General features: G+C 60.4%; 3 protein-coding genes across 11 annotated transcripts; 2 read left to right on the top strand and 1 right to left on the bottom strand.

Moving 5' to 3' along the window:
- The first annotated feature begins 5,423 nt into the window (after positions 1-5,423).
- On the top strand, positions 5,424-15,921 carry ARFGAP1 (ADP ribosylation factor GTPase activating protein 1). 6 transcript variants are annotated; one of them, XM_043883831.1, is made up of 14 exons: positions 5,424-5,581; positions 8,451-8,514; positions 8,715-8,824; positions 8,938-9,109; positions 9,568-9,668; positions 10,056-10,142; positions 10,441-10,537; positions 11,243-11,299; positions 11,772-11,804; positions 12,521-12,550; positions 13,205-13,261; positions 13,740-13,799; positions 14,331-14,407; positions 15,308-15,921. In XM_043883831.1, exons 2-14 carry the CDS (start codon positions 8,455-8,457, stop codon positions 15,648-15,650), a joined length of 1,284 nt encoding a protein of 427 aa, XP_043739766.1. In that variant the 5' UTR covers positions 5,424-5,581; positions 8,451-8,454; the 3' UTR covers positions 15,651-15,921. The 6 variants fall into 6 exon arrangements, with proteins under 6 accessions (XP_043739766.1, XP_043739768.1, XP_043739770.1 ...); XM_043883833.1 differs by lacking the exon at positions 12,521-12,550; XM_043883835.1 differs by lacking the exon at positions 13,740-13,799 and having other exon boundaries at positions 14,337-14,407.
- Positions 15,922-18,969: 3,048 nt separating this feature from the next.
- On the top strand, positions 18,970-42,188 carry COL20A1 (collagen type XX alpha 1 chain). The gene is made up of 37 exons (XM_043883800.1): positions 18,970-19,006; positions 20,054-20,145; positions 22,151-22,261; positions 23,521-23,664; positions 23,817-23,981; positions 24,243-24,365; positions 25,316-25,474; positions 25,826-25,945; positions 26,516-26,680; positions 27,369-27,533; positions 27,729-27,883; positions 28,163-28,292; positions 29,059-29,204; positions 29,320-29,443; positions 29,600-29,739; positions 30,189-30,318; positions 30,539-30,681; positions 30,784-30,916; positions 31,236-31,378; positions 31,567-31,696; positions 32,648-32,686; positions 33,339-33,477; positions 34,249-34,391; positions 34,490-34,599; positions 35,016-35,174; positions 35,266-35,343; positions 35,859-35,945; positions 36,553-36,606; positions 38,287-38,382; positions 38,460-38,513; positions 38,619-38,672; positions 38,975-39,028; positions 39,818-39,889; positions 40,259-40,294; positions 40,402-40,468; positions 40,651-40,797; positions 42,025-42,188. The coding sequence occupies exons 1-37, from the start codon at positions 18,984-18,986 to the stop codon at positions 42,048-42,050; spliced, it is 4,056 nt and encodes a 1,351-aa protein (XP_043739735.1). The 5' UTR covers positions 18,970-18,983; the 3' UTR covers positions 42,051-42,188.
- Positions 42,189-47,275: 5,087 nt separating this feature from the next.
- CHRNA4 (cholinergic receptor nicotinic alpha 4 subunit) lies at positions 47,276-61,370 on the bottom strand. 4 transcript variants are annotated; one of them, XM_043884823.1, is made up of 6 exons: positions 60,712-61,369; positions 59,097-59,248; positions 54,793-54,837; positions 54,597-54,706; positions 50,172-51,507; positions 47,276-47,587 (listed from the first exon to the last, which is right to left on the bottom strand). In XM_043884823.1, exons 1-6 carry the CDS (start codon positions 60,785-60,787, stop codon positions 47,462-47,464), a joined length of 1,845 nt encoding a protein of 614 aa, XP_043740758.1. In that variant the 5' UTR covers positions 60,788-61,369; the 3' UTR covers positions 47,276-47,461. The 4 variants fall into 4 exon arrangements, with proteins under 4 accessions (XP_043740758.1, XP_043740759.1, XP_043740760.1 ...); XM_043884824.1 differs by lacking the exon at positions 60,712-61,369 and adding an exon at positions 57,497-57,734 and having other exon boundaries at positions 59,097-59,209; XM_043884825.1 differs by lacking the exon at positions 59,097-59,248 and having other exon boundaries at positions 60,712-61,370.
- Positions 61,371-62,283: the final 913 nt, after the last annotated feature.

Genomic DNA, 62,283 nt, shown 5'->3' with positions numbered 1-62,283 from the left:
CAACCCACCCCACAGTGTCCAGGATATCCCGCCCCCACCACCCCACACCTCCTGAGCTTGCCCCCAGGCCCTCACGGGACCCAACCAACCAGCCTCCTTCCTAATGGGGCCCCAGGCACACTCAATCGCTGAGGCTTCCTGGACCAGGTCAAGTGCTCAGAAGTCCCCCTCCTGGGGGTGAGGGCCTAGGAGGAAGAGGAGGGGGTGGCCAGCCTATTGGAGTTCACCTTCCCAGGCACCGTGGGGAGCCTGCAGGCCAGGCCAGGATCAGGCTGGAGGGGGAGGGAGACCCTGGGTTGCAGGCAGGTTCCTGTGCTAACTGGAGGGAGGACTAGAGGAGGACCCCCAGGTCACAGGTGTGGAGGTGGGACTGAGCAAGGGGGAAGGCAGATGGTGGGAGGGAGGCAGTTAAGGTGGGGGCCAGAGGTGTGGGCACAGCTGGGTTGGGACTTCTCCCTGGTCATAGGGAGCCTCTGGGTTCTCTATCAGTGTGAGCCATGGTCAAGTGTGCCTCGTGCTGGGAGGGGGCATGAGGCCCTGGTTAGACCCCAGGGAGGAGCAGGACCCAAACAGAGTGGCCGTATGGGTGGGAGAGGGAAGGGCCACACTATGTGAGGGGCAGCTCAGCACGTGGCACTTCAGTCCACCTGCAACCCTTCTTCCCTCCCGCCTTCAGGCTGAGTCCCTGCCTCCCTGGACAGACAAGTTGCCCTTCAGCCTACACTGGTTTCCTCCTTCCTTCCAGCAGCAGTTCCCCGCCCCATCCCTCTTACCCCGCCCCAAGGAGAAGAGGAGACAGACAGAGCCCCACCCAGGCATCCCCAGTGGACAGAGCCCCACCCAGGCATCTCCAGGGTTGTGCCAAGCTGGCTGGGCTCAGGCTGAGCCCCGGGGACACAGAACGGAGCCACGAAATCCCCACCTCAACTTTGGCCACAGGGGGAGCTCACCTGACCCCCAGGGAACATGGTGGGCTGTAAAGCAGGTGTAGACTGCTTGCTCCCCACCCCTCAGACTTCTGTTGAGCCCTTGCAGTCCTGGGAACTGCCTCCCTCTGGGGCTCCAGGGCTGAAGCTTGGGTCTTAGATGCCGCAGGTCAGCACATTCCATCCCTTTGGTCTGTTGTTGGTTCAGAAGTGGACATGTGACCCAAGCGACTGAATCTTGGGCTTTTGACTGGGATGTGAACCATAAAGCTTACAGCATTAGAAGCTGCATATTGGGGGCCTTCAGATGAAAATGGAACAGCAGAGCAAACACACAGAGAGAAACCTGGTTCTTAGTGATGCCGTTGAGCTGCTGGATCAAACTTTATCCAAAAGCCAGATTACCACTGGGCTTTTCACCACATGAGCCAATAGCATCCTTTTGTTGTTTAAGTCATGTGGGGTTGGGTTTTCTGTATCTAACTAGAATTTGGACAGATTCTTGAGTAAGATGGGCATGGGAGGGGCTAAGGCAGGGGGTAGGTGGGTCTTCCTGTCATAGCCCTGGGATCTGAGCCCTCAGGTCTGCAATCTGAGAAGCTGGCCCTGTCTCAACACATTCTTGGCTATGACTCCGTAGCCTGAGTAACCAAGTGTCCTCTGGCACAACTGCAAATTCCTGGGTGTTTTAGGATGAAGACAACTCAGGTTCAGAAGCAGCTGTCCTCTGCAGTGATGCATGGTCTCGAGAATCAGCAGGGCCACATTCCGACTTCCTTCCACCTCCTTTATCCCAGGGCACAGTTCCTCCCTGTGCATCTTTCAGAGCCAGTGGCAGGGGTCAGATAGGCCAGGTCGACCAGACCTTTCTTCACGTGGGGCCAAGTCCATCCATGCAGCAGGCCAGAGGCCAGGAGTGTGACAGCCCCAGTCTGAGCCAGCCCCATGCCTGTCTCTCAGATGAAGGAGGGAGCCACTTCAGGGAGGCACTGGCTGTGAAAAGTGGTCAATGGAGGATAGAAACAGGCAGAGCACAGAAACCAGGCTGGTGTCCACTGCCCAGTGAGCATGCGCCCAGCTCCACCACCATTATGAAAATGGAAATCAAAGCAGCAGTGCCAACACGTATGTTCACAGTGTGGCAAAGATGAGCTGCCGATGACACTCAGCCAGGAGGTGTCGTACTTAAGAAACGGGTGCACCGGCATCAGGGTATTTGGTACAATGGCTCTGTGAACAACCTGGTCGAATCCACCAGAGCTGACCCAGCACTCACACAGTAAGAGTCGACACCACGTGGGCATTGCACGGGCCCATACCCGAGGGGGCCTGTGGTGACTTTGTAGGTGGACTGTGAGCTTGGGCTGGCCCTTGCCTCGCGGAGCCATTTACTCTGAGGTTTTCATTTTGCTGCTCTTGTATTCCCTTCAATTTATTCACATCGAGAACTTCAGGAGCCCTGGGGAGGAAACCACTAAGATGATCATGTTATTCTGACTGGAAGTGGTTCTGAAAGAAAAACAAATTACCTACGTGTTTTAGATGGGGCAGTAAAACACCTTCAGTTTGCAGTTCCATGTTCTGCACCATTCACCAAGTCATACCTAGATTTATCCTCTGTCACTTGGTCATTGTGCCAGCCTTGAGATGGCAGAGAGAGAGGCAGGGGTGCCACAGCTGCTGCAATGTGGCAGGCTTCCCTGTCCTCGGAGGGCCCTCCCTCTGCTCTTGGCTCTGGGGAAGACCGCGGCCCCAGGCTCCCCAGTGGTGGAGTGGGGATTGACTTTTAGCTTTGTGGTTGGAAAACTGAACATCTAGCCTCTGCCTGGTGTTTACTCTTTGTTGTTGTTGTTGCTCAGTTGTGTCCGACTGAGTAGTGTCGTTGTTGCGACCCCATGGACTGCGGCATGCCAGGCTTCCCTGTCCTTCACTATCTCTTAGAGTTTGCTCAAACTCATGTCCATTGAGTCAGTGATGCCATCCAACCATCTCATCCTCTGTTGCCCGCTTCTCCTCCTGCCCTCAATCTTTCCCAGCATCAGGATCTTTTACACTCAGTCGGGTCTTCAAGTCAGGTGGCCAAAGGATTGGAGCTTCAGCATCAGTCCAATGAATATTCAGGGCTGATTCCCTTAGAGTTGACTGGTTTGATCTCCTGGCTGCCCAAGGGACTCTCCAACACCCAATCCGAAAGTATCAATTCTTCTGCTGTGCCTTTTCCAGGACCACTTTCCCTTTTCCTCTCCTACTTTACAACATCCTTCATACCTCCCCCTCCAGAAAGCTCATGTAAGGAATCCAGCACAGGGCTCTTGCTCTCTGAAGCCTGGGGTCTTGTGCTGAAATCTACACTGCCTCACATTGCCCCTGTGTAGACTCTGTGGGTGCCCTGTCCATGTCACCTCAGCCCTCTTGTTTCTCCGCATGCCAGCAGTTTCTCCCTGTGAGACCTGCTGGCTCCATCCTGAGGGCTTCCCCTGCCTGCAGGACATGCTTATGCTAAGCTGGGCACAGGGTGGGCTGGACTGGCCAGGAAGCCAAGGTAAACCTCCAGGGCAACTTTCAACCAGCAGTGGAGGGAATTACAAATGAGATATAATTCAGAGTACCTGCAGACGCTGGAGCCCTCACACTGCTGCTGGGTCATGACATGGTGCCCCCATTTTGGAAGACTGATTCACAATTTCTTATGAAATTCAATACACACCTCCCCCATCACCCAACAACTTTCAGTTCAGTTCAGTGCAGTCACTCAGTCATGTCCGACTCTTTGCGACCCCATGAATTGCAGCACGCCAGGCCTCCCTGTCCATCACAAACTCCCGGAGTCTACTCAAACTCATGCCCATCGAGTCAGTGATGCCATCCAGCCATCTCATCCTCTGTCGTCCCCTTCTCCTCCTGCCCCCAATCCCTCCCAGCATCAGGGTCTTTTCCAATGAGTCAACTCTTCGCATGAGGTGGCCAACAACTTTACGTCTAGGTAATTGTGCAAACGAAATGTTAAGATACATCCACCAAAAGGCTTGTGTGTGAATTTCGGGGCAGCTTTATCCACAATAGTCAAAACGCAGAAATGACTCCATTGTCCAATATGTGATTGGATAAATGAGATATGTTCATTGAATGGAATAGTATTCAGCAATAAAAGGAATGAAGAGCTGAAATATTAAGTGAAAGAAACCATTTAAAAGAGTACTTATTGAATGATTCTGCTTATGTAAAGTTCTAGGACAGGCAAACTAAGAAACAGGGATAAAAATAAGAACAGTAGTTGCCTGTAAAGGAAATGTTCTATGGTGGAGGTTACACTGGGGTGTGCATTTCTCAAAACCTATTGAGTGTAAATCACTGAACGTAAATTTTACCTCAGTAAAAATGTTCATACTGTGCTTAGTCACTCGGTCTTATCAGACTCTGTGAGTCTGTAGCCTGGCAGGCTCCTCTGTCTATTGGGATTCTCCAGGCAAGAATACTGGAGTGGGTTGCCATGCCCTATTCCAGGGGATCTTCCCAACCCAGGGATGGAACCCAGGTCTCTTGCATTGCAGGCAGATTCTTTACCATCTGAGCCACCAGGGAAGCTGAAGAATACTGGAGTGGGTAGCCTGTCCCTTCTCCAGGGGATCTTCCTGACCCAGGTATTGAAACGGGGTCTCCTGCATTGCAGGCAGATTGTTTACCAGCTGAGTTACCAGGCAACTGGTTCGCTCCAAAAGTTACACAGATCAATGGAGTGTGTGGATACACAGAAAAGCACAAAGCAAAAACAAAACCAAACATCACTTGCAGTTACACTCCCCAGAGAGAGATCACCAGTCTGGACAGTTCTCTTCCTACAGTCATAGTTCCCATACTTGGGACCCTACTATTCACACTGCTTTGCAGCCTGCTAGCAACATCTCCAGCTGCTCTCCACATCCACCCCCACCCTTCTCTACCTCAGATTACACCTGTGGGCTTGGCCAGTGGGAGGCAAAATCGGGAGACCAGAGGGCAAGAGACCAGAGAAGCCGATATTCACTTCTGTATCTTTTCCTTGGGCTGGCCATGCCCACAACCAGAGATGACAGCGCCTCTGGGGCCGCGGCGTCGAGGACAACACTGTCCTTCCAGAGTCGGAACCTCTCCCATCCCCTTGGAGCCTGTTGACGTCACAGCTCTTCTGCTCCAGCACTGGGTTCCCGCAGAATTCCTGCGTTGCCCTAAACCTGCTCACATCCTCCTAATCAGCCCCCTTGTTAAGTAAACGCCCATGAATCATCCTAATTTGAGCAGGCCATCTTTATCCCCTCCGAATCCTGACGGGGCAGCGCCGGTGAGCGTGACTGTCGGTCCCCAGGACACCGCGATCCCCGCCCGAGTAACAGCTCTGGCACAGCAGCCCGGAGGAGGACGCGTCCCTATAGCGACGGAGGAGGGTCGCGCTTCCGGCCCAGCTGGCAGGGCGGAAGTCCCGCCCCCGCCGGCCCGCCCCCGGCTTCCCGTGAGACCCTGCGAAGCGCTACGTAGCCGGAAGCGGGTGGCGACTGGGTGGGCGGCTGGCGCGCGTCCTCTGTGCTTTTCGCGGCGCGGCAGACCCTGGCCCGACCCCCGCCGGGACCCCCGCCCTGACCCCAGCCCGACCTGGCGCAAAGGATCTAGCGCCCTGCCCGGTAAGCGCACGACCGAGACCTAGATGTCCTGGTTCCCCCTAGGGCTGGTCCACAGCCCCTCCCGGCGGCCGCCCCCGCCAGACCCCCACCCGCCTTGAGGCAGCCATCCACAGGATTTGGAAGCGCCCACCTCGCCCTCCACCAGTCCTTCCGGGGCTGGTCCACGGCCCCCCTTCACGCCCCCCCCCCCCACGCAGCACCCCTCCTCCGGCCGTCCCCGCCCAGACCCCCACGCACCCTGCAGGGCTCCCCAGATCCCCAACCTTCTTTCCTCTGAGACTGTCACGGGCCCTTGTTCATCTGCACCCCTTCCGTAGGGCGAGCCGGCCCTGCCCGGTCCCCTCCTTCGGACCCAAGACCTGGTCCGGACTCAGGGTCCCGTCAGGCCTCTTTCTGAGTTCTGAAGGGTCTTCCACTCCTCAGAGGGAAGGATCCTCGTCTCGGTGTTGAAGAGGCCGGTCTCATCGGGAGCGGCAGCCACCCCTTGGCGGTGGGTGACCGTGTTGTGGGAGGGAGAGGAAACCGAGAGAGGACTTTGGAATCCTCCCTCAGTTTATGTACGTCTAGTAGAAGAACTGTGTTTCTCATCTGCCCTGTTAAACAGCTTCTTGCCTGCCACCGATGTGAGAGCTAACTGTGCTCATTTGGCGCAGGCTTAAGGGTCCAGCCACCATGGGTTTCTTTGCCAAATGGGGCTGTCATAATGGTCCAGGGGATAACTAGTGTTGAAGTTGGCCTTGGCATCCCTTCCCCACCCAGGAGAAGTGCACAAGTAACAGTGCTTTAGGGTGAGAAACGGTTGTCCTTCCGTGTAGGTGCTTTGAGTGCTTAGGTGGTTTCAGAGAAAGATGAGCATGATTTGTCCCTGTCGCTGGTGACAGCCCCAAGTGGTCTGCTTAAGTCATCCCTTTTAATCTCAAGTGTTGAAGAAGTTCCCACTCGGGGAACTGTGTTCTAGGGTCTGACAAGTGGCTTCTCTCATGAGCTGAGAAAGTGTCTTGGTTTACCGTTTACTGAAACCACGTCCTCTTGCAGAGAGCTGTGTGTTACCATCTTGATTTCAAGTATTAAAGCAGGAGTTCTTGGATTCTTTTTCAAGATAAACTATGGTTTTGACAGAAGGTATTTGTTTCTCATGTATAAAAGTTAGTATTTCACAGAATTAAAGGGTCTTCACATGCAAAAAAGTTGCTCTTAAGTCCATTACACGTCATTCACTTTCCTGTGAATTCACTTCTCACATCATTTACTTTCTTGTCATTCACTTTCATGTGAATTCACTTCTCACATCATTCACTTTCATGTGAGTTCACTTTTACGTGTTTCTCCCCACTGTCATTCTGCCAGTCCTCACTCTGCCTTCTTTTACACAATTACAAATTCAGGGCAGCCTCACCCTAGTTCTGACTTCTGTTTGCTTGTGTCCTATTGGCCAGAGCAGGGGCCCTGGGCAGGCACAGTTCTATGGAAAAAGCTCCCAGGGGCCACCCATTTCTGCCTTCCTGCTGTGGGTACAGCATGAGGACTGGGTCCCCCCTCAATGGGTCCGGCCAGGTGCCAGGGGCCTGGGAAGTTTGTGGGTTCAGGTGTCTGCCTTCGATACCTTCAGGAGCAGCACAGAGACATACAGAGCAGAAAGGTCTCTTGGGCAAACCCTTAGTTTGTTTCCCTGGATTGCAGAAAGCAGATATTTATTTCCTAACTTCACCTAGGTTAAAAGTGGGCCTGTGAGTGTTTGGCATTCTAGATTCAGGAAGCGTGGTTATGGGAACAAGCCGGCTCCCCTTGAGAAGTAACTGAAGGTAACAGGCAGATGCGGACCAAGATACTCCTGGGTTTTCATGCTGTTGCATTGGCAGGGACGCTGGTGGGAACAGGCCCCTCTCAGACAGTGGACGCAGGGTTGGAGGTTGGAAACACCGCTAGCAACCCAGGCATGTGGCTCTGTCTCTGACAGTGGCCTGTGTGTCCTCGACGGGACATGTCCTGCCAGGGAAGCTGGAGGGACAGTGGGCACACTCTGGTCCCAGGACCCCAGCCAGGTTAGGGTTAGTTTACATCCAGCACCATGCTGGGCACCCTTTCCCTCCCTGGCTTGATTCTTACTGTATCAGCTTTCCTAGTCATGAATTAAACAGTCCACCATTGAACTTGAACTTGGCCGAAGCTAGGAGATCTATGAAGAAATGAATGGCTTTTCTCTTCAGCCCAGGCTGTGTGGCTGCTGTTTCCCACAGCGTCTCCATGAGGCATTGTGGCAGATCTGCAGGTCCATAGGCCCCTGCCCATGACCTGCTGTGGCCATGCTCTCTGTCACCTCCGTCCTTCAGGTGGCCCCTGGGAGGCCAGCCTTGTCCCATGTCAGTCAGGACCACCGCTTCTGCCCCAGGCCTGGAGCCTCCCTGCGCTGGCTTGAGGGGAGTGGGGCGTTGCCGGAACTGAAAATGTGGGGCTCCCTGACTTCAGGTGCCATCAGCCTGTGTCCAGTATATTGCCCTGAAGGCAAGAAAAGAGATTTAGCAGCCATTTCTGAGCACATTTTATAAAGCCCAGCCCTTTGCTAGGAGCTTCACTGGTAACTGACGTTCCATAAATTACACAGTCTTGATGCAACATGGTAAGCGGCCTCTAGTAACTGCACGTTGCTCCTCATGATCACTTTATTGGCCTGGCAGCATCCACACTGCTTTGGGCTTTTCCTTTCACTTGGAGAGCAGGTTCCCGCAGTGAGGGGCCCCTGCACTGCCTGCAGTGAGTTGTCCTGTTCCCTAACAGCTTCCGAGCAGCTTCTTGGGGTTCCTTGAGGTTATATCTTGTAGTCTGTTTGCACTGGTGGTTGATTTTCTTGTGAAAATCTTGTTTTTCTCAGCACCATGGCCAGCCCAAGAACCAGGAAAGTTCTTAAGGAAGTTCGGGCGCAAGATGAAAACAATGTAAGCATCTGCGTTTCCTCGACACCCAGCTCAGGTTTCAGGAACCTCTCTGGGTGGTGTGTGGTCTCAGAGTCCTCTCTCCCTGTCACCATTCGCCTCATAACCAGCCTCCCTGTTCTTGCTCTTGGGGCCACCACTGGGTCTTGGGGGTCCCTGGGTCCTGCCTCAGCCCTGGACAAGCCCCTGGACACCCTTCGCAGGTGTGTTTCGAGTGCGGCGCCTTCAACCCACAGTGGGTGAGCGTGACCTATGGCATCTGGATCTGCCTGGAGTGCTCGGGGAAGCACCGTGGGCTTGGGGTTCACCTCAGGTCAGTGCGCGGGGGTGGGGAGGAGCGGGCCCCCATTTAGGTTGGCCCCTTTCACCCCCGGGCTCTGAATCGGGGGGCGGCATCAGTGACCAGGCCAGCCCTCTGCTGTGCAGCTTCGTCCGCTCCGTCACGATGGACAAGTGGAAGGACGTGGAGCTGGAGAAGATGAAGGCGGGCGGGAACGCTCGGTTCAGGGAGTTTCTGGAGTCTCAAGAGGACTATGACCCCTGCTGGTCACTGCAGGAGAAGTACAACAGCAGGGCTGCTGCCCTCTTCAGGGACCGGGTGAGGCAGGCCACCCGCCATGTGGAGGCTGCTCCGGCCGCGGGCACGGAGATCCTCTGTGGTTCTGACCATGGGGGCCACGTGCCATCCACAAGGAGGCAGCATGCATGGCCTTGGCTCTTCCCACCTGGGGGACTTGGGGGGCCTGTGGTTTACTGGGCTGAGGATGGGCTTTCCTCCCAGCCTCCAGGAAAGCGCTGTGTCCAGACACCTCTGTGCGTGTGGCTAAAACTCTCCTGAGAACTGCAGTGCCTGCCGGGGGAGGCCCATCATTTGGGGTGTAAAAAGGGGACCTCAGAGACCAAGAGCTTACCCGTTTGGCATCCACACCCGGCAGAGCCCCCAGCCCGTGGCGTTAAGCTGGAGGGGCTGTGTGGGGGGCAGGGAGTGCACTGCGGTCAGGAGCATTCAGGCCACCTTGATGGGCCCCTGCTCTCTGACCCAGGTTCCCTTGGCAGGTGGCCGCTCTGGCCGAAGGCAAAGAATGGTCTCTGGAGTCATCGCCCGCCCAGAGCTGGACTCCACCTCAGCCCAGGACGCTGCTGTCCTCTGCCCACCGGTAGCTACTTGTCCAGCCTTCTGGCCAGCTCCGTGCTAGGTTCAGCCCAGCCCCTTCCTCTTCCCCCTTCAGTAGTGAGATTCTGGTCAGAAGGGCTCCAGACCGCGGCCCAGTGCTTGCTGTGGCCTTGATCCCCCTGGTTTTCCTGCAGCCCCCCTGAAGGCTCAGGCCAGCATGGATCCACTGTGGCCCCCGTCCCCCCAGAGCAGCACCTCCTCTGCTTCTCATGAGCTTCAGCCGCTGAACCTAAGCTTGAGCTGCCTTCTGCTCAGCTTAGTTTTCAGAGAAGCCAGGTGTGAGCAAGTGGGCGTGACTGCACCTCCCAGAGACTCCTGCGGGCATGTACCCACTCTCTGTTGGCCTGTTACTTTTGACCCACCATTGCAGAGCCTCTGGCCAGCTGCAGAACTCCACTGCCTCTGGGGACAAGGCTTTCGAGGACTGGCTGAATGATGACCTTGGCTCCTATCAAGGGTAGGGTTTCAGGCGGGCTCAGGGAAGGCTGGGGGCAGGGGCCACTGTGAGAGTGGCTGAGGCTGCTACCCATGTGTGCGGTGGGTGCAGGATTAGCAGGCCCTGTGGGGTCTAGCAGCTTCAGGAGGGTGCTTGAGTGAGAGAAAACCAGTGAGAGAAAGGCCGTGATTCTTTCCTGGAACCTGCCTGACCTGTGGACGAGCGTGTCCCCTTCTGGCAGTGACCCGGTATCTGGGTCTGGGTGCCTCTGCACCCTGTGGCTGTCAGGAGCAGGAGGCCTGTTGCCTGTGTCCCCCAGGGCCCAGGAGAACCGTTATGTGGGGTTTGGGAACACGGTGCCACCTCCAAAGAGGGAAGATGACTTCCTCAACAGCGCCATGTCGTCCCTCTATTCGGTGAGGATGCCATCCTAGCCCCCCGGCCCCGATGCCCCAGGGCCTCCTGGAGGCCAGCCATCCTAGAATTGCACTGGCCCCATTCCCCTTTCCTACACTGACTTTGCACCTTAAAGCTGGGCTTACAGGGTTTAATCCCACTTGTGTTTTGTCTTTCATTTGGCTACAACATATAATACACATGCCCCAGGTTTAGCAAGGCATGTTTTCCCCGGAGACCTCGGGCTCTGAGTGGAGCCTGCCTGGCTGCCCCTCCTGGCAGGGCCGCCCTATTGCATGGGTTCTGAGCTGAGTCTGCTCCAGGGGAGAAGGGGCCATCAGCCTGGCCTATTTTTCAGAGGCGCTTCCCAGGGTGTGAAGTTCGTGTCCTTGTGTCCCTTCCATCCTACCCCCAGAAGCTGAGCGTCTTTGTCAGGTCCTTGTGAGGGTGCCTCCACATCTCTCCGGGAAGCACAGACCCAGTGGGGATTTAATCCAATGACTGGCTTCTCTTACGGAGGCTCAGGGGAAATGACCTCGGACTCAGAAAGGAGAACTGGTTTCATGACCCCTGCGGCATGGTGGGAAGGCCTGTCTCCAGGGAGTGGACCTGGGCTGCTTCTGGGGTCCCTGGCTGTGTCTTTCCCACGGAGCATGGGTGCGAAGAATGCCCTCCTCTGTCTGCGTGTGGAGCTGCCACATGGCTTGTGTGTGGCTTCCTTGCAGGGCTGGAGCAGCTTTGCTACCGGAGCCAGCAGGTTCGCTTCAGCGGCCAAGGAGGGCGTAAGTACCCATCCTGCGACACCACAGGCCGGGCAGCCAGGGGTCCTGACTGGGCTCCAGCCACAAGTTCATCTGCCCCACGGGGGTTTCTGTGAGTGGCTCCTCTGCCAGGGACCCTGAGAGCACCCAGGGTGCTGGGGAGAGGAGAGAAGTATGACCAGCTGTGCTCAAGCGAATAGCAGAGCCCGCTGGACGCGGCCCCACCCTGCCCGGGGGCCCGTGTCCAGAGCGCAAAAGTCGGCATCGGGCCTGCTCCCTTGCCCTGGGTGCCCCTACCCTACCCTGATGGTCTAGCTCCTCGGGGAGCAGGTGTGGAGGGCAGCCTTGCGGGGCCTGAGAGCCACTGTGGGGTGAGTGCCAGTCCTCGTGGCTGTCAGGAAACGGGCCTGGGCATCCAGGCCCTGCAGATGCGCAGCTCCGGCACCCAGTGTCAGGCGGCTGACCAGAAGACCCTCTTTGTGCTTCCTTTCAGGCGACAAAGTTCGGGTCCCAAGCAAGTCAGAAGGTACTGGAGGAAGTCTTTGCGTTGGCACTGTGGGGGTCTCTAGGCTGGGTGGCCTCCGCGTGCCCTGTGTCAGGGGAGGAGTGTGTTACACCAGCAGTCAGACGCACACAAGCCTGCACGGAATTGTCTCTCAGGCTCCCACATCTCCGTGTCACTTCAGGCACCTGTGGGTTTGGGATGTGGAGGCCACTGTGCCTTTGGCCTTGTGGGGAAGGAGGCCATGTGCCAGGTCTGGGCAGCCACGGGCGGGAGACCCAGCACTCCCTGGGGATGGGGGTTTTAGCCCAAGGATACAGCATCCCTTGTCTCTGTTAGTGCCCTCCCTTCTCTGGCCATGTTGGGGCCCAGTGTTTGTCTTGTTTTCAAACCTTGGCTCGCAGTCCTGGCGATCCCCCGTGTGGTGTCCGGCCCTGGGCTTGTTTCAGGACTTGGGGTAATGGCTTTGGGGGTCGGCAGAGGAGCCTCTGAACCATGCGGGCCCTTCCCACCCTGAAGCTGAGCTTCCCCAGCCCCACTCAGGGACGTCTCTAAGCCCTCCTTTCACTTGACTTCCACCCCGCCTGCTCGTGTCATCCTGGGAGGGTCAGGTGGGAGGAGCTGGGTCTAGAGAGGGTGCAGTGCCCGTGGGACCCTGTCCTGGTTGTCGCGACCATGGCGCCTACCGCCTTGCTCTCTCTCTTCCCCCACCCCTGTCTCCCCACGCTGTCTGGGTAAAGTTCTGGGGTTCCAAGCAGCAGCCAGAGCTGGTAAGGCCCCGTTTGTGCTCGTGCATGCCCCCCAGCCCCACCCCCCAACATGTATCCGGCACGTGCGTGCACTGCAGCCAGCATGTTGGGGCTTCCATTTGCTCACACTCAGAGCTGCTCCCCAACTCAATGGGCTCCCGTTTGAGCATCTGTGTCACAGGCAGGAGGCATGGGATCCAGAGCTCAGGGCTGCCGTAGGGACACCAATGGGCCGGGGTACCCTGAGGTCTACAGGGAAATTTTCATGATGTGATTTAATTATTTTCAGCTGAATAATCTGAAAGAGTCTGGTCCTAGTGATGAGGGCCCTGCACTGTGGTCGTCTCCCCATTGTCCTGTCTGCCCCCGACCTGAGCCACTGGCCTGGCCTGGCCTCCCCCCACCCCCAGCTCCATCCCTTCTGTCTGAACTCCCTTTGGGGTCCCTGGAGGGCAGATGGGACTGGGGGTACACCTGTCTGTATGAGGGACGACGGGGGCTCTTCAGGAGCCCATAGGCCAGGGACAGCAGTGCCCCGCCTCCATGACAGCCAGGAGCAGCGTGTGCTAGTGGCTAGGCGTTGTCAGCCACCTTCCCTCCACGGGCAGTTTGCCATCCTGAAGTGAACATGCCACCACACACACATGACTTTTCTTCATCGTGTCCTTCTAACAGGCGTCGGAGTTGGGCCACAGTCTGAATGAGAGCGTCCTCAAACCTGCCCAGGAGAAGGTAGCATGGGGAGAGCTCCTGGTGTTCAGCCGTGTTCAGTTCCCAGGGCCCTCATTCGAGGGGCAGTTGCTCCTGGGGGCTCTGTTTGGGTCCTTAGACTCCCTGGTGTCCCTCGTGCCTGTGGGCCCTCATCCTGGGCTCAGCGAGGCCTGGCCCTGCACCCTGCTCCTGTGTGGCTGGGCATGCGTCCTGCTACTTGTGCCCTGGAGGCCCAGACAGGCAAGGGAACATGGGGTGGCCAGGGCAGGACAGTGCCAGCCTGTGTGGGAGGTAGGGGGCGATGCAGAGAACACCAGGGGTGGGGGTCCAGTGAGACTGGCCTGGGCTGCAGGGTGGTCGGCCGGCCCTCCCTTTTGCTTCTGGGGAGGGGACAGCGCAAAGACAAAGTCCCTGGAGCCGGTGCTGGTGGGTGGCAGCCTTCATCAGTGCAGGCAGTGGGCGTCTGCTGGGCTGTGACGATGCTGTTCCCATCTGCCAGGTGAAGGAGGGGAAGATTTTTGATGATGTATCCAGTGGGTTCTCTGAGTTGGCGTCCAAGGTAGGGCAGCCCCGCCTGACATGCGGGCTCGGCTGGAAGCGTCTCCATGTTCCAAGGCACCCAGAACCGCGAGCAGGGAGGGCCAGCGCTTCATGCGCATCTCTTCTTGGTCCAAAGGGCCTGTAGGACCAAGGAGGGTCAGGCAGACGCTCCGGTGCCAACAGCCTGAGGAACATGGAAACCCCTGGACGAGCGCCGGTCCCAGCCACTAACCTGTTGCTATTTTCTTTCATTCTTTTCTTGCTGCGGCCAACCTTCCTGGTGAGTGTGCTGTGGGTGGCCTGCCTCTCCGCCTAGCGCTATGGGTGGGGGTGCATTCGTCCTGCTTCCCAGCACAGAGCCTCTCCGCAGGCTCTCCTGGCCGTGGCCTCTTAGGCCCACACGGCAGGCATCCCGCTGTCCCCGTTCGATCCTGTCCAGTAAACTGGCCTGAGTTTGGCGGTGTCACTGCATTTCTAATCTTCACCCTGGTCTCTGGACACTGCATACTCCCAGCAGAGCCTGGGTGAACTGCCTTCCGCTCTCTTCCAGGTCCAGGGAGTTGGCAGCCGGGGCTGGCGGGACGTCACTACGTTTTTTTCTGGGAGAGCAGAGGATTCATCAGACAGGTATGCTGTGTCCATTCCTGAAGTGGGCTTCCTTCTGAGATCTCCCCCAGATCTCAGAGGCTGGGCGTCTCCCTCAGGGCCTTGGGTGATAGTCAGAAGCCCCTGGAGCCCTGGAGGTGCAGAGAGGCATGTTGGTGCCTCAACCTCTTGCTCTGAAGCCCTGCCTGTACCTCGGAAGCTACTGCTGCCCATGTGGTGGGGGTGGTCTCAGCCTTGCCCTTGTGGGACAGGCTGAGGGAGAGGAAGGGCTGCTGGGCTTTGACCCACCTCCTCAAGGTCTCCAGCACTCAGGGCTCTGCCCAGGCCTTCCTGCTGGGAGCCAGGTGGGCCAGCTTTCTCCTCCTCTGACTCGGATGGGACCCTGGGGCTCTGATGGACGAGCTTATGACCGACCCAGAGCGGCAGCCGCTCTGCCAAGGCAGGTGCTGTCAGTCTGCCTGCTCGTGGACCAGCCGCTTCCTCCCGGCACTGTTGGGCGTGTTCAGTGGTGAGGTTGCGGTTGGGCAGGGAATTCTCATCCTGAGCTGGTTCCACGGTGCAAAGAAGCGTCAAGTCTCTGGGTTTTCTTCCCCTTATTTGTTGCAGGAAAGTAGTATTTTACATTTTCCTCTGAAACATCCTCCACGTGGGTGGGACTGATGGAGGGTGGGCTCTGGTGGCAAGCGGCCTGAGTCCTTCCAGCAGGTTCCACGGCCTCAACTCCGTGGTGGAGCCACCCCGAGGCTGGGCGTCCTCTGCCCTCGAGGAGGGCAGAGGCTCCAGGACCCTGAGGGGCGTGGACCGGGACTCTAGGTTGAAGCTCTGACTTAGCTAGGGAGAGGCTGAGGGGAGGCCAGGTGGCTTGGGGCCCCCATGGTGACCTTCTGGTTCTGGGAGCTCAGAGAGCCCTGTCTGTCCCAGACCCCCGGAGGGCCCGAGCTACCAGAACAGCGGTGGAGACAACTCGCAGAACACCCTCGACCAGAGCTTCTGGGAGTCCTTCGGGAGCACTGACCCTGCCAGGGCCCACCGGTCCCCAAGCAGCGACAGCTGGACATGCGCGGATGCCTCAGCCGACAAGAGGAGCTCGGACAGCTGGGATGTTTGGGGCTCGGGCTCTGCGTCTGCGTCCAACAATAGGATCAGCGACAACAGCGATGGTGGGGAGGCCTGGGGGGGTGGTGGGGAGGGCCGGGCCAAGGTCGCCAAGAAGGCCACGCCGCCACCTGCGGTGGACGATGGCTGGGACAACCAGGACTGGTAGGGCCCTGAGGCCAGGTGCAGCGGCTGCTCCGCCTCCTCCCTCTTTCCATTCCACCCAAGATATGCCGGTCGTGCAAGAAGACAGCCTCAGCCGAGACCCGAGAGCCACGTGCTTGTGGGGGTGGGGGCACGTCTGCGTCCCTGTGCTCGCTTTCCAGGGGACCCGAGCCGGGTGCTGTCGCAGGCAGGGCTCCCTGCTGCTGTGGGGCCAGCACACCCAGCCCCTCCCCAGTGAGCTCGGTAATAAATACTCTCCCAGTGTTGCACGCGGCCACACGTGCTCGAGGCCTGATTCTCCTTGAAGGGACTTTAACTTTCTGTTTGCTCTCTTTTTTCTTTGCAAGAAATTGCCTGAGGCTTGAGCGCTGCCTCCACCTCCCCTTCCCAGTCCTGTCTGCACTAATGCTGACCTGTGGCAGCCCTGCCAGAGCGGCAGCTCTCCCGGCCTCAGTCCAAACCACTGGGCTCCCCTGGGAGCGCTGGGCCCAGGTGGTTGTCAGCCCCGTGCTCCTGGCTGGCTTGGCGGCAAGGGCCTGAGCATCCAGCTCCCCTGTCCCCGCGGGGCTTTGCTGTCACAACAAAGCACCTGGAGACACAGGGTGGTCTGGGCATCGCCCTCAACAGCGAAGGGGAGAAAGGTCCCCAGTGGGTGTCTGCCTGGGAGAGCAGCTTTCTAAGGACAGACTGGCACTGCCCCCTCCTGCCCTGGTTAGACATGGGGCAGCCAGCAGGTGGCCAGATGGGCCTTCGTTTTCCTGAAACCTCCTGACCCTGGGCACCTGGGGCCACTGGAGGTTCTGGACCAGAGCTGTGCCTTCTGGGTGGTTCTGTGTCCTCCTGTCCTGGGGCAGCACTTTGGGGCAGGTGTGGTCCCTGGTGGGATGGTCTTAGAGCCTGTTCTCAGCTGAGTCCCAGTTGTGATGACCAGGTGGGCCTCTGCCTCTCTGGACAGCACACCTGTCAGCCGTGCAGCCACCTGCGGCCCCTGGCTGCTGTGTGCTGTCCCACCCAGGCTCTGGCTCCAGGAGGCCAGGCCAACCACCAGCTGAAGCCTGGCTAGCCCTGCCACCTGTCTGCCCCAGGCTTCCTTGCCAAGGCTCCAGGGTTGACTAGGAGACACCTCAAGGCCAGTCTTTGCCCAGCTTAGCTTCCTTTTTGGGACCTTTCCCCAATGACCTGTTCATCTTCTGGGCCTCTGCTTTATACACGAACCACTCTGCTGCCACCATGTCCAGTCATCACTCCCAGATGATGGCCCTGCCCCGCAGGCCCAGGCCTGCAAGCCAGATGATGGTGGCTCTCCTGGGTCCCCATGCCCTGAGCCGGGCTTGACAGGAAAACAGAGCAGGGCTTCCTGGTGACTGTCTGGGCGTGGAGGCCCTGCCCCCCTGCACCTCCTCCGCAAGGGGCTGGGGAAGCTCTGCTCAGCCCTGAAGGCCCCTTCCTGAACATCAGGACTGGAGTTCTTGGGGCCACCTCCCCGGAGTGAGGGCCACAACGGCTCTGCAGCTTCCGGAATGTTGACAGGACTCACCCATCAGGGGCCAGCCTGGCCCCATCCTTCCCTTTCTGCTGCTGCTGCTGCTAAGTTACTTCGTTTGTGTCCGACTCTGTGTGACCCCATAGATGGCAGCCCACCAGGCTCCGCCGCCCCTGAGGTTCTACAGGCAATAACACTGGAGTGGGTTGCCATTTCCTTCTTCAATCTTCCCTTTCTGAGGGTGACTCAAACCCTGGCTGAGCTTTGACCCCGCCAGGTGGGCTGTGAGGCTCGGGTGCATGGAGCACCTGCTGGATGCAGGGACTCCTGGGTGTATGAACAGGTCGGGGGCTGGATGGGGTCCGGCCGGGAGTGCTGAGGACCCGACTGGCTCTAGAGCACCTTGGTGTGCTGTGTGGTCGTGTACACACGTGTCCCGAGCATCTGTGAGCCATGGATGTGCAAGGTCATGTGTGTCAGTGCTATCTGAGGCCGCTGGGCCAGGCGCCCTCTGCTGGCCTCCACTTGGGTCTGCAGGGCCCACCTGCACCCCCAGTGCCCAGTGCAGGGCATCCACCAGCTCTGCAGTGGTGGCTGTCCTGCCACCCCATCCAGCCACTCTGCAGTCGTGGCTGTCCATGGTGGTGTCCAGCCATGAGTCCGAAGCCATAGGTGGCTCTCAGGCCACAGCAGGTCTCAGGACTGCCTTCGCCTCAGGTCCTCAGACCCCTCCTTGGCTGCAGGAGCACCAACCACGGGGCAGGGCGGAGGCCAGAGGGGTCTCAAGCTACCTGGAGCAAGACTGGAGCGCTGGCTAGACCTAGCAGCACCTTCCCTGTGGCTGTGGGTCCAGGGAGGAGGACAGGAGCCTCCACAGGAGTTGGAAGGGCCTCACTCTCCAGCAGCATCCAGCCCCCGATATTTGCCCACCAGCCCCTCCCAGTCTCCAGTGAGTATCACAGCCCTGACTCTGGATGGTGGCCTCTGCCGGCCAGCAGCCCGAGGGCCCTGTGTTGTGCCTGCCTCCCCCAGAGCACCTCTGCCTCCAGAAGCTGAACCCAGAGGGGCCCTGGCAGCCTCGGAGCACTTGGGAGAGGGAGCTGGTCCAGACTGGAGTCGGGCGGTTCTGGGGGGTGTGTCCTGGGGTCCAGCAGGGGAGTGCTTGGGGCCTAGACTGGGTGCCTTTCCCCGCCCCCACCACAAGCCTTGGTTGGGTCAGGCCCTGAGGCTGTTGGGTGGGCTGAGAGGTCTTGGGAGGGTCTGTGCTTGGCTGGCCCTCACAGACTGGGGAGGGTTGTGGAGAAGGGGCAGGTGCCGAGGAGGCTGGGCAGGGCAGAGTGGGGGTGGCCTGGGCACTGGAGAGTCCCACAAGTGGCTCGGGTTTGGGGTCACAAGTCCTGGGAGGCGATGCTGGATGAGAGAGGAGGCTGTGGCTGCTGGTGTGACCCTGGGGTCAAGTTGCTCCAGGCTGCTACTCACCCAGGCCGCCAGAAACCCCCTGCCCATTACTCATAGCTTGGCCCCCCAGGGCCACATGTGATCTTGGTCCCTGAGGGGCCTCCCCTGTGGGCTTCTCTGGGACAGACCCTGTGAAGCAAAGGGTACAGGTGTTTGTCCCTTGGTGCTTTCGGCCCCACCCTGCAGGGCGATGGGTCCTTCATGCTGCGGCCTGTGTCCCCCGGCTCTTAGAGAGATGTTCTGGGCAGCAGATGGAAGAGCTGGTTGGGGGGTGGGGAAGGGGCGGAGGCTCCGGGTGGGTGGGGATAGGCCAGAGCAGTGACGTCGAAGAAAGGGGCCTCATAAGTCACAGCCTTCCTGTGACTGCAGTGGGACGGGAGCACACAGGACCAGGGGATGCTGCCTGGGGACAGAAGCAGGTTGGTGACTCGCCTGGAGGCTGGGTGGGCAGGGGCTGCTCCCATTAGGGGCTGCTCCAGTTGTGTGATTTGAAAATGAGCTTGACCTTCTAGAGAGGTTTCAGGGTGGGGGGAGCTGAGTTCCTGGGGGGGCAGCAGGACTGGATGCATGGGGTTGGGTGGGTGTGGGGCCTGGCCCCCTAGGGTCACAGGTGGAGGAGGGCAGACACCATCGAGGGATGCTCATCACAGCCTTGACCTCTCTGCCCCTGGAAGGGTCCCACGGGAGTTCTGGGGCGGGGAGCCTGGTTTCAGAGTGTGGAGGAGGGTCCAGAAAGGTCACCAGGTAAACTGTGGCTTGTGCTCTAGCCCCTCCACAGCCCAAGGACACTGTGAACCCCACCGCCAGGGGTGTGGCTGGGCTGGGGGTCCCAGGAGCCTGAGATCCTGCCCTGCGTCCACCTCTTTTCTGTCAGTGGAGGCCTGGAGGGAGCCCCCCAGTACCCAATCCCCCTTCAGGGCTTCCCCCTGCCTCACTGAGAGGCCGGCTCTGGGGTCGAGAGGCTGGTGTCCTGGGGGGCAGGTTCTCGGCCAGGGCACCTCCTCCTCAACTGGCAAGCAGGCAGTACAGCTACGGTCCTGCTCCAACTGCGGTCTCAGCCTGACGCTGCTCAGGGCGGCAGGCAGGACCGCCTACCTGCCCCCACTTCCTCCCCAGACCTCTCGGCCCTGATGCTGGCCACCCCACACTGGTCTAATGACAAGTAAGTGGGCAGAGCAGAAACCAGGCCCCATGTGGGGCTGTCGAGAACATCACAAGGATGGGATGCAGAAGCTGATGGTGGGCAGGTGAAGGGCAGCTGACCTGTGGACCCAGGAAGCCCCCCAGGCCTGTTGGACCCTGGCCCCTGTAGACAGAAGGGCGGGTGTCCGGAGGTGTCTGGGTGGGGCTCAGCCCCTGGCCCACAAGGGCAAAGATGAACAAACTCTGGCTTAGAGATCAGGAAGGGATGGATGGATGAACGGACGGTCAGACAGGTGGCTAAGTGGCCTCTTCTCCTCCCGCAGGCTGCGCACCATGAGCGTCCATGTACGTCCTCACCTTGGAGTCGGCATCTGTCTGTATCTGAGTGTCACCCTGGGGCTCAGCCAGGGACAAGGTGAGGACACGGGTGAGGGTTCCTGGGACTGTGGCTCCCACCTGACCCCCCCAGGCCATACCTGCTCAGGGTACAGGCCCCCCTGCGGGACCAGTCTCCCTCTGGCCCTGAGCAGCTGCTGCTCCCAGGGGCCCAGGTGCTCAGGGGACAGAGACAGGAAGATGGGACAACTCTGCCCCCAGCATCACCCTCAGCTGTGGCTTGACCTTTGGCATTGCGGTTTTTCCTTTTAGTTGGGCTTTTTTTGGTATTATCCATTTGTTTTTTCAACAGTTATTAACACACTGCGCATTTGATTCACTCTTGCATTGGTGATTTTTTTTTTTTCCATCATTCTCTGGACATGTTTTTCATTGTGAAATTTTCAAATAACAGAATCTAGGGTGAAAAGTGATATTCCCCCCCACCCCCAAGGAGAACCCAAGATGCTGCCTCCAGTAGGTCCCTGGTCCTTTCAGCTCATTTATGGCCACGGGCAGCACCTTGGTCGGCTGTCCCCCATCCAGCGAGGGGATGCTCAGCTCCCTATGGGGCGTGTCCCTTTCAGGGTGATGCTCAAACCTGTCGGGGAAGGCTGCGGAGACCAACCCTGGGAGGTGGTGTCTGAGTCATGCAGCGAGCCTCCTCCACATGCCCGCAGCCACATCCCTTGCATGTGTCCAGCTCCCCAGGGTGCCGAGAGGGTAGGAGACCGCTGAGCTACTCCTCACAGGGGCACAGCAGGAGCCTGTCACACAGCCACCCAGCCTGGAGTCCTGGCTTCTCTAACCACCTTCTTACCAGCGGCACATCCTCCTGGCTATGATTCTGCTCACAGATGGTTGGGCCCTCCATCCCTGGGGCTCTGACAAGATCTCCCTAAGGGGACCAAGTCAGTAAGGAACCCCAGACACTCATACGCAGACAGCAGGGGCCTCGTGCAGTCCACCCCTGCAGGCTCTGGGTGGACTGCGGCGAGGCGGGGGTGGCTGGAAGATGGGGGTGGGACCCATACATCCAGGCTGCCCTTCTCCGAGAATGGCCCTGTGGGGGCTGCCCCTGGCTGGGTACTGTCTCCCCAGCGTCTGCCAAGGCCCCGACCTACACACCCAGAAGGCAGCTCGGGATGCCCCCCCTACAACACGTCAGGGGTGCAGGGAGACAGAGGCTCTTCATGAGCCGGGCCCCCCACTCACAAGCGTCTTTTCAAGGCCCTCACTGCTGAGACATTCCTGCCTTTCAGCTCATGCTCCAGGGAGCAGGGGGCCCATCCGGAGGCCCGGCTCAGCTGCTCCCCGCTCTGAAGCGGCCATTGTGTCTGCCACGGGCTCCCCCTAGCCCTGCCCTTCCCCTATGCCCCCGCTGTGAGGGGGGCAGCCAGAAGAAGCCCATCTCTGTCCCCACTTTCCAAAAATAGTCACCCACACCAAGGAGCTGCCGGAAGCTTGGAAGTCAGGCTATGCCGGAGGGCTCAGGCCTCCATGGCCCCTTCCTCCTCCCAGGACGGCCAGGGCACCCGCCCCAGGGAGCGCCCGCCCCAGGGAGCCCCCGCCCCCAGGCACCCCCACCTCCTGGGCTGTGCGACCGTGGCAGCAGGGGGTCTGCAGCTATGTCTCCACTGCACTTCGAGGACTCAGGCGGGGAATCGGGAGGGGTGGCCGCTGCTGGCTCAGAGCCTGTGTCTCCACTGGGTGGGTGGGCAGTTAGGGCCACTCTGGGATGCTGTCTTGAGCCTAAATCCACGGTGTGAGGCACCCCTAATAGAGCCAGGGGAGCCTCTCTGGACAGAAGTCTCCCCCACCCAGATCTGCCTGGCAGCCTTGGACTGCAAGGGGGACCAGTCCTCCTCCAGCTCTGGCGGGAGGGAGGTGGGCTCCTCTTCTCAAAGATCCCCGAAGTGGAACTGGAGTCCCCTCTGAGCCCTGGTGGGGCCACAGCCTCCTCAGAACCTCAGGATGGGGCCCCACAGCTGGTTGGGGAGGTCACCGAGGAGGATCAGTCCTGACCACCTGTCCTGCTTCCCCAGCGAGTGGCCGCCTGAGGCTGGCGGTGCTGCCTGAGGACCGGCTGCAGATGAAGTGGAGAGAGTCAGAGGGGAGCAGCCTCGGCTACCTGGTGCAGGTGAAGCCCAGGGCAGGTAGGGGCCCGCCCTCGCCTCTGTGCGGACCGACGGCGAACACAGCACGGCGGTCACTGTGCTGGCTCCCCTCGGCTCTGCCCTCCCTCCTCGCTGTCTCCCCGCTAGCACAGGGAGGTTGTGGTGGGAGAACAGGGCCCTTAATGTCCACTGCGTGTCCCCACACCTGGCACGTGCAGAAGGCGGTCAATGACTTTGCAGAAACAAGGACCCTCCCCCAGCTTAGAGCTCTCAGGACCCTGACAGTACCGAGCCCGAGTGGCAGACTCGCTCCATTTTAAGAGTTGAGATTGTTTGATGTTGGGCTTCAGCTGTTTCAAGAGCTGACCTGTCCTCAGAAACCCTTGCTCCTGGGTAGAGCTTTTCAGGATCTCAACCCCAAAGAATAAGCGGGGATGTACCAAGGATGCACTCCTCAGAGGGCCTGCCTGTCCATCCCTCCCTGGCAGGCAGCAGGAACCCAACAGACCTGGGCTTAAATCCTGATTCCAAGCAACTGCGTGACTCAATTTCCCATCTACAAAATGGGTGGAGGCTTGTGAAAATTATTCAGCTTGAGTCACGTGAAGCACCTGGGCCCTCACCCTCCTGGCCTGTCCCACCTCCCCATGCAGGGCTGGGCCCAGGCTGGGGGCTGTCCACCTTGCAGGATGTTGGACAATGGGCAGGCTTGTGGGTCCTTCCTCTCTTAGTCCCCTTTCTAGCACCTAAGGTCCAAGAATTGCCAGGTGCTTCCTGACCTCTGATCAGTCGCTCCTATTGCCTCCACGGCCGCCTCCCCTGAGAGCACGGCAGCATACCCTTGGAATTGTTTCTTTGTTTTTAGCATAGACTCACAGTTACACTGGGACGTGCTTACAGGCTCATTGCCATGTGCTGTCCAGCCCCTGTGCACAGGCGGCAGGCCCCTCCCCACGTGCAGCCCTGTCTACACAGACACCTCCATGGTGTCCCCAGCACTGCTCTGATGGCACCTGGAGAACTTATGGATCCTCCGGTGGACCCTGAGATGAGTCCCTCTGGGGAGGAGCACAGGCCACTCCCATCAGGTCCTAGAGAGAGACACACAGACCTCTCCCCCTACTCCCTTCCCTGGCCCAAAGGGAGGAACTAGGGGAGGGGAAGAGGGGGTGCCAGGTGGATTTCACCACTCCCAACACACATGCACACACATGCACACCTGCTGGCATAAGTGCACACACTCATGCAGACACCACCCACCTCGGCCGCCTTGCTCCTTCTCCCCACCCCTGCCCCAGGGGACCCAGAGCAGGAGGTGATGCTGACCACCAAGACCCCCAAGGCCACTGTGGGGGGCCTGAGCCCCTCCAAGGGGTACACCTTGCAGATCTTCGAGCTCACTGGCTCAGGGAACGTCCTGCTGGCTCGCAGGGAGTTTGTGAGTAAGTGCCCTGGGGGTGCATGTGTGCAGAAGAGGCTGGGAGCCCGTGGAGTCTGGATGGGCCTTTGTGGGAAGGGTTGTGTGGGCAGCCCTCAGGCCTCTATCCCCCCGCCGGGCGGTGGAGTCCTGATATCCCGTCGCATCTCTCTGTAGTCGAGGATCTGAAGAGTAACTCCGTGAGCAGGAGTGGCCAGAGGCCACTGGGGGCAACCCTGGAGCCCACCCCCTCCCATGTGGGGAGCCCAGACCTTGAGCCCCCAAGGGTCCTGGCCCCAAGTCAAGACCCGCCCACACTTGGTGGGTCCAAGTCGGGTGACGGTAAGTGCCTGGGAACAGGGGGCAGTCTTCAGTGCCTCACAGTTTCCACATGGCCAGGAGGTCCTCCCTCTGTCTGCCCTCACACTCCTGTACTTAAGCTTGGCTGCCCACTCCTGACTTCACTAACTGACTGGGGCAGGTCATCTGCTGGGAATGTCCTTGGGCCCCAGTGCCTGGTCCCACTACCTTGACCTTCCTCAGGTGCCCCCCAACCTGAATATGGCTGGTGAGGGGTAACACAGCTGTGACCCCCCCCCCCAGGAGTACCTGGCGAGGAGCAGCACCCACCCAGGGGCCCCACAGGGGAGGGCCCTGCTCAGCCCACTCCAGATCTGGAGGGGCAGAACCACGCCAGGACCTCGGCTGGAGGGAGAGGGGAGCCAGGTGAGATGGCTGGGGTGCCAGCATCTGCGGGCTTGAGGGCAGGACCACAGCACAGCGTTTCCCATGAGGCCCTGCAGGCAGAGATGTGCCTCCCCCACCAGACCTGGGATGTTTCTGATTTTGTCTCCCGCATCAGACTTGGAGTTGAAGAAGACACCTCCTTCCTTAGACTTCATGTGGGGTCCTGGGGTCCAGGCCTCCCACTGTCTCCCAGTGGACTTGGGGTCTTACAGGGTGATCTGCCCCACAGTGCAGGGCCTTGAGGCCAGAGGGTGCCTCCCGCATTCGGTGAGGTTCTCACCACACCAACCCCACCAGGAGCCTCCAAGAAGGGGTCTGGCCCTGACTCTGGGTCTTGGCCTGGGGACACAGTGCACAGCTCTGGGAGCCCCAGGTCAAGGGGCGTGGCTTTGTCTCTAAAGAGCTCCTGGTCCTTAGGACAACCCTCACACACAACCCTCACACACACCGTGAGGCCTCAGCCTAGAGCTGGCAGAATGGATGGCTACCTGGCGCTGTCCATGGTGCTGACTCACCCCAGTCGACTCCCCTTTGGACAGCCTCTGCCAGCTGATCCTGGGAGCTGGTGGGCAAGGAAGGTGCAACCCCTCCTTGGAAGATCACACAGTGACCAGCACTGGGCAGGTCAATAGAGGGTGGAGGTTCCAGAGCAACTAGATGTCCTATGAACCCCCTTTGGGGGCACTCAGAGAGGCTGGGACAGTGGGCTGAGCTTCACGTGCGGTTTTCTAAGTCTGGTGAGACCCTGGTACTTGTCCCCCAACACTTTGCTGCCCACCTCATTTGAAGTCAGAGCCCTGCAGCTCCTCCCCCTCTACCAACCCCAGGGAAGGAGATCCTGGGCACTGGAGCCCAGCCACAGGCAGTTCAGGGTCCTGTAGCAGTGATGACCTTGCCCAACACCCCACCTCCCTCCCCTCCCACCGCAGGCAGACCCCAGTTCCGCTGCACTCCCCCCACACCTGCAGACATGATCTTCCTGGTGGATGGGTCCTGGAGTATAGGCCACAGTCACTTCCAGCAGGTCAAAGACTTCCTGGCCAGCGTCATCGAGCCCTTTGAAATCGGGCCAGGCAAAGTCCAAGTAGGTGGGTCCCAGCCCTGCCCTGTGCCCCGCTGGGGTGGTTCTCACAATTCTACTCCTTACCCCCAGTTTGGAGAAGGAAGTGCGAAGTGAGGGAGGAATCAAGGCTAAGTTCTCACCCAACCAGGCAAAACTGAGGTCCCCACCTGCACTGGGAAGACAGCTAGCTCCCAGGGGGAACTTGTGTGGAAAGTGGGGCTTTGCAAACATGCCTTCCTGGTGACCCTGGCAAGGCTGTGTGTGTCCTGCCCACCTGCTGTGTGCCCAGCCCCCCCAACTCCCAGCCTGATTCAGTATAGTGGAGACCCCTCCCCTCCCAGTATAACTCAGTAGAGTGGGAACCCTCCCCTTCCAGGCCTGACTCAGTACAGTGGAGCTCCCCAGACCGAGTGGGACCTGAATGCCTTTAGCACCAAGGAGGAGGTGTTGAGTGCTGTGCACAACCTCCGCTACAGAGGAGGAAACACGTTCACAGGTCTGCCCGGCCCCAGTCCCAGCCTCAGCCCCACCCTCAAGGTCCATTTAGGTCTTGTCCCATGGTCAGTCTCCCTTGAACCCTCAGATAAGGAGAGGCGTGCATGAACCACGCCCGAGTCCTGTGTATTCATGCCTCTGCAGAGGGCCAGTCTGCCTCGTTCATCCATGGTGAACATGGCAAGTCAGGCAGTCCTGCTGAAACCACATGGCTCCTCTGGTCAGTAGAGGCTCCTGGGAGGGACCACCAATGGCTCAGGAGAGCCCTCCTGTCAGCAGTCCTCCTCAGGGGGTCTCCCCCAGGCAGACCATGCCCCCGTAGCACAATTCCCTCCCTGATCCCCATTCACCCTGTGCATCCTGCAGCAGCAGGGTGTGGGGTGCTGGCCCCTGGGTCTCAGGTGCCTGTGAGGGAAGGAGGGGGGCGTCCCTGCCCTCTGGGCACCCACAGCTTGAAGGGGCCAGGACTGCCCTGGCGGGCAGAGCCGGTGGCCAGTGGCTGGTGCAGCCATCGCGGGTGGGCAGGGAGAGTGCATGGGGGCACCAGCACTCTGCGCTCACTGTGCCCAAGGCCTGGCCCTGACCCACGTGCTGGAGCAGAACCTGAAGCCCAGAGCAGGTCTCCGTCCAGAGGCAGCCAAGCTGGTGATTCTGGTGACGGACGGCAAGTCCCAGGACGATGCCCACGCTGCTGGCCATGTGCTCAAGGGTCTGGGTGTTGACATCTTTGCTGTGGGTGAGCAGCTCCTCCCCCCAAGGCTCTCGATGGGCATTCTCACAGCACGCATAAGGGTGGCTCCCGGCTCCCCAGGCTGCAGGTCTTGTGGCCTCTGAGCCTCAGCCCCTCTCCCGCCCCCCGCCCCATCTGTGAATGGGAGGAAGAGTCCCTGCTCTGAAGACCTGAGTCCCACCCGGACAATCGGAGGTGGCCACACGAGTTGGCGTGGGCAGCCTGGCCACTCCCTGGTGAAGTGGTCAGTTGGCAGTGTCACCTATGGACGTGTCTGTGGCCCCTCCCTGCTCCCCACATCATATGTCCTGGGGACCTCGCTCTGCTCCCATAGCCAGCCAGTCATTAACTCCATCCCTTGGAAGAGACCTCCAGACCTGGGGGCAGGGTTCCTGGAAGCAGAGACCCTGCTCTGTGCCTGACCCCAGCCCCTGGGTGAGCAGGACCCCGAGGAAAGCACACTGACCTCTGTCCTGGCTGCAAGCTCCACAGAGACCTGGGAAGGCATGCCACAGGCACCTTCACACCAACCCATCTCTCATGGGCACCTGGCCAGGTGACCCTGTTCTGGGGTCTATGGGGTCTGGGGTCCTTGGGAAGGGCCCTCTGCCCACTGGGTGACCAGCAGGGGCCCAGTGGTCCTGACTATACAACAAACAAGGGTGCTAGGTGAGCCAACCCTTTCCCCCGGCAGGCGTGAAGAATGCCGATGAAACCGAGCTGAGGCTCCTGGCCTCCCAGCCGCTGGACATCACTGTCCACAACGTGCAGGACTTCCCCCAGCTCAGCACGCTCTCCGGCCTGCTCAGCCGGCTCATCTGCCAGAAGGTCCAGGGCAGGAGCCCGCGTGGGGGCCCAGGTGAGCGAAGGGGCTGGCACAGGGGCAGGGTCGCCACACCAGGTGCAGCCCCACCAGGTCCCCTCCCACCGGGCTCTCAGAGCTCCCAGGACAACTGGGGAGCCCCTGTCCTTCCTGGAAGTGGCCGCCAGGGGGCGCAGGCAGAGCCACTGACACCAGCCGCCCCCTGGGCCTGGACTCCTCTTCCTCCCACAGCTACACCGTCCCTGGACCCCCCTCCCGCTCCCACCAGGCTGGTCCTGACCCAGGTGACCTCCTCCAGCGTCCTCTTGTCCTGGAGCCCAGCCCCACAGCCGCCCCTCAAGTACCTGATTGTGTGGAGGCCTTCCAAGGGCGGCACCCCCAGGGAGGTGAGCACCGCCCTCTCCCCTGCCGCCCCCACCACAGGCAGGGCTGGAGTAACACCCATGGGTGACAAAATCAAGGTGAAGGAGGAGCAGGTGCAGGGGGTTTATGGGACCATGGCCCCATGCGCCTGTGGATGGCAGGGTTGTGCTCACGCCTGTGTGACGGGCTGATGGCCCAGACCTGCCCTGGGGACACAGCTGTGCCGGCAGTGAAGGCTGACCCAGCACCCCTGCCTGCTCCCCTGCACCCCACCGACCTGCTCCTCGCGGCTCCTATTCCAGGTGGTGGTGGAAGGGCGCACCTCGTCAGCACAGCTGCACAACCTGACCTCCAGCACTGAGTACCTGGTCTCTGTGTTCCCCATCTACAAGGCTGGCGTCGGCGAGGGCCTGCAGGGCCTGGCGACCACAGGTGTGTGTGTGGACTCAGGGTTGTAGGGGCTTCCCCCACCTGCACCCTCAAGGGTGGTCTGAACCCAGGCAGGGTACCACACCCAACAAAGGCCGAGTCCTTGGGCCGCTGTGACCCTAGTGTCCTCTTCTGAGCACAAGTGACATCATTTGTATCATGACCCTAACACAGCAGGGACCCATTACTGTTGCTGCCACACTGTGGAGCTCCCACCCTGCCCGGCCTGTGGTTCCTCCAGGACTGTGTGAGACCATCCCCCCCCCGCCACCTGCAGCTTTATTGAGATACACCCACAGTCACCTGTTCTGGTTTTCCATATAGTCCCAGCATTGTGCACCCGTCACCCTGAAGGGAACCCCACATCTTAGTGGTCACCCCAATCCTCCCCTCCCCAACAGTCCCCACCAACCCCTGATCTGCTCTCTGTCTCTGGAGTTTGTGGATCCTGGACCCTCCATCTAAATGGGACCACACAGGCTGTGGCCTCTTAACCCCAGGTCACGGCCCTCCCACCCTCAGGGCAGGTGGCCTTAACAGAAACGTGCGGGGTGGTCCAGGGTGAAATCAATTCCGGGACTTACAGTCAGTCCTCCCCCACCCCTGCTGGTCTTCCCGTCTCTGGTCTCTGTGTCTCCATCAGGACACACCTAGCCCGTGCCTACCAAGTGACTGACAGCTGTCTGTCCTCCCCCGACTCCCGCTGGTTTATGGGTCTGATTTCTGCCTGCTGCCGCATTTTTAAACTTTCTGCCCCCGTCTCCCCCAGCACCCCTGCCCCCACCCCAGGCGCTGATCCTGGCTGCAGTGACACCCAAAACTGTCCGCCTCACTTGGCAGCCCTCAGCAGAGGCCACCCAGTACCTGGTGCGGTGGTCACCTGCCTCCCCCAAGGGCGAGGAGGAGAGGAGAGAGGTGCGGGGGCACGGGCTGGAGGGGGAGGGGGCGGGCACGGGGGGAGGGGTATGGGGGGGGAGGGGGCAGGCAGGGTGCGGGGAGCACAGGTGGGCCAGCGTGTGTGCCCCTGCAGGTGCGGGTGGGGTGGCCAGAGGTGCTGCTGGATGGCCTGGCCCCAGGCAGGGACTATGAGGTGTGGGTGCAGAGCCTTCGAGGGGCAGAGACCAGCGAGGCCCAGGGCATCCGTGCCAGGACCCGTGAGTGCATCCTGCAGGTTGCTGCCTACTCTGGTTTCCCCCAACTTTCCATGGGTGGGGGATCCCAACCCTATCCAGTGGTCCCCCAACCCCGGCTGTCGCCTGCCCTTCCCTGGTACCCATGGGGCAGTCCTAAGGCCTTGGTGTGCCCTGCAGCTGCCCTGGCCACCCCCAGACACCTGAGCTTCTCAGACGTGAGCCATGATTCAGCCCGCGTGTCCTGGGAGGGCACCGCAAGACCTGTGCGCCTGTTCAGGGTCAGCTACATCTCCAGCAAGGGAGGCCACTCGGGACAGGTGAGGGCAGGCCTGCACGTCCAGGGGGGTGATTTGTTCACGAGGACCAGCACCCTCAGCCTCCCCGACTGGGCCCCCTGAATTCAGGGTCAGTGGGTGTGGCCGCATTCCCCCAGGCTCAGCCTCAGCAATGTAGGGGGAGTGGAAGGCAGCTGACCCCACCCCAACCCTTGTGGGCCCCAGTACAAGTCAGGGGGGATGAGGCAGAAGTGAAGCAAAGAATTGTAAGAATCCTCACACGTGACAGGCCAGACGGGACGTGCTGGAGGAGCAGGCCCTGAGAGGCAAAAACACCGGCGTGTTGGGGGAGTGGGCAAGACCCCACCCAGGGCCACGGGTTCCGCTCCCGGTGCCCTCTCTCCAGTCTGGGAGTGGTCGTGGGGCAGGCCTGGGTCTCCTTCTGGCAGGAGCTGCCCCCCTCTAGTTGCCTGTGTCCCCCCCCACCACAGACGGAGGTTCCTGGGAACGCCACCTCGGCCACCCTGGGCCCCCTCTCCTCCTCCACCACATACACGGTCCGCGTCACCTGCCTCTACCCTGGGGGCAGCTCCTCCACCCTGACCGGCCGCCTGACCACACGTGAGTGGCAGTGGGGGTGGGGTCCCCAGACCACCTCCCTCTGCTCCCCTGGGTGATTCAGACCAACACGAGTCAGGTGAGGACGGGTACCTAGACGGGTGTGATGGTGGAGCCCGGGACCAGTGCCCAGCCTGCAGCCCGCTCTGGGAAAGGGGACTGCAGGCACAGTGAGTGGGGACTGGGGGCCCCTGCCACCCCAGCCTCGGTCTCCCTCTTCCAGGGAAAGTCCCCAGCCCGAGCCAGCTGTCGGTGACAGAACTGCCTGGGGACGAAGTCCGGCTCCAGTGGGCAGCCGCGGCGGTGTCCGGCGTGCTCGTCTACCAGATCACGTGGACGCCCCTGGGAGAGGGGAAGGCCCGTGAGGTGTGGGGGCAGCGGACCCTCCCCGCCCCAGGTTCTCCCATGAACCCGGCCCCCAGGGAAGGACACCTCCCCCCGGTGGACACCAGTCCCTCTTCTCCATAGATTTCTGTCCCGGGGAACCTGGGCACGGCCATCCTGCCTGGCCTGGGGAGGCACTCAGAGTATGAGATCACCATCCTGGCCTACTACCGGGACGGGGCCCGCAGCGACCCTGTGTCCCTCCGTTATACCCCTGGTAGGTGACCCTGCTCTGCCCCAGAACCCCCCAGTCCATGGGCCTGACAGGCAGCCCCTCCAGTCCTGACCCTGCGAGTGGGCCACTGGGTCCACAGGGCCTCCCTGAGCATCCCTGGGGTGGCCAAGGGTCCAGGTCACGTGGTGTGACACCACACCCAAGGTGGTCCCACAGCTGGCCTGGTGGCCCTGTCTGGGCCAGGGCCACTGGGCAGCATGGTGGGCATGGTGGGGCCGTGGAGTGGGAGGGTGGTGGGCATGGTGCAGAGTGGAGGGGGTGTTGCCACCTGCCATGCCCCACGCCCCTTGCTCCTCCGCAGTCAGCCGGAGCCCACCCTCCAACCTGGCCTTGGCCTCAGAGTCGCCTGACAGCCTGCGGGTCAGCTGGACGCCCCCGAGCGGCCACGTGCTCCACTACCGGCTCTCCTATGCGCTGGCCTCAGGCTCCGGACCTGAGAAGTGGGTGGGTCTCCCTGCAGCCAGGGACGCCATCGCCCCTCATGGGCCACCAGATCCTGGGCTTGGGGAGCCACGTCCCATCCTGCCTGTCTAGGGGGCCACTCTTCCACTGCAGGACCCACAGATAGGGGACCAAGATGCCCACACTAGCAGAGATGCTCATGTGACCACCTTCACCCCGCCCCCACCCAGATCTCCGTTCCAGGACCTGGGAGCCACGTGACGATCCCTGACCTGCTGGCGGCTACCAAGTACCGGGTCCTGGTCTCAGCCGTCTATGGAGCAGGGGAGAGCATGGCGGTGTCTGCCACTGGCCGAACGGGTGAATGGGCACCAAGATCCCAGATCCCAGCAGATCCCTGCCGGGCCCAGGACCCTGGCAGCCAGGACGTGCGGGCCCTGTGACTCCCAGATGTACCCCGCATTGCAGAGCTTAGTGAGAGACCCTCTGGTACAGGATTAAGGCCACTTAAGTCCAGCTGAGCACATGCAGGCTGGCATGGAGGGCACTGTGGCTGTGGCCAGCCTGCAGAGGCCCAGAGCTGGGGGATGGGCGGTGTTCTTCTGGGTCTGTGTCCAGGAGGTGCAGGGCAGATGTGCAGCTTGTAGGAGTGGGAAGCCGGACACATGCCATAGACGGGGTGGCTGCAGCATAGCCCAGGGCCCACTCTGGGTTGGCCCTGCCCTTGGGGTATCAGTGGTCCCTGAGGTCCCACCACCCCCAGACCAGGACCCAGCTGGGAGGAGCCTCAGTTTCTGTTTGCTGTTCCTGCTGCTTCTCTCGACAATCAGGCTCTCAGAGCAGAAGGCCCTCAGCCAACCACCCCAGCTTCCCTATGTGTCCCCTCCATGGTGTTGCCCAGTTTTGACTTGAATACCTCTGGGGACAGAGGCCTCACTACCCAAGGCTCAGCACCTTTCCTCTTCTGGGTGGCAGGGAGCCACTTCCTTCCCCGAGAGTCTCAGTTCCTGCCCACACTCATACGTGAACACTCAGAGTGTCCACACAGTGCTTGGAAGTGGAGCAGGCTGGCTCAGCCCGGCCCCAGGATGGTGTGGACCTGGGCATGTCCACACACCCAGATTTCTCCTGGCCTGCACCTAGGGCATCTCACCTCTCAACGCAGACCCTGTGGGAGCACCCGGCCGGGTGCTGTCTTCCTGGGGGTTGGACACTGTCCCTGTCCTATCCCTGAAGTGTGGGAACCACAGGGCAGGACATCCGGCCACAAGGGGCCCCTCCCCGCTGACCCTTGCCCCTATCCCCTCTCAGCAGCCTGCCCGGCCCTCCACCTGGACAGCTCCCTCCCAGGTAGGTCCCACCCTGTTGTGGCAGCTGCTCCCCGCCAGCCCCCACCCACACTTCCTCCTCTGGGTCCTTGTTGGGGGAGGGTGGCCTGGGTTTGGGGTCAGGCAGTGCTGGGGGCCATGGGTCCTGCGTGGCCTTTGTGAACCTGTGCTGACCAGGAGGTGGGCGGGCAAGGGGCTGAGCCTGAGTCCACAGCATCACATCTTTACTGCTGTGGGTCTGAGACCCTTCCCAGAGAGAAGGCTGACACGTGGGCCCCACCTGGTCAGGGAGATCTGCCAGCTGGGGGCAGCGGGAGTAGTGAGGGCGGGGGACATATCTTGGTAGCTGGGTCTCCTGAAGGATGTCCATAGCTGCTCAGACCCAGCTGCAGGGCCGGCTGAGTTGGGGTGGGAGTGGGAATGGGACAGGCGAGGGTCTGGGCACTAAGACTCGTGGGGAGGTGACGGCTGTGGGCATGGAAGGGCCAGGTTGGTGCTCCCTGCATGTCCTTGAGTCCAGGATAGAGGGAAGGGGGGACCAGACCCCTGAGGGCCGACATCCCTGCACTGTCTCTGTGGCTCCCACACTCTCCTCTCACCAGACACGTGGTTTTCTACTCTGCCTCCTACTCACCCCCACCTTCCCTCCTGTCTAATGGCGCCCCCCTCCCAAGGCTTTGACCTGATGGTGGCCTTCGGGCTGGTGGAGAAGGAATACGCCTCCATCCGTGGTGTGGCTATGGAGCCCTCAGCCTTTGGCCCCACCAGGACCTTCACGCTCTTCAAGGACTCTCAGCTGACCCGTCGGGCCAGGTGGGAGCTGGGGTGGGCCGGAGAGCAGGGCACCCTGGGGGCGTCAATAGGGCAGACTCCTGGGGGCACGTGGACCCGGGGAATCCGAGTTCCACAAATTAATAACTCTCCTGTGGGTGGAATGAGGCCCCTGGAGGTGGGATGGGAGGGCTTTTGCCCAGGTGGCACTTCTAGGCAGGGGCCACCACCTTTGTCTCCCTGAGAACTCCAGCTTCCTGTGTGCTTTAATTTGATCCTGCAAATCTGCACATATCTGGGGTTTGTGAGAAGCCACTGCTTTGTGACTCACCATGACCATGGCTTGTATGGCCCCCCATGTCTAATAATCACCCCACTTCATATACAGAGATGTCTTTAACACACGTTGGAACTTCCACACGCATAGCATAATTTTTCTTAAGTTAAAGTGTTTTAAATTGCAAAGGTAAATCACGTGTTTTATAATATTGATAGGAACTTGAAAAATACAAAATGCAACTCTGGGGTTGCAAAGAGTGGAGGGCTCCCAGGAGGTGGCAGACAGTAGGAGCTATGAGGAGAGAATGTGGGGGAAGGGCACGGGAAAAGAAGCAACACATGCCAAGGGATGGCCTCCTGTCCCCGTGGGGCCATCGCAGGGGTCTCAGAGCTGCTCCCCTTGAGACCCGACAGGTCAGGAGGAGAGGGGAGTTCTACTGCTGACACTCCCCAGCCCGGCCCCGAGGACCCTGCTCTCGGTCCCCAGGGTCCGACCTCCTCTCGGGCCTGCGGTGCCCCTCCTGTTCCCTACAGTGACATCCACCTGGCCACCCTGCCCCCAGAGCACACGGTCGTCTTCCTCTTGCGCCTGCTCCCTGAGACGCCCCGAGAGGCCTTTGCACTGTGGCAGGTGGCGAGCGAGGACTTCCAGCCCATCCTCGGGGTTCTGCTGGATGGTCAGTTGGAGGGGCAGCAGTAGGCCAGGTGATGCTCTGGGGGGTCCCCTCCTGCCTTCCACGTAGGGGTCTCATGTGATCCTTGCCCTGTCCCCCAGCTGGCAGGAAGTCGCTGACCTACTTCAACCGTGACCCCAGGGCCACCTTGCAGGAGGTCACCTTTGACCTGCCCGAAGTGAGGAGGATATTCTTTGGGAGTTTCCACAAGGTACTGGAAAGTCCTGAAAGGACTACAGCTCATGCCTCCCTGCCTGAGACCCTCTATGCTCCCAGGTTCTGGGACAGAGCCCCATTGGGCTCTGCAGGACATAGGCTGCCCTGTCACCATGGCATCCCCCAGAACGCAGGAACTTTCCTCTGCCCTGGATGCCCCCACCTTAATCTGGGTCAGAGAGCATCCAGCCCTTGATCCTGGTCCCACAGTCCCTGGAAGGGGCCATGGGGGTGTCATTGTACAGAAAGAAACTGAGGCCCTGTGAGGGGTTTCAGGAGATGTGGGGTGGTCAGGATCCAGACGCCAGCCCCAGGAATGGTCCCTGCCCCTCCTTGCTCTGGCCCTGGCCCGTGGGCATGGAGGGAGCGCATCCTGGCTGGGGCCCCAGGGAACCTCCCGCTGTCTCCCAGGTGCACGTGGCCGTGGGCCGCTCCAAGGTCAGACTCTACGTGGACTGCCGGAAGGTGGCTGAGAGGCCCATTGGGGAGGCCGGCAGCCTGCCCGCTGCTGGCTTCGTCATGCTGGGGAGGTTGGCCAAAGCCCGGGGCCCCCGGAGCAGTTCAGCCTCGGTGAGCCAGACCAGCTGGGGCTGGTGGGCCCCTCCCACCCCCGTGCCAGCCACACCTGACCAACCCCACCCCTCTCTCTTCCTCTCTGAAGTTCCAGCTCCAGGTGCTACAGATTGTGTGCAATGACTCCTGGGCAGAGGAGGACAGGTGCTGCGAGCTCCCAGCATCGGTAGGTGGCCAAGTGCCCACTGAGGGCAGGAGTCTGGGGGTAGACAAGCCATCTAGGTCATTGCCACTCTGGAAGAAATCCAGGCAGGCTTCCTGGAGGAGGTGAGACCCACAGGGCCAGAGCTGGAGCTCAGGGCCGCTGGATGGGTGTCCTGGAAGCCCTGGGGCAAGGAGAGCTAGAGCAGGCCAGGCAGCCCCCAGCTCCGGGGTGGCTGCTGCCATGAACTCAGGGCCACTGCCCTTTTCTGTGGGCTCAGGTGCAGGTAGGGGTCCTCACTGACTCCCCTGTGTGCCCACACTGGGCTTGGCCCTGCCGGGGGCTTGCATGGGAGCGAGGGACGGCATCCTGTCAGCAGGCTTGTACCAGGCAGCCAGGAAGGTGGCAGCCAGGACCAGGTCTCCACCCTTTACCCCTCACCTCCCTGGACCCTGGTGTCAGTGCAGATGCTGAGCTCTGGGGTCAAACAAGAGCCAAGGAGGGGGTGCATTTAATGGCGGGGGTCTCCTTTCTCCCAGAAGGAGCGAGAGTCCTGCCCTGCCTTCCCATCTGCCTGTGCATGTTCCTTGAAGACCCCTGGGCCCCCGGGCCCCCAAGGACCTCCGGTGAGTCCAGCAGTTCCTTCCTGGGGTAACCAGGGACTCCAGCAACATTTTGCTGCCAGTGGTGATGGATATGGCCCCCTCCCCAAGCCCCGAAGATGTCCCTGGGCCTGCTTCACTGATGGCCAGAGTTCATGAGTGTCCAGGCTGCCTCATCCACCCCTGGCCCTTGAGTTCCCTCCTGGAAGCCCCTTACTTCCCACTGCAGCCTTCTCCTGAGCCAGCTCCTCTCTGGTGTTGGAGCCCACATGTTCCCCCCGGGGATGGGAGCCCAGCCCATCAGGCTGCAGCATGGTGCTGGTCATGGCCTGGCCATGAGTCACAGCTCCAGGCCTGGGCCCCATTGTGGGGCAGGTCCAGACCCTCTGGCCGCCTGGAGGGTGCACGACCCATTTCAGCTGGTGGTCCACAAACCTCTCCAGGGAGGGGCCAGGGCTGGAAGCCATGAGCCCATGTGTGTGGTGACCAGTGACTGTGGGGGAGGCGGGCCAGGAGGCACTGGCCCCCGGAGTCCCTCCCTCTTCTACCATGAAGGTGGGGACTGGAGTCCAGGGCACTGCCAGGGGGGCCAATGTGCAGCCCGGCCTTAGCCTTGCTTGTGCCTCTGCAGGGCCTCCCCGGGAGGAACGGAGCCCCAGGAGAGCAAGGCTTCCCAGGGCCCAGGGTGAGTCATGGTACATCCTGGGGGTGGGTGCAGGAGTGAGCCCCCCACAGTCCAATCCTAGGCAGGAGGGGGACCCAGTCTGGGCACCATGTGACGGGCAGTCTTGGGCGCCTGGCAGGGCCGCGTGTGCTCTGCCCTCCCCTGTGTTTCTACCATTAGCAGCTCCACCCCCTTGGAAGTTGCTAGCATATTGTTGTTGGATGCATGTCTTGCGGCCCCGTTCGACTGGCTTATCTTTTCTCCTTCATTCAAGGGGCTCTATGTTTTATGGGAACCCTGTGCCCTGAGCTGTGAGGAGTGTACTGAGTCGTGGTCTCCTGACCTGGCTTATGATATGTGTGGCAGGCAGATTTAGGATCCCCTCTGTCTGGTCGGCTGTGTGGGTCTGTCTCCACGGCTCCTGACTCGCTTTGTATCTAAAAGCCTTCGTTAGCCTTCGAGGACCACCTCCTCACGGGCCTCAAAGTGCTTCTAAAACCTTCCAGCCCAGAACTGTGGTTCCTCCTTCCTCCCCAGACCACCGCCCCTCGTTCCTCTATTTACTGAATATCCAGTCCCCCACCCCGCCACTTCAAATGCGGTCTAATCACATCACCAGCTTTGCACGGAGTCCAGAGTCCAAATGGCTCTTCAGACCCAGGAACAGCCGCTGTCTAGGTGGGGATGGGTCCCGGTGTCCAGCTCCACATCCTCTCCCCTAACCCCCCTGTCCTCTCTGTGTATTGTTTTTGGGCCCCATTTCGTACTCAATTATCTTATTTGCAATTGTTTTTTAGTTTCATATGGTTTCCTTTCACTTTCCTGGTTTTTATTTACAGCACCTGTGAAAAATCATATTGCTGTCTCCTTTTCAATTTTCTCTTTGAAAAAAATTTTTCTTGCTTATTTCTCTGGTGTGATACTCTAGAGTTTGTTAAGGAACCTCGGTGATAGCAGACATGTCCATGTTGGCCTCACAGAAATGCTTCTGGGGTTTGCCCGTTGAGTGTGGGGCCGGCCTGGGAGCTGAGACAGATGGATTTTGTCATGTGATAGTCAAATCCTAACCTTATTTTATTAGGAGACTTTAAAAATCAAGAATGGGTGTTAAATAAGATTTAGTGCCTCATCAACTGCTCTGAACACAAGCAAATCGTTTTCCTTCTTGGAGCTATTAGTTTGGTGAATGATTTAATTTCTCTCGAATGCTGAACTCTTCCTGCTCCTGCTAGAAGCCAGCATGGTCACTGAGCCCTCACCACTCATTTAACAGGCTACAGGCTTCTGTGTGCTCATGTTTTATTTAGGATTTTCACATTGATATTCACAAATGGGAATATCTGTGGTTTTCTTTATAGAATTTGGTGCATTGATATGCTTTAACTCACAATTATTTGAAAGCATTCTTTAAAAAAAAAACAACTGCAAATCAAGCCATTTAAATGGTACTGGTGTCCTCTGTCCCTTAGAGGTTTGGTAGGATGTTCCGGTGTCTGGGGTTCAGAGCTCTGACTGGACTGTCAGAGCTGGCCCAGCTCCTATCTTTAGGGCATGGTTGCAGCAGGACCCTCTCAGGGTGGGCTGTGAGGGTGAAGATGCCTGTGTGCAGGCAGGTCTGCACCCCCAACCCAGGGCAGGATCAAAGGAGGGGCTGCAGGAGGAGCCACGTGCCTCCTCAGCCCCCCACCCCTGTGTCTCCAGGGAGAGCCTGGGCCACCTGGACAGATGGGACCCGAGGGCCCTGGGGGTCAGCAGGGGTCACCGGGCACCCAGGGCCGCACCATCCAGGGACCTGTGGTAGGTGCTGCCTCCCCCCGCCCTGTCCCCCCACTCCCTCCCCTCGCCTTCCCGCCCAGTCCATCTTCCCCCTCCAGGGTCCGCCAGGGGTCAAAGGAGAGAAGGGGGACCATGGACACCCCGGCTTGCAGGTCAGACTACACTGGGGACGCAAGAGCCGTGTGCTCGGGACAGAGCCTCCTCCTCTGGGTTGGACCTCAGCCCCAGCCTGGCCGATCACCTCTGTTCTATTTCAGGGCCACCCCGGCCTCCAGGGCACCCCCGGGAAGGTTGGCGTCCAGGGACCGAAGGTGGGAGAGAAGCCTGGCTGGAGGGTCTTGAGATGGAGGCAGCGGGGGCTTCCTTCTCTGCCCCACCCAGGCCCTCACAGGCCTGCCTTCTGCATGGCCTGGCCAGTGGGGAGGGGAGTGTCAGTCCATACTGACTGGGGACAGGTGCGGTCACTGCCCAGGGCGGGGCCAGGCCCTGAGATGGGCCAGCTTCAGCCAGGCACAGGCATGTATCCCCCACAGCTGTGGGTCTTGGGGGTCATCATGGGAGGGGCTGGCAGGAGTCCCTGTTCCGCCCCCACCCACCCTTCCTTTGCCCTCAGGGAATGAGAGGCCTGGAGGGGACTGCTGGACTGCCTGGCCCCCCAGGCCCTAGGGTAAGCACCACCTCCTCTGTGAGCCCCCCAGCCCTGCCCACCCCACTGGCATCCCTCAAGTTTCCTTGAGGCTGAGCTGAACATGGTGACCCAAGGAGGCCTCTCTCTCCTGGGCTGGGCCAGAGACTTAGTCTGCGGTGGAGTGTAAATGTCCTGTGCCCAGGAGCCCAGAGGTAGCCCCTCCCAATCCTGCCCCACCAGGGAGGCTGGTAGGAAATGCTGCATTTGTGCAGCCCCCAGCCTCGCCTGCACCCTGGCTGCACATAGCAGGAAGGTTCCTGAGCCCCTGGTTGGGCCTGGGCAGGGCAAACGGGTGGGTCTGGCTCCTTTCCCACCAGAGGGAGAGGGCATCCCCCTCACTTGGAAGTAGCTTCCTCCCAGCCCAGTGTTCCCAGAGGTCCTAGCTGAACTCAGAGCCGGGGAGCTGCTCTGGGTTGGAGGCTGGGGCCAGCAGCCTAGACCCGGCCAGGGTCTCCTGGGTTCAGCCTCACTGGATGCCGGGGAGGCCAAGCTGCCCCTCCTGCAAGAGGCCACCCCTGGGAGGCCCGGCCTGCAGTCACACCTGGACAACTGGGATGTATTCCTATAGAACCAGTGCCAGTGGTCAGGGTGGGCCAGGGCCGCCCTGGGTGGGTGAGGAAAGCAGGGCCTGCTGGGTGGGTGTGGGGCTCAGCTGGTGCGAGGCTGGGGACAAGCTGAGGAGTCTGATCTTGGTCCAGGGTGGGGGCACTCGGAGGGAGAGGCCAGCCCTGGGGGGCAGCCACCAAACACAACCTCCCACCTGCGTAGGGCTTCCAAGGTACTGCGGGGGCCAGGGGCAGCCACGGCGAGCGAGGACCCCCAGGGGCCGTGGGGCCCACAGTAAGTCTCCTCCCCACCCATCCCGATGGCCAGGGGGGCCAGTTGTGTGCGCTGATGCCCAGGGGCGCCCGGCAGCTGGCACATTTGTAAAGGAAGGCTGACAAAGAGGGAGCCCTGGACTGCCCCCTTGCCAAGCCCGAGACAGAGGTGGGGGACAGGCGGGGTTGGGGCTTCCCCGCTTGGGCTCCAGGGGTCAGGGTGGCAGCAGACCTGAGCCTGAAGGCTGGATGGGACCTGGGGACAGGGAAGCCTGAGTCGGCCGGCTGTCTCCGTCTTGCAGCAGCAGAGGTGGGTCCTCTGCTCTCTGGGGACTCCTGGGTCTCTGGGCAGCTGTGGGGTCCAGGCACTTCTCCTTTTCCTCCCACTCAGGGGCTGCCGGGGCCCAAGGGGGAGCGAGGAGAGAAGGTGAGTGTGCAGAGTCTGGAGTCCGGGCCGACCCTGGGGGAACACAGGGAGGCACTGACCCCCACGCTGCCTGAGCCGTCAGCCACGTGGCCTGTCCTCCCTTGCAGGGAGAGCCACAGTCCCTGGCCACCATCTACCAGCTTGTGGGCCAGGCCTGCGAGTCCGCCATCCAGGGTGAGTGGCCCCGCCTCCTATGGTGCCCAGTGCCCCTGTCTTCACACTGGAGGGAAGGGAGCCCGATGCCGGGTCATTGGCGCCCCAGCCTCGAGCAGTTCTCCTGGGCTGCTGCCTCCAGGCAAGGCAGGGAACAAGGGAGGGTCTCCCCACCCCCACTGACATCTCCCCCCCAACCCCAGCACACGTGCTGAAGCTCCATGCCTGTACCCACGAGAGCACCCGGCCCCCCATGCCCATCTTGGAGGCCCCCAGGGCCCTTGGCACGAGCAGCAAGGCCCGGCTCCCCGGAGAAGTGGGGCATGGTGGCCCCCGCCCTGGGGACAGAGGTACTGGCCCCTGAGGGAGGGGTCTTCCCCAATCCTGGGGCTACATGCTCTGAGTGGACTGGCCACAGGTTGGGGGACAGGCCCTCTCAGCCCACACAGACCTGGGGCTGCCTGGATGCTTAGGGTCTCCCAAATTTCCTTTCCCCAACCTCCCAGGAACCCTGAGCTTAGAGTCCCCTTTCCCCTCCCCCCTCCCCTCCCCCACCTCTTCCCCGCCCCTCCCCCTCCTCCACCCCTCCCCCCTCCCCTCACTCCTTCCCTCTCTCCTTGCTGGGACACAGTGGGAGGCTTGGTCCAGTGACCTTGTCAAGATCGTCCGTGTGACAAGGCTGCGGCTGCTCACGGCTCAGATGCTGAGATGGATGGACGGGCTGATGAGGGGAGATGAGCTCAGAGTCTTGATGGGGAAGAAGGAGATGGGTGGGGGTGGGGCTGAGGCTGGCTGGGGGACAGTTCTGCACCTAAGTGGGTGAGGGAGGACAGGGGAGGGGGAAGGGACCCACCCACAGCACCTTGCCCAGGCCCACGCATTTGTGGAAAGAGAGGGGTCCCTGCTCCCCAGCACCCACCACAGTCCCCCAGACACGGCCTTTGCCGTAAGCACCCCCCTAGTTTGTACCCGCTGTCCAGGCAAGGCTGGCAGGTGCTGTCATGACGCCCTCCCCAGCCCCCTCCCTTACCCCGCACTATGCTAAACCTCAGCCTTTGAGATGAAACAAGGATCAGTGCCTGTCTGAGGTCAGGGACCGCCAGCCCTAAACTTTCAGCCTCAACTTGAGGGCTTGACCTGATGCCCCCAGGCCCCAGGGGGTTCAGGACCCACCTTCCCCGGGTCAGAGCAGGGCCCCTGAGAAAGGAAGGCGGTGCCACCTGCTCCCCTCACTCAGGCACATCCTCCTACCCCTTGGCAGAGCCTGGAGCCCTCAATCAGACAGGGCGGGCAGAGGTGTGGGCAGCCCGGCCTGTGGGGGCCCATGGGCCCCGGGGGAGCCCAGCAGGTCTGCAGGTGGGTGCAGGAGACCAGGAGGTCCTCATGGGGCTCAGCACTCTGGGGACACCCAGCCAGGCTGGCAGATCAGGGCTGGGGGCCCAAGGGTCAGTGCCCGGAGGAGTAGGTTCAGATAGAGGGCTCACTGTCCCACAGGGACCCGGGGGCCTGGTGCACGTAGCATCATGTCCTGATGGTGTCAGGTATCCACCAGACCCGTCCAGCCTCTGCTTCTGCAGGACGGTCCCCCTGCTGCCTCGAGTGAGCCCGCATGTGCCCCTGGATCCTGGACACCCGACATCTGACCCCCGGAGCAGCTGGAGAAGAGGGTCCGGAGGTGCAGGGAGAAGCGGCAGAGACCGGGCCTAGAAACCTTCCCTCTGTGCGTCTCCTGTTCAGATAAACATGCCTGCTTGTTAAGGGAGGTGGCTGCTCATTGCCAGGGACCCCCCCATCCACCCCTTCCCCCACGGAGTGGAGTCCCAGATTCCCTCCCCCACACGCCTCTCAGAGAGAGGCCGCCTTTTGTCCTTGGCCGTGAGGATCCCCCCACCATGGTCTCCCTCACCAGTTTCTTCCTGTGAGGCCACTGAAGCCTCCAGGCCCTGGTACCCACAGTCCCACCCCTCTAGGGATCAGGCCCCGCTCAGAGCTCTCAGCCTGGGCCCAGCCAGGGGCTCCCTACCTCCCTCGTAGTGGCCTCTCTAGTAACATCTGACTCACCCCCAAGTGCTCAGTCCTCATGGAACCCCGATCTGCTGGCCCCTTACCTTGCCACTGCCCAGTGCCTCTTGCCTCGACCAACCTGGGCACCACAGCCTGTGCAGTGACCACATCCCTCGGCTCCCCCTCCACCAGGGAAGCCCGCCAGCCATGGGCCCTGGGGCGGCACCTGCTGTGGCCCAATCAGTAGCTCTCTGAACACTAGGAAGAGTTTGGGGGGCCGCTGGTGAAGGCTCCAAGGTGACATGGGGGCAGAAGCAGGACAGGCTGGGAGGGGGAGACTGTGGAACGTTCTGGGCAGGGGTGCCCACCTGAACAGGCTGGGTCTGTGCCTGGCCGGGGCCAACCCAGAAATGGCAGGAGGATACAGCAAACAGGACAGGCTGGGCCAAGGGTCAACCCACTGACTGTAGTGGGGGTGCTGCAGGGAGGGGTCTGAGTCTTGTCCTCAGAGTGTCTGGAAGCCCCCGGGGTTCAAGCATGGGCTGCCGTGACCTGATGACTATGTGAACGGCCTGTAGATGAGAGCGCAGGTGGCCACCAGCATCACCTCTGGCTGGGTTCAGGGGCTGGAGAGAGACAAGCTGGGCCCTGGCCCTTCACAGTTTGACCTGACCAAGGGCTGACATGAAGCCTCACAGGACAGTGAAAGTCCCTCCCAAATCTCCCCTCTGCACACATACTCTTGCACCTCCCTGTGTGTGCATACACTCACTCTCACACATCCACACTCACAGCACTATTTCCAGGTTTGGGAGCCAAGGTAACCCGGGGAAAAATGACATGTGAGCCGAGCAGGACTCGGGAGAAGAAGGGGAATGTGAGTCCCCGTTTAGTCCTTTAATTTAAAAATCACAGTATCTTCAAAGAGTTGGAAGGGTGGGTAGTAATAACACAGCCAAAATTAACAGGCTCAAGGAAATACAGCATGGAAACATAAAAGGAGAAATAAACTCAGTGAGGAAGGCTTGGTAATTACAGCCTGACCACAGAGAGGCTGAGAGATCACTAGAGAGGCTACCCAGGAGGCTCGGGAAAGGATAAAATAGCAAAAGCAAGCGTTGCCTCCACACGAGGGGCTCCCAGAGGAAGCAGTGAGTCTATGAGGGGGTCGGCATGTTGAAATAGGTGCTTTTTAAAGATTTGAGAATTAGAGAAAGACTTAAAATCCCAGACTGAAGGGTTCAAAGGGCCAAATGGGACCAGGTTTTAAAACATGCCTTTAGATTCACTGATGCAAAAACAGAGATGGTGGGGAAAGTCTTTAAACCCTTTTCTACAAGAGGACAAGAGCCGCTCGACATCAGAACATGGGAGAAAATGACCTCAGAGTGTTGAAGGGAAAGGCTTGAATCTTAAACCTGGCAGAACTATTACTGAAACGAATAGGATGAAAATATATCCTGAGACCCAAGCCTAAGAAGGCAGGTCACACATCACACAGGACCCCTTTGAACCCGGCTGGGGGCATTTTCAGCAGAAAGGGAAAATCATCAGCACTAGACTCACTACAGTAGAAATCCCTGGTGAGTGGGCTTCCCAGGTGGTGTTAGTGGTAAAGAGCCTGCATACCAACGCAGGAGATGTCAGAGACGCGGGTTCAATTCCTAGGTCGGGAAGATTCCCCATGGAGGAGGGCACGGCAACCCACTCCAGTATTCTAACCTGGAGAATCCCATGGACAGAGGAGCCTGGCGGGCTACAGTCCATAGGGTTGCAAAGAGTCAACATGACTGAAGCAACTTAGCATGCATGTGACTTAACATGCACGCACACCTGGGTGAGTAAAAACCCTAGTGATGTTTGCCGTTCATGGAACCATCAAGCCCTCCCCAGACCCTCATGTCCATAGTGACCTAGAACTAGATTCCAGGTTGCTCCAGAATCCCCGAGGGGCAGCGAGGTGCTTGCTTTGTCTGGAGGTGGGAGGCCTGATGGAGACAGTTTCCATACCATCTTATCAAGCTCTTAAAGAATATATACATGTGTGCATCCGTGCTAAGTCGCTTCAGTCATGTCCAACTCTTTGTGGTCTTATGGACTGTAACCCACCAGTCTCCTCTGTCCACGGAATTCTCCAGGCAAGAATACTGGAGTAGGTTGCTGTGCCCTCCTCCAAGGGATCTTCCCAACCCAGGGATCAAATCCACTTTTCTTACATAGCATTGGTAGGTGGGTTCTTTACCACTAGCACTACCTGGGAAGAACTCAAAGACTACAGACACTATTATATTAGGGGCAGCCACCAGGAGGGAAAAGACTGAATGTATGACCTGCAAGATTAGCCAACGAGATCAAGTTTTCTTCTGTGGGAGGGGACAGAACACATGAAAATAAGGGAGAGGCCTAACCAGATATAGGTGGAGCAGAAATTACAATAAGTGGTGGGGAGGGTTACCTTTTCAAAAGATTGCATTAAAAGGCAAGATACAGCTTCCTGCTTCTAGCCCTGATGGAGTAGCTCACCCCAGACCAAAACCCATTAAAGAGCAGGGAAAATATACAAGGAAACTTTTTAGGCATTTTACTGTGGAATGGTCAGTGTTTCAACAAACAGTGCTGAAACAACCCTCCCAGGCGGGTCTGGGAGACACCCAGGTGTCAAGTTATCACAAGCCGCAGAAAATGAGACACAGTCAACACTAACAGAGGAAACGGACGCCCAGAGAGACCTGCCCGCGGGCCGGTGGAGGCGACGGAGACACAGACACGTTTTAGTTTATTGGGACAGAACGTGACTCAGCACAACAAACTGCTTACGGATGGAGACACGGTCATGGTGGGTGCTGACTGCACCACATCCAGTGGAAGAACAGGACAGAAAGGTTGTGAACCAGGGGCTCCACTCAGACCAAGGTCAGGGTGGGGGAAGCCCCTCTCCGGGGGAGGAAACCAGGCACAGGCTGGAGGGGCTGGAGGGGTCTGGGGTCGAATCTAGTTAAAACTCACTGACCTGAGGGCTTAAGACCAGGCATTTTGTCGTAGGTAAATTTTATGTCAATCAAAAAAAAAAAAACCTTGGAGGCAAGTAGCCCAAAATAGTGGTCATGGTTAATTTGGTGGGAATGTGGGTGATCTATTCTGCACGTGGATTTTCTGACTTGTTTTTGAGTCTCAAAAAAAGGAAAACACAGAAACCAGGAAGTGGGGGCTGTCCTCCTCCCTGGGGCTCCTGGTCTCTCCCAACCCAGGAAAGAGCATCTGCACGCGGGCCCCAGGGCCCCCACTGCTGCCCCACATCTGGCGCTGGATCCGCTTACGTAAGGAGGATTGGGGTGATGACGTCTGAAATCTGCGTCCGGGCTGCGACCTTGGGGCCCGTCCTGTGTCCTGGTGAGCTGCCAGTCTGGGCTATCCCCTAGCATCCCAAGATGATTGGTGCCCCAGTAGCCCCCAGGGGGGCAGGTGCCAGTCAGATGGGGTCCTGAATGTCCAGGGGGTTGGTCTGCGGTTCACCGGCGGCCAGGTGGAGGCTGTGAACTCCACTCTCCTCCGCCCGGGCAGTGCCCTCCAGCGGGACCTCTGCAGAAATGTCTTTGAACTTCACTAAATTATTCATTCAATTCTCCCAAGTTCCTCGTGACCCAGGCACAGCCTGGGGGAGACCCAGGGCTCCAACCTGCCAGCTACACCCCTGACACACAGGTTCTGGAGAGGCATAGCTTGACCGTCAGTGGAGAAGGGATTCCTTGGGCCTGGGGAGGCTCCTTCCACCCAGATGTGGCTCCTGGGGGAGGGGCCACATTGTTCAGGCCCCACCTGGCATCTGGAGCCTAAGGGCTTGCAAGAATCCAGAGAGCAGAGGCAGCCCACCCCCGCATTACCACAGGGCCAGTGTTTCCCCGGGGTCTCAGGGGACACTGTGGTGGTCTCTGGTGCTCAGCCTTCAAGAGGAGGGGACACTAGGCCCCTTCGTCCATTGCCCTCCAACCTCCCCATGGTGTGAGGCAGAGGCTTTTGGGCTGTGGAGGGTCCCCTCCACCCCCGTTTCTCAGCCCCTCTCCTGCAAGGCACCACACTCCAGAGAGCCCCAGAGCTAGCCAGACAAGCGGTCCTCAGGGCCTCCAGAATCACCACGGCTGCCATGTCAGGGAGGTCCTACCTGTTACCATGCCCCAGAAGGATCCCCTGACTGTGAGCAGAGGGGAAATCAAGGGAGGTGTTGGGTAGGGAGCCCAGATCTGGGTCCCTCACAAAGTCTCAAGTCCACGGGAAACCTGGGGGCATCACCAGGCCAGCAAAGTGTCTGCCCAAGACCCAAGCACCCCTGCCAGGGAGACATCTGGGCTGCCTGGGGCCAAGGGTCCCTCACCCGAGGGGGACCTGCACCTGATTCTCCTCCACGGGGACCATGTCTAACCACTCCAACCCCAAGGCTCCTCGGGTGCATAATCTGGGCTTTGCCTAATGTGCCCAGAAGAGACCAAACCCAGCCCCTGCTCAGAACCCCCCCACTCCCCAGCTTGGGACCCCACCCCAAGCCACTCAGACACCCTCTGCTTGAACCCTGCCCCCGGCAGGTGAGGGTCACATGTTTGCTGACTCACCTCTGGGGTCAGAGAGAGCAAGCCTGTGGACCCAGGGGTGCCCCAGGCCAGGATCTGTGCCTGGGTCTCGGGGATCCCACAGGGATCAAGGGCTTTGGGAGCTAAGAGGGGCTGAGGGTGGCTGAGTGGCATGGTCTGGGGATAGTCAGGGTTGTTGGGACATTTGCTGAGAGCCATCAGCCGCACGTCCTTGTGGGAGGCCATCGTATCGCCATGCTCCGGTTAAACTTTAATAAGACAGGCAGTGACACCGCCCTGCAGACAGACAGGCATTCACCAGTCCCCCGGGCAGGTCCCCAGGGGTCAGCAGCTCCTTCCAGGGCCATCTCATAGCAGACAGAGGATGGGGGGCAATCTGGTAAGTGGCATGACCCCATCGAGTTCAGGGAGTCCCAAGTCTGGGCCCCTAGATCATGCCGGCCAGCCAGGGTGGCAGGAAGAGGCCAGCAGTCCCAAGCAGGCAGACGATGATGAACACCCAGAGAAAGATGCGGTCGATGACCATGGCCACATACTTCCAGTCCTCTTTCACCTGCAGACAGACACACACGGTCACTTCCAGCTGCCTCCCTCAGGCCTCGCCACAGTAAGCAACTTCTAGAAGCTCTGTTCCTATTCTTGCCACCAGGGTCACCAAGGTTGCAGGCATACCTGTACTGAGGTAAGGGGTGCAGAGGGGATGCAGCGAAAACGGCTTTGTCTGAAGTCTGGGCTCAGAAACCCTGGGCTGCAGGTGTTAACGCTGTCTATGGGGGATGGCAGCAAAGTCACCGCGGGAAATGGGGTCCAGCATGGTGGCCTTACCAACTCCACCAGCCTGGCAGGTGCCTGAGCTCCCAGGAGGTAGCGATGGGACGCCTCTGAAGGAAGGCTAGGGTCCAGGCTGTGACACGGTGAAGTGTGCTCTGGGTTTTTGATAGTTGGTGGCACCATGGGAACCACCCGGCCCCCGCATTTACAGATGGAGCCAGTGAGGCTGGAGTCGGCGGGTACCCACAGCCCCTTGCAGTGCAAGTCAGGGGCCAGAGCATCCTGGACAGTGGTGGTGGGGGGTAGTTGACCTCCAGCAAGAAGCCCAGGGCAGTGCTCACAGCTGGCTGCCCTTCGCTCCTGCCTCCGCCCAGGGCGGGGCTCATGGCTGGCTGCCCAGGTGGCCTGAGCCCCTCATGGTCAATGGGTCGCTCAGGTCTGTCCCCAAAGCCCCTGAGGGTGAGGGTCACACATAATGCAGGCACAGCCCTGTGCTGTGAGCAGGCTCTGAGTCTGCAGCTGCTGGGTGGAGGGCTCCCCGGGGACAAGGGAGGGGACCCTGGGCTCGAGGTGGGGAACATGCTGAGCCCACCACCTGCAGCCACTCCCTGGACCCGACGAGGAAGGTGGCTGAACCGTCTGGGCTGTAGAGGGGACACAGAGGCCCAGAGGCAGGACAGGTCACATTACATGCCCACGCTGGGGGAGTGGGTCCCGACCCCACCTGGGGTGCCCCCAAGCAAAGCCTCAGGGAGGCCACAGGCGGGTCCTGGGTGGGCAGTTGTCGGCACTTGAGTGACAAGGAAGGAGGGGCACCTGGGCTCGGGCCAGCTGGACCCTAGCAGGTCCCATAGGCCTGGCCAAGGGCAGGCTCAGCCTCCTGTTTTGGGGGCCTTGAGAGAAAGAAAACTTTTCACTGCCGTTTTCTGCTCTGATGTTTAAAGTAATCGGCGGTATCGTGATGGTTTTAAGCCAAAGCTGAAAGGGCCGAGTTTATTCTCAGGTAACCAGAGCAAATGGGGTCACTTGTAAGTGAGGGAGCGACAGGACCCTCTGTTCCAGGAAGCAGCTGGTGGTGCTGCTGCATCCGAGCAGGAGCAGTCTTTCCAGCCACCCCCTCAGAGGTTGAAACCCTGCTCACAAAGCCGAACAGCCCCCATCCCAGGTTGGTTCCTCTGAAGTCGCTTTGCTTCCCAGAACCTGGGCACAATGCCAGAACCAGAACCAGGTCATGACAGCCGGGCCTGCGATGCGGATGGAGGGGTCTGGGGACAAGGGGCTGGTCCTGCACTAAAAACCGCTGGGTGCCTCTGAGACCCTTCAAAGGCATCGATCTCTTAGCAGCCCCTCAGACCCGCATGTCAGAGCTCCTCAAGAACTGGGGAACACGACGGGCCCAGAGCCAGTGTCTCCTGGGTGGAACCTTCCAGAAACCCTCGGATGACTTCACAGCCCCTTGGGATTCAGGGGGCAGCTAGGAGGCTGGCTCGCTGTTGGGTGGGGTGGCCCAGCCACAAGACAGACAGTCCCCAAGGATCATGTGTGTCTGGGAAACATTCACGGGCTGTTCTCGAGGAGGCAGAGGAGGCAGAGGGGCAAGGAGGTAGGGGAGGGAACCGCAGTGTCTCGCCTGCCCACGGGCCTGCATTCCTGCAGGAGGAAGCTGATGTGGGGCAAGGTCACAGCCCAGGTTGAGCAGCCAGTACTGGCCAAGGAGACTGGGCAGTGCCCTCCCCCGCCCGCCTATGTGCTCCCCTGCTCCACCCCACCCAGGATCTGAACTGGGGCTTGGCCCTCAGCCTGGACCCACCCTTCCAGTCCCCGACTCCACAGGGCCCTGAATGTGACCCGTGTCTGAGCACCTGCCCTGCCCGCCCAGACCCCAGGCACCCTCTCTCTGGCCGGGCATGAGGGTGCTGGCCAGAGGGTCCTGTGTCCCAGGCCTGATTTCTCCTCTCCCTGTGCTAGGCCACAGAGGCCACTCAATCTCATCCCATCTCCTCTGAGCACCTCTCACCGCAGACCCTCCCTGGGGAGCCCACAGCAGAGTGGTGGGCACTTGAGGTCGAGGGAGGCGGTCACCAGGTGCGGATGGTGCTGGGGGCTGCCTAACACCCCACCTGCAGGCTCCTTGTGCCCTGAAGCCCAAAGGAGATGCCAGAGGTCCACTCTGCCACTGGGCCATCACGGGGGTACCTCCTGCCCCCAAGCTGATGGAGGCTCGGGGCACAGGAAACAGCAGGTTGGAGTCCTGGTTTCTATGGCTTTCACCAGTCACCTCCTCCCTCAAAGTGGATGGGGTGGTGGGGCCCCACGACATGGACAGGACAGCGGGTCCCCCCCAGGTGGCCGTGGTGCGAACTTACCGAGAAGTCTGTGTCTTCCGCCTTCAGGTGGTCTGCGATGTACTGGACGCCCTCCACTGCCCGTGCCAGGGCCGGTGACAGAGGCAGAGGTGGCGCTCTGGTGCTGGGGGTCTTGAGCGTGGCATTTGGAGCCCCCGGCTCCTTCCTGCACTGGCATTTGCAGGGGGAGGCCTGGTCTGGGGGCGGGAGCTCGGCTGAGGGGGCCTTGGTCGGAGAGGAGGGGGAGCTATCTGCCAGGTGGGCGGCTGGTGAGGCAGCCTCCTCTCGCGGCCCGCAGTACTGGATGCTCCGGGACCGGCACCGCACGCCATCCTCCACTGCTTTGCTGGGGCTGGACACGTGCTGGACACTTAGGGACCGGGTCTTGGTGAGTCCCGGGGCCCGGGTGCTGGTGGGGGGACGGCAGGGCACAGGAGATGGGCAGGGGCTGGCCTTCTTGGCCTCTGAAGGCTGCAGAGTCGGCACCTGGTCCGAGGGCGTTGTGTGGGCTGGCGGGGGCTTGCTGGACTGGTCCACCCCACAGGTCAGGGATGGAGACCAGGCGGGCTCCCCCTGGGGCTCCGGCCAGAAGTGCGGAGCGCTGGCCGCCTTGTGCATGGACTCGATGAGCCGCCGGCAGTGGTCCTTGACCACGGATGGCCGCTTCATGAAGAGCAGGCGTGGCACGATGTCCAGGAAGACGCGGCGGACCCAGGCGGGCATGGTGTGTGTGCGCGGGGAGCGGTGATGCACGTTGAGCACGAAGACGGTGATGATGATGGAGAGCGTGACGAAGATCATGGTGAAGAGCAGGTACTCGCCGATGAGTGGGATGACCAGCGAGGTGGATGGGATGATCTCGGTGATGAGCAGCAGGAAGACGGTGAGCGACAGCAGCACGGAGATGCAGAGGGTGATCTTCTCGCCGCACTCAGAGGGCAGGTAGAAGACGAGCACCGTGAGGCAGGAGATGAGTAGGCAGGGGATGATGAGGTTGATGGTGTAGAAGAGCGGCAGGCGCCGGATGATGAAGGCGTAGGTGATGTCCGAGTAGACCTCCGCGCAGCACTCATACTTGCGTGTGTTGTAGGTGCCCACGGCGTCCACAATGACCCACTCGCCGCTGTCCCAGAAGTCCAGCTGGTCCACGCGGCTGTGCATGCTCACCAGGTCGATCTTGGCCTTGTCGTAGGTCCAGGACCCGAACTTCATGGTGCAGTTCTGCTGGTCGAAGGGGAAGAAGGTGACGTCGATGCTGCAGGAGCTCTTGTAGATGGCTGGGGGTGTCCACTGCACCCGGCCGTCGTGGAAGAGGTGGGCCTTGGTCAGGTGGGTGACGGCAAAGTCCCCGTCCGCACTGGGCGGGAGAGAGAGGTGGTGGGTGAGGCACCTGACACCCGAGGTCCAGAGCTCTCATGCCTCTGCCCACTACACACACCCTCACTTCACAGTGAAGCCTCACCCGGGACCAGACAGCTCTGGGCTCATTGCTCATGGTGCCCATGTCCAGCTCATTGCTCACCTGCCCACCTTGCTGTTTCCCCTACCCTTGGGGGTGACACACCATGGAGACTGTCTCAGCAGCCCACACCACGCTTGACATCCAAGCTTGACCATGGTGATGACCACGATTATTTGGGGGCTAGAAGGGCCATCTATGCCACACTGGGGGCTCCAGATGCACTAGTGGCCCCAGGGCAGCACACAGAGTGCCTCGTTCCCTGCAGTCACCCTGGAGCTGGGTGGAAGTCTGACCTGTCTCACCACCTTCTCCTGCTCTAGGCTGGCATTTTCTCCCCCACAGATCCCTCCAAACTTAGAGGCAAGACCCCTCCCCTTCTTGCATAGGTGAAGACTCCGGGGCCCAACGAGGCAAAGACCAGGCCCCCCAGAGGGGGACATGGACTCCAGCCATCACATCCCAGGCCCTCGGCCCTCCTGCCTGTTCCTTGGCCTCGGGGCACCCTGTCCACAGACCTGGCAGGCAACAGAGCTAGAGGCTGCTGCCCTGGCCCAGGCCTGGGTCTCCCAGGGACAGCCACTGAAGATGCCCATGGTGAGGAGAGGGGCATGTTGATGCCATGGGGGACCTGGGGACACCTGCCCGCAGTCCACTGAGAACACTGCCTGCCCCCAGAGTCAGCCAGTCTCTCCTCTGCTGCTGGAAGTGCCCAGTCCCCAGTCCGGGTCCCAAGCTCTTATTGCCTGAGTCAGGAGGGCCCTCTCTCAGCCTGTTTCCCCGCAAGGCCTGAGCTGCCCACACTGACCACGTGGGGCACCCACAGGCAAGTGAGGGAGCAGCTGTCCCGGGCTTCAGCTCTGAAATGCTGACAGGAGACCTCCTCTCCTCCCACCGTAGACAGCTCCACAGACACTAGTCTCCGAGCCCGTGTCTTCACGCTCCTGTGCTAAGGGCACTTCTACCCCAGGCAAGCCCCTCACTTTGCATGTGGGACTCTGGGACCCAGCCGCCCAGGGCAACCCCAGGAAAAAGAAGCTTTCCCAAGGGAAGCTGTCACCACCCCCACCTCCCTACCACCCCCACCCCGCCCCCATCACTGCTCTAGGAAGTCCCACTCCTCCCCCACAGTGGGCTTCCCATGCCAGGGGACAAAGCAGCCCCCAGAAGCTGGGCCAGCAAGCCCAGGGGGAGTGCTCATTGGGACAGCTTGTGGGGAAGAGGGGTCACCCCGGCCAGTCAGATTCCTGCTCTAGGCCAAAGATGCCGTCCACGTGAGCCCCTCTGCCTGACAGGCCAGTGGAGGGAAGCCCCCGTGGACAACATGGCCTCACATGCACTCCCCCCAGCGTTGAAGGGGTACCCCAAAGCTCTCAGAAAAGCCACCCTCAACCCTTCCCCTTGCCCAGCAGCCTGCGCTGACCACTGGGCCACACGCAAGTGCACATGGGCCTGATCCCTGGAAACAGGCCTCCCCAGTGGCCAACATCACCACCAGCCCTGGGGTCCATCCTTGCCCACACCCAACCGCCTCCAAAGAGGGCCTTGGTGCCAGCCTCCATCCCCAAGGGAAGCTAGGGGTCCAACCCGCTACCTCTGGGTCTCGGTAGGGAGTCTAGAGAGGGAAGGGGCTGGGCTGCCATCCTGGGGGCTGTATGCCTCCCAGACCCGCTTATTGGGCTCAGTTGAGCAGTCGCAGAGCACGATGCTCCCCTGGGTCCCAGGGTCCTGACCATGGTCCCTGTGTTTTGGGTCAGAGAGGTTCAGGCAGATTCAGTGCTGGGTCCCCTGGGGCAGGGGGCTGAGGGAGCTGAGTGGGGACCCCGGGGGGCCTTAGGGGGCCTGGAGGACTCCAGGGCTCAGGGTCTGACTGGGCAGCTTGCAGAGGGAAAACAGAGAGCCTGCCCCACCTCCCACTCTCCAAGCTGCCCCCCTTAATGCATCCCTAAAACCCTCTCCTCCATGTGCGGCTGCTCTCCCCGCTGCCATTACTGGAATCAATTAAGCTGCAAGTGGAGCCCAGTCTTTCTTAATCAAATAGCATTTGTAGGTCAGGCCCGACCCCGGGGCCCAGGAGGGCTTTTGTGCAGAAGCACCAGGGTCTGGGTGGGAGGGCAGGGGGCTGTGGGCAGGGGGACCAAGTGCTGCCATTGGCTGTGTTCGTCAGTGTTGTGGGGCCACGCCGCCCAGAGCCTGGGTCTTCCAGCATGGATTCAGCTCTGGGTGAGCTGGCCTGGCAATGACACAGCAGACAAGGGACATGAGAGGCTGTCAGGCTGCCCCGAGGTCAAGGACCCAGCCAAGGTCCCGGGAAAGGACAAGTTCAAGGAGGCCAGCCCTCTGGAGCCCACGTCTCACAGCAGTGCTCATAGCCCCCTGGCCCCCCAGCACAGAAACACCCTCCAGAGATGAGATTTCAGCTCAGCTTCCGCAGCCGGGACACACAGCCCTGACAGAGGCTTTGTTTGCGGAGTGTGATGAGCTGGGGTTTGGGGACTTTCGGTGATGTCTGTGCAGGGAGCTGTGAGCACAGATGGAGGGGCAGGGGAGGGCAGGGACAGGCAGGCTGTTCTGAGGCTCCCTCTCCACGCCCCGTACCCCGCTTTCTGCTCCAGGACTGGGTGACTAATGTGCAGGGGCCCAACCTCCCCAGACAGGGACTGATTCTGGAACTGACTCCAGACCAAGGGGGAACAACTGAAGGGCCTGTAGTCATCCTGGGAGGGGCTCTGACCCCTTCCTTGCCCCCCAAGAGACTGAAGCCCCAGGGCTGGCACGGGCAGGGAAGGAGCCCTCAGGCTCCTGCAGGCCCCCAGAGCCCCCATCTTGCCGCTTTGCCTGTCAATGGGCCTCAGAACCCTCTTTATCTCCGCCTCAGCCCTGGTTCAAGGGCTGAGCTGTCTGCCTCTTGCTAGCGCTGGCTTTGGCAGAGATTCCTGGCAGAGGCATGGCTGGGTGTGGCCCCACCCACTAAGGCCCCAGCTCACTTGTTGTACAGGACAATGTCTGGCCGCCAGATGAGCTCGGAGGGGATTCGGATGGAAGTCACGTTCTCATAGTCGGCGGGGTCCCAGTGCAGCTTATAGTCATGCCACTCCTGCGGGAGGAAAGGAAAGAGGGGGGTCAGAAGAGAGGGGTAGGGAGAGGGTGGGGAGGGGGCAGCGAGGGCTCTCTCCCACTCACCTGCTTCACCCACACATTCGTCGTCATCATCTGGTTCTTCTCGTCCTAGGGCATAAATGAGAAGGCAGGTTGTGATCCCCTCTGGTTCAGGATACATCTATCTGGCCAAGCTTCCTTACCCACAAGGACGGGCCAGGGCCAAACATGGGGACTAGGTGACCTCAGGAAGGAGGGAGTGTCTCGCCCCTGGAGGCAAGCCCAGGATGGCAGGCCCAGAGGAGACTGAGGGCCACAGGGTAAGTCCCTGTGACCCTTCCAAGAAGGAAAGTGAGAACAGTGTCCAGATGACTTTATAGGTGGCCAGGCCTGGCCCCCTCCAGCTATGTAAGTGACGGTGTATGCGGCGCCCAGGGCTCCTGGATGCTGGAGGAGCTGCCCCCTTCCCAGCAGCCCATGCTGGTCCTGCCCACCTGCATCCCTCCCTCCCAGCTAGCCAGCCTGCCCCCTCTGTTACCCCTGAGCCACCCACTCACTAACCAAACTGCCCCTCCAGGCCTGGAGCCTCAGGACCTAGAGGTAGACAGGTGAGGGGCAAGAACAGGTGAGGTGGGAGCAGGACACCCGGCAGGCTCTTCCCCAGGCCACTGAGCAGCCACCTGCCAGGTGAGAAGGGCTGGGACACACACACCACTCACACACAACACACACACACACACTCACATGCACGCATACACACTGACACACACTCTCACACAATACACACTCACACACATACTTACACACACACTCACATACACACACACGCTCACATACAACACTCACATACATGCATACACACTGACACAAACATACACACTGACACACACTCTCACACAATACACACTCACATACATACTTACACACACACACACTCACTCACAACACTCACATGCATGCATACACACTGACACACACATACACACTGACACACTCACACAATACACACTCACACACATACACACACACACAACACTCACATGCACGCATACACACTGACACACACACTCACACAATACACACACACGTACTTACACACACACACTCACATACAACACTCACATGCACGCATACACACTGACACACACACTCTCACACAATACACACTCACACACATACACACACACTCACATACAACACTCACATGCATGCATACACACTGACACACACATACACACTGACACACTCACACAATACACACACACATACTTACACACTCACATACAACACTCACATGCACGCATACACACTGACACACACACTCTCACACAATACACACTCACACACATACACACACACTCACATACAACACTCACATGCATGCATACACACTGACACACACATACACACTGACACACTCACACAATACACACACATACTTACACACTCACATACAACACTCACATGCACGCATACACACTGACACACACACTCTCACACAATACACACTCACACACATACACACACACTCACATACAACACTCACATGCATGCATACACACTGACACACACATACACACTGACACACTCACACAATACACACACACATACTTACACACTCACATACAACACTCACATGCACGCATACACACTGACACACACATACACACTGACACACACTCTCACATACACACACAATACACACACACTTACACACACTCACACACATACTTACACATACTCACACACACACACTCCCTGCTCCCTCCACCCCTCTTCCCAGCCCTCCTTGTTCACTGGACACAGGCAGTCAGGCCCCAGCACAGGCTGGAGAAGAACACCAGGTTCTGTGCATGGACGTAGGGGTCCTCTTACCCCACCCTGAACCTCCAGGGACCATGCCATACCCAGCCCAGGCAGAGGGCAGCTGGGTTGGGGCTGGAGGGGGCTGGCTCCTTGCAAAAGGTTTGGGGTGGGACACTTGCTGCTGATGGAGGGTACTTCTCAGAGAGCAGGGTGCCCACAGGGCCTGAGGGGCAGGGGCTGTTCCTCTGGGGAGGGTAGCCTGGACACAGGCTCTGGGGGGTTAGTACTTGAACCAGCCTCTCCACACTTTCTGATGGCCCAACTTTTTCCCTTGTCGGCTCTAGACCAGGGACACGCAGGTCGTCAGGACGACTGCTTAGGCCAAAGAAACCCGAGGATGGTCAAGAAGTGAAGCACCCAGTGCCCAGACCAGGGCCAGGGGCAGATGGTTATTCAAAGGCAAGGCCCGGGAGCCTCCCCTCCTGCCCCCCCAGGGGACAAGCCCTGGGTCGGCTGAGTCACGGGAGGGGACCACATCTCCTGCCACCCCAGGCTCTGCCCTTGGTCCTGATCTCCCTTGGGGCCACCCAGGACAGGCCGCCAGAGGACACTGAGGATAAGTGTGACCTGAGCGGGGCCCAGACACCACTCCAATGACCTCGACCTTGGCAATGCAGTCCTGCAGTGGTGCTGCCCCCGCCACACATCCCTGCATTCCCCCGGAGGCAGCTGGCGTAGCTCTGCCCCATTCCCTGCCCCCAAATCAAGCTTCCAGGTGCCAGGTCTGGCCTCCTTCCCATTGTGCCCACCCCTCACACACCCCCCTTGCAGCTGTCCACCCACACACCCCACCCGTATAAAGTGCCCTTCATACATTCGGGCACCTGAAACGTCAGCCCAGGGCCCAGAGGCACCCAGGGATTCCTAGCCTCCTCTGCAGGCGTGAACACACACACACACACACACACACTGGGGCACAAACCTGCAGCAAACACTACAGCCCTTCAAAGAGTGGGCAGGGAGGCAGCCCCTTCTACCAAAGGCCAGCACCCAGGACGGGCAAGGACGTATCATCAGCACACGTGTGTGCAGGAGTCCTTGGCCGACTCGGCTGCAGACAGCAGGCCTGGGAGCAGCTCCTGGCCAGCCCAGTGTTGCCATGGGGCCTCCGGCGGGTCCCTCACCAGGGTCTCGGGACTGGTGTGCTCCGGCTGTCTCTCCTGGGAAAAGTAGGGAGATGGAGGGGAGGAGGATGCTGTGATGTGGGAGTGGGGGAGATGCTGCAACATGGTGGCCAGGGGACAAGAAAATCCCAGGAGCTCAGGTAGGAGGCTGGGCCACAGTGCAGCTGACTCGGAACATGAAGCCACAGCCATCCTGGGAACAGTGTTTGCAAACGCAGTGGGTCGGAACCCCCGTCATCCTGAACTGCCTTCTGGCTGCACCCCAGCCAGGAGTACTTTACAGGAAGCATTTGAGGCTTGGTTCCAGGAGGCCTGAGAGCACAGGCCAGGATGGGGGACTGACCGGGTCTCTCTGCTAATGGGGCGCAAGCATGGCTCTTTCTGTCAGTGTGAACGTAGCCACAGCCCTCACCCCCCACCTCCCAAAGCCCTTCGGATGTGGCCGGCTCACTCATCCCATTCCACAAGTGAGAATACCGGGGCCCCAGGGGCCACTCAACACATCTGGCACAAGCCAGAAATGAGGGCCTCCAGGCTCCGAAGCTGGTGGCTGCCCCCTCACAGAGCTCGCTTGGGGTTGGGGTCCTGGTAGGGGCGTAGGGTGGGCATTTGGAGAGATCTACAGCCCCTAGCAGCTCCTCTTGGAACCCGAGCTGACTAGAAACCCCAGTCCAAACCCAGTCAGCGTCAGACCCCCTTGCAGCCAACAAACCAGCTCCTGGAGGACTCCAGGCCAGGCCGGAGCCCACACTCCAAGGCCCTTTGGCTGCTGCCCCAGGATGTGCAGCCAACACGCAGTTAAACCTATAGGACGGGCCCCCACCCTGAATGGTCACTCCCGCCCCTCCAGAGCTGCAGCCACTCGGAGGCTGGACCTCGGCCTCCTCCCAATAGCCTCCTCGGTCCCCATCCAGGAAAGTAAACACACCTGACAAACAGCCTGTCTGACTCGCCAGGTTGCCCATTCCAGACAGGTTGGGGGGGCCTCCTGAGCAAGGTGAAGGTCAAGAGGTGCTGCCAGGGCACCATACGGCCCCACCCTGACCCACTCAGTACCAGGATTTACCCTAGACCCTGCACTGGCCCCACAGACAAGTTTTCTGCTCTCTGTCTCTGGCTGTCATAGCCCTGATCCCCTGCTGCAAATCTGGCCCTTTGAGCTTTTCTACGTGGAGAGGGAAGAATGGGCGGGGCCTGGGGGGGCATCGTATGGAACAGTCCTTGCCCCCCGAGTTGCTTAGGTGTATGTGCAGGACTCAAGCAGGGCTGGGACTCAAATGCAGCCCTCCCAGCTCATTCAGCCCCCTGCCCCCAGCCCCGGGGCCATCTCCAAGCCTGTCCCTCCCTGACACAGGTTGGCCCTGAGTTGCCGACCCCCATCCCATCCCCAGCACCTACCACGTCAATGAGCTGCGCGATGGACAGGCCGAAGTGGACAAGAACCACATCCGAGATGTTGGCCACGGGCCGGGACCACTTATTATAGCCAGAGAAGAGCTTCTTCAGCAGCCGCTCCTCTGCATGAGCCCGGGTCTCTGCGTGGCTGCTCACTGGGGGGACACGCGGGTGCGTGGCTCAGAGGCGGGGACGGTGGCCATCCAGGTTGTGCCCTTGGGCCTCCTGCCAGGCCACACTCAGCACCTGGGCTCCCTTCCAGCCCCTCAAAGCACATTCCTCCCTCCTACCTCAGGACCTTTGCACCTGTTGCCCTGCTTCCATGCACAGTTTCTCCTCTACCCCAGGGAAGGGAAGCCTTCTGAGTACCAGGTCCATCATCGTGGGAGGGTATCACTGATGTGATGAGTGCTGACTGGACGGCTCCCCATCAGACCGTGACTACAGGAGAGAGGGGCTCTATCTTGAGCTACTAGCACAGTCCTGAGCACTTTGTCTCAAAGCACAAAGTGGGGGTAACCTCAGGACAAGAGGGGGCAGGCCCAGGCAGGGAGAGAAGGACGGAGAGTGAGGGTTCGACCCCTGAGGGTTTCCTGTGGCTGCAGCAACTGCGAGCGATCATCCTGGAAGATCATCCTGGATGCATGAGTGACCTGGCACCCCGTGACTCTGGCACGCTGCATTCCTGGATGGTCTCTCCTCAATGACCAGGTCTGGAGGGAACCTGGGGAGGGGCTTCCTCATTCAGCCCAGCCCAGTGGCCAATCTGTGGTCTGACGGCTTCCCTGCCACTCTTGGGCACCTGTGCTGCGACCACTGCATCGTGGAGGGCATCTGAGGGCAGATGCAGGAGACCCTTGCAAGGACAGGAGACCCTTGCTTACCTGCTCCTCTCAACTCAGTCCTGCTCACCTGGGAGTTACAGCTGGACCCATGAGGGCATTCACAAATACGCCTGGGGTCAGTCCTAGACCCCCAGGACCTTCACTCCCAGCCCAGAGCCCCAGCCTGGTCCCTCAGACAGTACAGTGTCACTCCTTCCTCACTGGGGAGGCCAGAGGATTAAATTCCCTCCATGCACCCCTGAAATAGCAAGGTGGCTCCCCAGGGAATGGGGAGGAGCCGGGGTCTGGAACCTCGACAGTCCTAGTGAGCCTGGGGGAGCAGAAGTGGTTTGGGTGGGGCCCTACCAAGGGCAGAGACCAGCCCTCTGATTCCTTAGCCCCCAGGGGTGGAGGGTGGGCAGGCATGGTGCAGCCTGCAAGGAAACTGGGCAGAATGGATAAACGGGGGTGGGCCGCACCTCTCTCCATTCAAGTTGGAGCTTCTGGGTCCAGCTCTTGAAACAGCATCTCCCCCACACCCACCCCAATCCTTTTCTTCGAATTGCCGAACAGGTTAACTCTTTCTTCGCCTGGCTCCACCCGCGCCCGCAGGACAGTCTTTTGCGTCTGGGGGACGCGGGGGGGGCGGGGGGAGGGGGAACCTCCGCGGCTGCCCCGTTGCGCGCACCCGCGGCTTGGGACCGCAGCCAGGAGCCTCCCTTCCTCTGGCTCCGGAGGTCCGAGGCCGCCCTGAACCGGGCGAAAGGGGGTCCTTCCAGCGCCCCGAAACTTACCAGGCAGGAGGCCGGCCCCCAGCAGCAGCAGCAGCAGCGGCGACAGCGGCGACGTCCCCGGCGCCCCGAGCTCCATGGCGCACAGAGCCGGCTCTAGATGCGGGCGGCTCCCGGCTCCGCCGCGCCCCTGCTCTGAGCTCCGCGCGCACCCAACTTCATGCCCCCCGCGCCGCGCGGGCCGCTCCGTCCTCAAAGCCTCGCTCGGTAGCTCCTCCCGGAGGGCGCGGCGGCAGCTACCGGGCCGGGATCACGGGCTGTGGGCTCAGCGGCGCGGCCCCGCCCGGACCTGCCCGCCTCCAGCCGGCGAGGAGGAGGGGGAGGAGGGAACAGGAGGAGGGAGCAGGAGGGAGGGCGAGGACCGGGAGGAGAGGGGGAGGGGGATGCACCGCGAATCGAGACGGGGCGCGGGGGCTGAGGTCGGCCAGCGCCGGGGCAAAGTTTCCTTAGACCTCCCAGGGCCGGGCACGTGCCCGAGCCACGAGTGGGGGCCAGGCAATCGCTGCGTGCGTCTCAGGGATCCCGGCGCGGGCTGGTTTGCGGACCGCGAGACATCAACCCTCGCCCGGTCCCCAGCCCCGCGCCTCCACCGCCTGCCTGGAGGGAGGACGCGCCCCAGGTTCTCGGGCGCCAGGAGCGGCGCCCGGGCGGATGTGGTTAACTTCACCACCCCTGCTCCGCTGTGCAGTTTGGAAATCACAGGTCCCTAGTCGTCTTCCCCAACCAGGCGCTCCGGACAGAATCGCCCCCATCGGCCTGTCCCCCGCGGACCGGGAAGCGTTCCGAAGAGCTTCGACCCGGCAGCCGGCCTTTCTGGGGCGAGGAAAACCCTAACGTCCCCTCCCCAGACGAAGCCGCTTCTTGCCGCCTCCAGGTCGGGCCCGGGCCGGGGTCTGCTGCCCCCGCCTCTGAACGGCCTACGGCCGGGTGGACTGCGCCGGCGAGAGGGCAGACCCCATCCCATGCGCCGTGGGCAGCGGCTGAGGGGCGGCTGTGGAGGGTCTCGGTTGAGACCCCAGCAGAGCAGTCCGCGGCGCCCCTGGACTGGTCTTGAACTACATCGGCCGCAACCGAGATGACCGGGTGTCACGCTCGATGACCTCGCAGGGGCTCCGCTCTTAGGTGGGTCGACGGGGCCGCCGGCCGAGCAGCAGGGTCTCAAAGGAGGGCCGGGAGGGGCCGCTTTGTGCGGCGGCGGAGCCACAGTCTGCGGCGCGCACACCGCGCTGCTCGGCAGAAATGCGAACCCCGCAGCCATCCGTGCGCAGCTCCTGGGGATCTGCGGCCGGCGCGGGCTGGGGGGAATCCAGCTCCCAAACCGAGACTTCGGTTCCGGTCGAGGATGAGGGCAGAGAAGGAGGGGCTGGAGCTGCCCCCGCGCTTCTCCCGCTTTGGCGCCCGGCCCTTGGGAGGACTGAATGATGGTCCCTGAGGCCCCTGGTCCCCGCCCCTCACAGACGATGCTCTGCAAGTAACAGGCTTGGTCCCAAGGTAGAGGCTTCAATCAGGGGAGGCCCCTGCCCCTCCGCATCCCCCAACTCCTGCCCCCTTCTAGCTGGTTTCCCTGTATTCCCT

The sequence above is a fragment of the Cervus elaphus genome, chromosome 23 (assembly GCF_910594005.1).
Source record: "Cervus elaphus chromosome 23, mCerEla1.1, whole genome shotgun sequence".
Classification (NCBI taxonomy): Eukaryota; Metazoa; Chordata; class Mammalia; order Artiodactyla; family Cervidae; genus Cervus; species Cervus elaphus.
This window is presented reverse-complemented; position numbering and strand designations above follow the sequence as displayed.

What these genes read in the sequence shown, in the direction of transcription:
- CHRNA4 (XM_043884823.1), bottom strand. Translation starts at nt 60,787, where the DNA reads ATGGAGCTCGGGGCGCCGGGGACGTCGCCGCTGTCGCCGCTGCTGCTG. An exon ending in CGAATGTGTGGGTGAAGCAG is followed by an intron (nt 54,707 to 54,792) that starts GTGAGTGGGAGA and finishes TTCCTCCCGCAG; the next exon opens with GAGTGGCATGACTATAAGCT. An exon ending in GACATTGTCCTGTACAACAA is followed by an intron (nt 51,508 to 54,596) that starts GTGAGCTGGGGC and finishes TCTCCCGCCCAG; the next exon opens with TGCGGACGGGGACTTTGCCG.
- COL20A1 (XM_043883800.1), top strand. Translation starts at nt 18,984, where the DNA reads ATGCTGCCTGGGGACAGAAGCAG. An exon ending in GAGCCCGCGTGGGGGCCCAG is followed by an intron (nt 27,534 to 27,728) that starts GTGAGCGAAGGG and finishes TTCCTCCCACAG; the next exon opens with CTACACCGTCCCTGGACCCC. An exon ending in CGGGCCCCCAAGGACCTCCG is followed by an intron (nt 35,946 to 36,552) that starts GTGAGTCCAGCA and finishes GTGCCTCTGCAG; the next exon opens with GGCCTCCCCGGGAGGAACGG.
- ARFGAP1 (XM_043883831.1), top strand. Translation starts at nt 8,455, where the DNA reads ATGGCCAGCCCAAGAACCAGGAAAGTTCTTAAGGAAGTTCGGGCGCAA. An exon ending in CTTCAGCGGCCAAGGAGGGC is followed by an intron (nt 11,300 to 11,771) that starts GTAAGTACCCAT and finishes GCTTCCTTTCAG; the next exon opens with GCGACAAAGTTCGGGTCCCA. An exon ending in TCTCTGAGTTGGCGTCCAAG is followed by an intron (nt 13,800 to 14,330) that starts GTAGGGCAGCCC and finishes GCTCTCTTCCAG; the next exon opens with GTCCAGGGAGTTGGCAGCCG.